Below are 72,089 nucleotides of genomic sequence, written 5' to 3'. Positions count from 1 at the left end.
ATCCAGGGGGTCCACACCTTCAGAAAGCGTTCAGTAGTATTGTGTATGTATGCAGTGAGTTTTTCCATGTGCATAATATGCCAAATTTTAGATAAAATTAGTGATTGGGAAGGGATGCATGTGTTCCAATGTTTAGCGATAGAGGGTCGCGCAGCCGCGCATATCCTGTGAATGAGCCGCTGAGTGCACCTGGGAAATTGGGGGTCAGGGTGATCCTTATTGAGTAAAGCCGTCAAAGGGCACTTATCAACCCGGGTGCCCACAAGTTCACTGAGAAGATCAAAGACCCAGGTCCACATGTCCACGGCCAGAGGGCACGTCCACCACATGTGAAAGTACCAGCCCCTCTCTCCACAGCCTCTCGAACATCCGGGCAACCCGGGAAGGAGGAAGATACCACCTGCCAACCACCTTGAACGCGCCTTCTTTAATGAGAGTATTAGCGGTAAGTGAGAACGTGTTAGTGTATATTTCCGTCCAGTCCGACTGAGTGAAAGATATCTCAAGGTCACTCTCCCACAAACGGCAGTGGAAGGGGCGGCAGAGAAGGTATGCGCGGTAAGGTGGGCGTAAAGCTGCGAAATCACGCCCGGACGTCTCTCCCCAGCCCAGCACAGCCGCTCGAATGGAGTCATAGGAGGGAAGGAGCGGGGAAACTTGAGCCCCGCCAAAAACGAGCGAAGCTGAACGAAACGATACGTTTCCGCAGGGGGCATCTGAAAAGAGGCAGTGAGAGTACGCACGGTGTGTAAATAGCCCTGGTGATATAGGTGACCAACCTTCGAAAAACCATGAGACCTCCACCAGTGGAAGGAAGCTAACGCCAACCCTGCAGGAAAAGCAGAATTGTGGAACAGAGGGGTAAGGGCAGACGGCGTGTGGTACAAAGCGCGTCTCGTTTTAAGTCGGTCCCATAAAGAGAGGGAAAAGGACAGCGTAGGGCTATCGGTACAGGACGGGCGCGCGCCCCCCCCAGCCAACAGACCCCCGAGATATCAGGCAAGTGACACAGAGCCCCCTCAAGGGGAACCCATCTAGGGGCTTGAGAACCGAGATGGACCAGCGCCAGTTGCGCCAACTGAGCAGCATGAAAATAGGACAGAAGGTGAGGGACCCCCAGGCCCCCCATAACACGCGACCGGTAGAGATGAGCACGTTGCCACCAAGATCTCCGCCTGAAGAAGGTCCAGGTCCCGATGCACCAGAGGGACAGGGAGCGAACGAAAAAGGTAGAGAATTTTAGGCAAAAGTGTCATCTTGACACTGTAAACTCTACCGAGTAGAGAAATATTATAGGGCATCCACCGACGGAGGTCACCCTTCAGCTTCTGCAGCATCGGGAGATAATTAGCAGCATAGAGGTCGGGAAGGCGGGCAGTCAGGTAGACCCCCAGATAGCAAAGCCGATGAGGCTGCCACTTAAAATCGAAGTTCAAGGCTATAAGTTTAATGGTGTGGGAAGGTAATGAGACATTCAACGCCTCACATTTAGAGCTATTGATCTTATAGCCCGAGATGGCCGAAAAGTGGGACAAAAGGGCATACAGGTTCGGCAGGGACACCAGGGGGGATGTGAGGGATGCGAAGAAACTAACCTTGTAATTAGAGCCTCCCACCTGCACCCCCTTAATGTCGGGATTCAGGCGAATAGAAGCCGCCAGAGGCTCAATACACAGAGCAAATAGAAGGGGAGAAAGGGGACAGCCCTGCCGCGTACCATTGCGGATAGGGAACGGGGAAGACACTGCCCCCCTGGTGTCCACCACCGCGCTAGGGGAAGAATAAAGACCTGTTACAGGGTCACCGTACCCAAGGCTGGGTACCCCTGTTTGAGGGCTGAGGTCGGCCAATAAGGAGTCATTCAGCTTCCATGTGGAGCCCGGGCGACGGGGGGAAAGATCAGAGAACGTCCCTTCGACTATACCATGATCAGACCAGGTGATCTCATGGATTCGGGAAGACAACAAAGAGCCAAATAAATTTTGCGATATAAAAATGTGGTCTATGCGGGAGTAGCTATCATGAGGGTTGGAATAGAAGGAGTAATCCCTGTCACTGGGGTGGAGCGCGCACCAGGCATCAAACAGATTCATACATTGTAAGAAAAGTTGAAGGGGTTTGTACGAAGACCGCGGGTGAGGGGGGGGGAGGGAAACGGGCAAGGAAAAAAAAAGGGTACCACAGGGGCTGGGAAGGGGAATCCGCCTACAGAAGCCCAGTAAAGGGGATCGTGGAACGATCTCAAAGAAAAGTATAAATGTAGCAACAGAAAAACAATACGTATCAAGGGATAAGCACCCCAATCACAGGAGTGAAAAGGGAGTGCCTATGAAGTGAGATCACAAACGAAGAGCAGGACCCACACCGAGACCGGCGAGCCTGTTCTATGGGGGGACCTGGGAGACCAGACGGAACCCCCCGCCGAGAATAATATAGCGCAACGGAAATAAAACAGAATGTTAACTCAAACAGGAAAACAGCCGTGTGTCGTGGTGTGTGCAGACTTATGTGTATAACAAAAAAAAAAATAATAAAATTAAAAAAAAAATGAAAAGAAAGAAATCCCCCCTCCCCCGTGAACCAAACCATAGTGAACAGACCAAGAAAGGTACCTGACAACGGAAGACGGCGCAGGTCGACCAACCCTGCCCGCCAAAAGAGGGGCACAACATAATAGGGGTGGTCAAGGACCGGAGGCAATAGCAACCTGAAGCCCCCTAAGGCGAGAGACGTCAGGGCCCATAAAGCTACAATTTGAGGAGGAATAAATGTAGTGGGGGGGGGGAGAGAACAAAAAAAAAAACAAAAAAAAAACCCCTAAATACATACAGAGCACATGGTAACAACGTAGTTGGAGCTTATCTACCCCCGACATGGACAGTAGAGCATGCGCCTACGAAGGCTGTAACCCCCTAAGGGGAGAGGCGCCACTAGGGGAGCAGTTGAGCAGAGGAATGGAGAACGCACATGTAGAAAGAAACAACCGGAGATATACATATGTGTAATAATAATAATAATAAAAAAAAAAAATTACAGAAACAGCGAGCAATAAGGAAAAAGAACCCCAAAAAAGCTCTTAGTCCCTTTGGGTAGGAAGCGCCGGAGCGGGATCCTCAGCAATGTCAGCGGCCCCCGAAACAGCCTCGGGTGAGGGAGAGGACAAAGCAGCCAGAGTAGACCGAGGATCCATCAGATGTTGCAGGCGCAGGACTTCTTGGGTGGCGGTGATCCCCAGGTGTTTCAGAAAATCCGGGCCTTCGAAGGGGTCTCGGAGAACATGTAGAGCGGAGCCATGGTGCGCAATAAGGCGAAACGGGAACCCCCATCTGTACTTGATCCCGTTCAAACGAAGGAGTTCTGTGATGGGTTTAAGTACCTTCCTCTTCTACAGCGTAGATGGAGCGACGTCCGCGTAAAGATGAGGTGTAATACCGTCTAAAGACGGAGAGCCATTGCGAACCGCCCGGAAGATCGCCTCCTTCGTCGTGTAGTGGTGGCATTTAAGGATAATATCCCTCGGATTATCCGACGGTGCAGGACGCGGCCGAAGCGCACGATGAACCCGGTCCAAATGTAAATCCTCAGCCGAGGCCTCCGGCAAGAGAAGTCGGAGGTAGCGGTCAATAAAATCAGGTAAGAGAGCCGTTTCAGGCACATTACATACCCGAATATTACAGCGTCGTGACCGATTGTCCAGATCCTCGACTTGTTCCTGTAAAGTGTGGTATTTGGACCGGAGGTTTGCCATGTCTGCGGTAGCGGCCTGGTGATCCTCGGCCATAGCCACGTGGCCGCGTTCGAGCTCTGTGGTGCGGGTTTGCAGGTCACGAACCTCCTTGGTTAGGGTCGTCAGACCATCCTTGATATCACGGTGGAGGTCCTTTTTGACCGTTTTGAGGAGGTCAGCAAGGTCCGCTATATCCTTTTTGGTGCACGGGGAATCCAAATCCTCATCCCCAGGATCCGGGCTGCTCGAGGCACGTGGTGTCGCGGAATCCTTCTTCCGAAAGTAGGAAGCGACCGCAGTCGACGAATCCCTCGGGGGATGTTTAGGCATCGTTGCCTGTCGAGATGGGGCGCAATAAATAGCGTTTAGCGCTGAAAAAAGCGGAATTTCTCGGCGGGTGAGTCAGGAGCAACTCAACGTGCGGCCATCTTAGTCGAGCTCCAGGACACGCCCCCACAAACGGCTTTCTTGAAGGTCAACCTGCCCAAATTTGGTTACTTGGCACTCAATATTCAATATGAGAGAGGCCTATATATCCTTATAGTGGAGGATCAATTCTTTTGATTTTTCAAATACTGGAGAAATTCTGTCCAGTTGCTGCAAGCGTCTGTCCAGCTGCTACTGCTCCTTAATCTCCTTCCTTACTTTGGGGGATAATTTTTTTACATTTTTCAAATGGTGCACTTCCACATAACTTTAGGGCACAGGAACAGCCTGTTCCTTTATCCTCCAATAGTAGGGCGAAGGTATGTCTGGAAGCTCTGCCCTTTTTCAGGAGTGCAACAAGAGGCCAGGCCAAGTGGAAGAAGGAAGAAAGAAAGCAGAAGACAGAACAACATGAAGAAGCAAGAGAAGAAGGGGAGATGAAGGAAAGGAGACAGGGACACAGAAGCAGTTGGCGGAGAAGGTAGGAAGATATTGAGAAAGTGTGAATGAGAGTGTAAGAGACCATGAATGAAAGTGTGAGAGCAGGGCCACCATGAGAAATGTTGAGCCCCTTACAGAACAAAACTCCCCTACACCCCCAGGATTTTCTCTCTTATCTTTTTTTGGTGGCACAGATGGTACAGGTAAGCTGTTTGTGGGCAAAGTTGACACAGACAAGCTATTTGGGGCACTGACAACCGGTTTGGGGACAAAGATGGCACAGGCAAGCATTTTTCAACAACCTTGCTGCAGCTCTTGGATAACCTCTATTGCTGCTGCGGCTCAATCTCTTTCCTTACTCTGAGAAATCAATTATTTACAATGTTTTTCTAATTGTGGAGGAAATGCAGTGCCTCTCTGCACAGTTGGACTGGATGTGTCTACCTGCTAGTATATTTCCAGTGCCCTACTACTACCACTGCTGCCTTTTTACCTTCTTTACTCTGAGAGATCAATTCAACAAAATGGTCCAATTTTTGGAGAAATTCAGTACCATTGCAGTGCTACTGCATTCCTCTGAAATGAATGGTTTGCTAAATTTGAATCAATTTTGCTTGCCGTGCACATGACATAAATGCAACATCTTTAAACATCATTTTGAATGCCTCAATTCTTCCTGGATATATTTTTGTAATCAAGTAAAATAGGCCTAATTCAAGTCACTTGTGACATCAAAACATATAAACTGCCATAGCAACTGAAACAAAGCTTCTTTATGTTAGATACCTGCAAGCACGGCGCTCCTTTTCTCTGTCCTCTTCTCAAAGAAGGGGGAGACCCCCTCCAGTTTGCAAATACCACAACAGCAGCAGCTGGGCAGGAGAGGAAGACTTGATTTTCCTCTCAGTGACAGCCGGATCCCAGGGCAGCAGCAGAGGATTTTGTTCCCGCGTGGACCTGCAGGCCTTTATAATGAGAGATTATGCCACAAACAAAATGGCAGCGGGTCCTGACAACCAGAAGTGACATTTTGGACTGATTTGGGTGCCAATTTTTTATTCCACTCCCAATCCTTCTGGTCCCTATTTAAACCCTTTAGTTCTCAGTGGTCCTTGCCCTCTAATGGTCGCCTATGCTTCACAGTGTGTGTTATCCTCTCTCAGTCCTTACGTGTTTGACCTTGGCTCGTTTCTCGTTGACACTGATTCTCAGGTATCCTGACCTTGGCTCGTTATCCACTGTTTCCAGGGGATTGAAAATTAGCGAATGTTGTGCCCATTCACAAAAAAGTCAGTAGGGAGGAGTCGGGCAACTACAGGCCAGTAAGTCTTTCATCTGTAGTGGGGAAATTAATGGAAGCTATGTTAAAGCATAGGATTGTTGAACATCTGAAGTCACATGGGTTTCAAGATCAAAAACAACATGGGTTTACCTCAGGAAGATCATGCCAAACATATTTTATTGATTTTTTTTTTATTTGCTGACTAAAGTAATTGATCAAGGTCGTGCAGTAGACACTGCAATCTCTGAGTTTAGTTCCCAATGTTGTTGAATGGATTAGGGAGTGACAGAAAACAGAGGGTTGTAGTCAATGGCGTATATTCAGAGCAAGGTCTAGTTACCAGTGGAACAAGCAATAGAGCAGGAGGAAATGCTAGCAGAATGTATAGGAAGAGGTATTAGCAGTGCTCATGCCGTTGTACAGAGCACTGGTGAGACCTCACTTGGAGTATTGTGTACAGTACTGAAGGTCGTATCTCCAGAAGGATATAGATATGTTGGAGAAAGTTCGGAAAAGGGGCTACTAAAATGGTTCATGGATTACAGGTTAAAATTTACCAGGAAAGGTTAAAGGATCTTAATATATATAGCCTGGAAGAAAGATGTGACAGGGGAGATATGATAACAACATTTAAATACTTAAGGGGAATCAACAAGATAAAGGAGAAATACTACCACAACAAGAGGAGTGGCAATGGTTTAAAGGTCATATCAAGGAATATTACTTTACTGAAAGGGTAGTGGGTGCAAGGAATAGCCTTCCAGCAGAAGTGGTAGATGTCAGTAAAGTGAAGACATTTAAGCAAGCATGGGATAGGCATAAGGCTAAGCTAGATATAGGATAAGGACAGGTACTAAGGAAAGTACTCAGACTGGATGGGCCCAATGGTTCTTATCTGTCGTCACTTTCTATGTCTATTACTTTAACCCCTTCAATCCCCTATAGACGTACTGGAACGTCCAAAAAACGCCTATTAAGAAACCCCTATGGACGTCCCGGTACGTCCAGCCCTTCGTGCAGCGTCAGGGACACATCCCTGCCGCTGCACGGGAGATCAGGCTGTCGTTTGACTAAAAAAAATTATAATGTGAGCTGTGATGTCATTGTGACATCATTAGCATGTTCAGGTGGTCCCTAGGAGGACCTCTAACCATCTCTGTGTAAAAAAAATATATATAAAATACCAAAAAAATGTAAAAAAATTAAAATTAAAAAATATATATCAAAAAAGATAACTTTTTGGACAGAGGACCTCTAACCATTTCTGTGTAAAAACAAATATATAAAAAATACAAAAATTTTTTAAAAAATTAAAATAAAATAAAAAATATATAAAAAAAAATAAAAAATTATTAAAAAAACCGTACTTCCCATTGCCCTAGCATAACATCTAGCCAGTATAACCCTCCTGCCCCCGTTCACAACCCCAAAACCCGTTAAGCCATAGGCATAAAAATTATACAAAATTTTACACCTTATAGTATGCTCCCTGGTGCTGGGAAAGTCTGGAAAATCTATATAAATTAGGTATTTCTGAAATCAGGACACCTGAATTGATAAACTTGGAGGGGATTTTCCATCACTTTACCTAATTTTGTGAGGATTCAGAGGGAAAATGTATATATTTTACATGGGTAAAAATATATAGTTTACATGGGTACACTATTCACAGGAAAGGAGAATAATCGCTAAACCGACATACCGCAAAAATGGCAAAATTGCTCTGGCTTTGAGGTACCAAAAACACCTGGGATTGAAGGGGTTAATCCAATGCCCTCCCTCCAGATTTATAGAGAAATCTGATTCCAATTGCACAATAAATCTGGATTGTGTAAATATTAGACTTGGGCAAGTCTTCATGTCCGTCTTTGTGATAAAAACCTTTGTATTCCACAAATATTCGCCGTTCTCATGTTCTTTTCGGGTAAATATTTGGGCACATTCTTCGTAATTTTTTTTTTATATGGGGTTACCGCGATAACAATGCACAGCAGCTTTGGTGCCAGGATTTTAAAAGTCCGTAAGAGAGACTCTATTGGTCTCCGGCAGGGGGTTCTTCTGCCATCAAAAAATGAAGCGCAGCTGCTCTTTATTGGTTGATGTCAGACGAGCTTGTACATACAATTAACCCCATGGAGCCTTCCCAGTCCTAGTTTGAGCGTCAGGAGTTAAAGGTCCGTATAAGTGACTGTATTGGTTGTCAGCACTGAGTTCCTCTGGCATCAAGTGGCCAATAGAGTCAGGATAACAGGAATCAGGATCCGCGGATAACGAGCCAACATGAGGATACTGGAGAATCAGTGCCAATGAGAAACAAGCCAAGGTTGTAAGGACCAACACGTAAGGATTATAGAGGATACCGCACACTGATGACAAGCACTATGAAGCCCAGGCAACCATCAGAGGGCAAGGTCCATTGGAAACTGAGAGGTTTAAATAGGGCCCTGAAGCATTGGGCGTGGAATTCAATTTGGTAAATCAGTCCAAAACAGCAATTCAGGTGTCAGGATCTGCAGCCATCTAGTGTGGTGTAATCCCCCATTCTAAAGGCTTGCAGTTCTGGAGAGGGCGAGCGAGAAAAGAATCCTCTGCCGCCTCAGGATCTGACTGCCACAGGGAGGAGGAATGAGGTTGTGGTGGTTGCAGAGTGGAGGAGGGTCTCCCCCCTCCTCTGTAGGGACTGCTGAGATCTTGTGTTGTTGTTCATCTGAGGTTGTATTTACCTCATTTTTAGACATGGCAATAGGGTATAAGCCTTACCCTTTTGAATCTGATTGATAAAACAAAATAAAAATGTTATGCAAAATAAATGCTTGTGCAATAGATTATAATCTTGCAGGAGCAGGACGCTCTTCTTCTTCTGTACTAGTATGTCTCAGCATGTCTTAATTTTACTGCCAATTTTAGATTCCCTTTGTCGAATAGTTTCACTGACCCCTACTGATACTAGAGCTAGATAAACTATAATCCCTTTTTTTTGGTGTGTGCCTCAGATAATGCAGTAGAAATGTGTTTGTTGATAAATTCTACAATTGTATTTTGCTTTTATTTTTTTTTCATTAATGCTCCAGCAATTAATGGACACATTCAGGACACGTTACCAGGGCTGGTCCTTTCAGTTGAGGAGAAAATACAGTGGCACCTTCTAAATGTGGGGAGACATGATATCCTGGCAATTCACTTTCATGGAAATGTACTCACAAAGCGGAACCACAAGGAGCGTCATCTCAGCATGCTGAACCTCTACCCTGGTGAGGAGTGACAACCATGTCACATCAATACTTTATACATGCATTAAACATCCTTTGGGTTGTATCAATCTTCTCTGAATACTAATGTTTTAAATGCCGTGCAAAGATTTTTTTTTCTTCACTCAAAGCATCACACCCTTCCCTTTTATATCTTGCAATACAGTGGGTTGAAGGGATTGCTGGCAGTCTTTTATTAATACAGATTGTATCCACTGGTCTCTAATATTACCTTCATACAGAAAACATTGACAATTCCTTCTGTTTTACATATTTATACTTATATTTATGTCATACTATTTTGAGCTGCACTGGCAGTGATCTATTTATTACCAAGAAACAAGTACTACCAAGGCCAGATTAAATAACTTTAGGTATTTCTATATACAGAAAGTGTCCCTTCTCTTGATATCCTGTCTAAATCTACTTCCTGCCGCTTGGAGTCTTTCTTCACATGTTATATTCTTTACTTCATTTCATTTTTGCACCTCACTTGCTGACATTTTTTCATCACTTTTTTCTTAATTGGCTTCCTTTTACATTTATCCTCTTTCTTTCTTTTTTTTTCCTCAATTAATTTTTATTGAAAGGTTTTCATATAAAAGATAAGTATAACCTTTAAGAGAGGAATACAGAAAAAAATCATCCTCTTTCTAACGTCTATTCTGACCCCCTCCACACGCACATTATAATATATATATATATACACACACACACTATCATCAGCCATAACATTATGATCACTGACAGGGGAAGTGAATAATCTTGTTATCATGGCAGCTGTCAGTGGATATTAGGCAGCATGTGAACATTCCTTCCTCAAAGTTAATGTGTTAGAAGCAGGAGAAATGGGAAAATGGGTAAGCAAAAGGATCTGAAATTGTGATGATGCCAGACAATGGTCTGCAGTTTTCAGTACCTATCAAAAAAAGGAAAAGCTGTGAACCAGCGACAGGGTCATGAGTGGCCAAGGCTCATTGATGCACATGGGGGGCGAAGGCTGGCCCCTGTGGTCAAATCCAACAGATGAGCTACTGTGGCTCAAATTGCAAAAAAAAAGTTAATGCTGGAAAGGTGTCAGAACACACAGTGCATCGCAGACCAGTCAGGATGCCCATGCTGACCCCTGTCCACTGCTAAAAGCACCTACAATGAGCATGTGAGCATAAGAACTAGACCACGAAGCTATGGAAGAAGGTGGTCTGATCTGATGATTCACATTTTCTTTTACATCAGGCACCAGGATGCATCCATGGAGACCCCACCTCGCAACTTACAGGACTTAAAGGATCTGCTGCTAACGTCCTGGTGCCAGATACCACAGCACACCTTAAGAGGTCTAGGGGAGTCCATGCCTTGGTGGGAAAAGGGGGACCTACACAATATTTGGCAGGTGGTCATAATGTTACGGGTGATCACTGGAGATATTGCTGCAGGGTGCCTGCAAAAGTTGGGACTCTGGAGCAATTGCTCCATATACTCCAGCTTTAATCCTGCCCTGGGTAATACTACTGTCTGTACATGTCAACAACATGTGGCATGCTTGATATGCTGCAGCACAAAAACCACTTGGCACTCACGTAAAAAAAGGAAGAAAAAAAAACAACCACAATAGTGTAGAGTGTTAAATAAATTAAATATATGTTAGGTGTTTATAGCACTCACAAAGGGTTCAGATTTTTTGTGTATGTTCTTGTCTTGTTGTGTCTAAAAAATATGTAAAGGAAAAACGCCAATAGTGTAACACTTCTACAACATGATGAAATAATATATTAATGGTTGAACTCACAAAATTCTTTCCACATACAACATTATTATTATTATTATCCTTTATTTATATAGCGCCAACAGTTTACGCAGCGCTTGTGCCACACAGCGCTCAGGGAGGATATATGTGTTCCAAAATTTCTTATCTCCTTGTATCTCCTTTATAAATAATATACCAGTACCATAGGACTATTATACAAATAGATAATTTTATTCCGGACATATATATAAAAAATATTTTTTTTAAAAAATCAGCTATGCAAACAATCCGGATCCTCAACACGTTTCGCTCTCATAAGGGCTTCCTCAGGAAGTAAAAAAGAAACTAAAATAAAGGTTCCATCGCAGTCTTTTATGTCTATCCGTCCGTTGCCCGGCGTCCTCTTCCATATACGTCATCCATCTACGACGTCCTGAGTCCACGTCTCGTTGCGTGATGACGTATTCGTATCGCCATATCACGACGCCCCCTCCGTTGATGATGCTGTACGTCCTCCCATTGCTTCTAGGTATCCAGGCAACCAATACATCCATGGAAACAAGCGATACATCATGGGATTCAGAAGAGGTGGCGGTTACAATTACATGGATGGAAGGAGAACATCTACGAAGAAGAGAAGACAAGGACAGTATCTCCACTTCAAGAGGTAAGGACCATTGGCTTGAAGGCGGTATACCGATACAGTACATCTTCTATAATTTACTTTACAGATATACTCTATAGAAGGCTCCACATATTACCAACAGTGCAAACCCTGATGCCAAATAAAAACTAAGTGAATATATAAAAAAAACTATGTATATATATATATATATATTATACCTATATCTCTGTATTATAAATATTTTGAAAGTACAAAAATCCAAATACCATGTAGGCGGGAAATAGCAAAGAAAATAAGTGCATATGTTAGAGTGTGCACTAATGTACAGAAATATACTCACATATGCTTGGATTTATTTGAATTTCAATGTAGTGCAGTTTTATAAATAAAACAAAAAATATATATAATTTAAAAACTGGCATTATATATGTGACAGAATGACCTGTCATACAAGGCCCCAAAGTAGTCAGAGGTGGCTCCAGCCTGGCTGCCAAACAAAGATTGCACAGGCAGGAACTCCATTGTGTAAATAAATCCCATTAACAGGATTGCTGCCAGGGGGAGATTCAGTAGCTAAAGGGGATTAAAGGTTGGGTTGTCTACATATACCTGTTTATCAATGTTAATTTATGTTAATGAAGTTCTGTGGATATATGAGTCTATGTTTTACAACAATAAACTGTTCATTCCTGCTGTACTCAATTCAAGGTAGTTGTGTCTACTTATTGGGTACACATAGCAGGGTTCTAAGGTGTGCATGCTGACTGGTGCTGGAAGTGATTTCGGGGACAACAGGAGGATACATGTGGGTGATCTCTGGGAGTTACTACAGCTCTCTTGGTGAACCTGTTACATTGGCGGCAGCGGCGGGATCCACCTTGCAAACATCCCAGCGGAGTACCAGCGGGTATACCAGCAGCAAGCTAAAGATGGTTCCAGCACTACATGATGTGTTGGTGCGCAGCAGAGTCGCGAGTTACATAAATGCCTGGATGGAGGCTCTCAGAGTGGACCAGGGTGTCCGGGGAATAGTCCTCCCATCCTCCAAGGTATGGTACGTGCTACAACTAGATTGGAGTTGGAGAAGTTGCTTCCACTTGAAATGACTGTGGATTGTGGATACCGTGCCCTGTATTGGCAGGCCGCGCAGTGGTGTCCAGAGCTGAAGGATGATTACATGCCAGAGGGCGATGACTTTGGCGGCCCGGGATTGATAATGGAAAGCCTACAGTAGGACCAAGAATTTGGGAGCCCATCGAAATATCGGTGCGAGGAGATCCGGGAGTTCAAGGAAGGGATTCTCACAGATGTGCCCTGTTACCTGCCCGATGTGTGGGCTGATTTCGATTATTTGGTTTACCAAGAATGGATCCTGGAGCAGGCCTACCGAGAACTCAGCAGTCTGCCCCAGTGGATCCTGTTTGAATATTGTGCCCCCACCAGAAGCACAAACATCCGAGCAGAGCGCAACTGGCCTCTGCCCACTCCCCTCCCTCACCCCAGACACTTTGCCCTATTCCCTGCAATATGGCTCAGAAACTGACTGAGACCTCCCCTGCATGTCCCAGCCAGATCCCCCAGCTGAACTGCTGGTATCGAGGCAGAGCACTGCTGGCCTCTGCCCACCCCTTCCCCTTATTCCCAAGCCTGACCACAGCAACCAAGGAGGGTCCAGTTGGGCAGCCCCAGAGTTAGTAGTGCCCCTGGATTTTACAAATGCAGCTGAAGCGCTGCCCTCAGTGCAAAGTGCAGCTGGCCTCTGCCCGCTTCCCTTTGTGACCCCAGCTCCATTGGCTTTACCCCCGCAATGTTACGCAGAGGTGGTGAATTTATGGATCCTGTAACCCCAGCAGATGTGTTGGCAATGGGAGAGTGGCAGATCGACATCTCTCCCCAGCAGCTGGAGTATACAGGAGCGGATGCAGGTGGCTTCCCTCCCCTCACAGCGGATCATACAAACATTTGTACGATGCAGGCGGATTGGACTACGGTCGCCACCTGCAGTCCCCAGAGGTGCCGGACAGTCAGCCCAGAACCCCATATGGAAGGGACCCCAGTCTCTCTGTCTTCTCCCCAGCGGCTGAGAAGACTCCAGGGAGTGCGGCTGGGTGAGTAATGCTCTTTTGATAAAAAAATTTTTGGGGAGTACCAATTTGTGGCTGGCAGTGGTGGACCAGATCTACAAACTTACTTCGGAGTCAAACCATCTGGGGTCTTATCAGACGTCAGTCTCCCTCAGAAAAAGGAGATATGTGATGGAGTGTGTGACGGAACTATCTATCACCCGGGCCCCTGGAGAGGACTGAAAGCAAGCCTGCTACCCACAGATTATGGACCCTGGCGAGTGGGACTGTTGTCCTCGCCTGGCACCCAAACCGTGCTTCCTGACTGAACTGGTTGCCGACCCGGTTGGGGTCTGGCCCCAGTTCAGTCTTATTTTTAAAGGGGATATATGTGACAGAATGACCTGTCATACAAGGCCCCAAGGTAGTCAGAGATGGCTCCAGCCTGGCTGCCAAACAAAGATTGCACAGGCAGGAACTCCATTGTGTAAATAAATCCCATTAACAGGATTGCTGCCAGGGGGAGATTCAGTAGCTAAAGGGGACACATTTAAACCCTCTGCTCACTCTAATCTGAGCCCTTGTGTGGTACATACTTTATCACTGTTATTTCCTGATCCCCTGGTTTCCTGACTCCTGCTTTGTTCCTGACTACTGGACTTTGCCTGTCTTGCTGCCTGCGTCGACCTCGGACTGTGACCTATTTATTCTATTGGCTTTTTCCTCCTTTGGTTCCTGTGACAGAACCCTCCATCACTGGGGCCCCTGGAGAGGCCTGAGAGCCAGCCTCCTCCCTATCGACTATGGGCGCAGGCCTTGTAGAGACTTCTGTGTGTGGATACAGGGGTTCAGTTTCTGCTGATTTCATAGTTCTTATGCTGCTAATGAACCTTTATCTGCTGAGAAATTTGCAATCGATAAAGGGAATGATTTGAATTCATCATGCTCGCTGAGATCTGAGTTTGTTACATTCACAGACCTGCTGCTGCCCTTGCAGCTCATTATGACCAGATCTACTCTCCAGTAGGGAGAGCGAGTTGCTCCCAACTCGGTAAAGCTGTAGCAGTGCAAAAAGTGGGATACAGTTGTGACAGAACCCTCCATCACTGGGGCCACTGGAGAGGCCTGAGAGCCAGCCTCCTCCCTATCGACTATGGGCGCAGGCCTTGTAGAGACTTCTGTGTGTGGATACAGGGGTTCAGTTTCTGCTGATTTCATAGTTCTTATGCTGCTAATGAACCTTTATCTGCTGAGAAATTTGCAATCGATAAAGGGAATGATTTGAATTCATCATGCTCGCTGAGATCTGAGTTTGTTACATTCACAGACCTGCTGCTGCCCTTGCAGCTCATTATGACCAGATCTACTCTCCGGTAGGGAGAGCGAGTTGCTCCCAACTCAGTAAAGCTGTAGCAGTGCAAAAAGTGGGATACAGTTGTGACAGAACCCTCCATCACTGGGGCCACTGGAGAGGCCTGAGAGCCAGCCTCCTCCTTATCGACTATGGGCGCAGGCCTTGTAGAGACTGTGTGTGTGGACACAGGGGGTCAGTTTCTACTGATTTTCCCCATGTTTTACTACTCAGAGTCTCAAAACTGTAATGTCAGCTGGACATCCTGTTGTAGGAAGAAGGCTGATTGTCTTTGCATTGTTGGCTGTATAGGTGTGAAGTGTTTCCCCTGTTATTGCGTGAGTTAGCCCTTGTCTTAAGACCCCTTGTAGGTATGACTAGGTGTCACTGCTGCATACCTAATTATCAATTACACAACAGGTAGCTGTTAATCCTGTGAGCTCCTGTTATCTCCGTGTCCTGGCCATATGTCTATCATCATTCCACATCTACGCCCCCAATTAATGTAATTATTTATGTCTCATGTCATCCTGTCCTTCCCCCGGATATTGTGTTGCAGGATTTGATCTAATTACCTGGATTTGATCTAATTACCTGACATGGTAATTAGATCATGTGATATTTGTCTTGCCCCTTTTCTTACTTGTGTGTATATAGCTCTGTATTTGGTTTTAATAAAGGAGTCTTGTTTTCACCTCAACATGAGTGTTGCCTGATGCTTGGGGTGGGCTTCTATGATCCTTTATTGTCCTTTTCAGGACAATAGCCACGCTGTGTAGCTGATAGCCGCAGTGCCAACGCAGCTCCGGTGCAGCGACGTCCCCCCTTCTATCTACAACGCTGGTTCTGCCTGGCGCTGAAGGGGTTAATTGTTGGTGTCCCGGCAGGAGGAAGCAACGTTTGGCGGGAGTACCCAGTCGGGGTACAGGTCGGTCACGTCACAGTTCCACTATATGGCCCACAACTACTCACCTTTCTGAATACGGGATCCGTCTCTCGTCAGATTGTTACACCCACAAGAGCATTGTAGTAGATATACTACAGATTTCGTTTTACAGGTAATACATTTCTTAATCTTATATGTTATTCCTGCTTTACTGCCAACAAAATTTGTTGTATTCCTAGGTAGGATGTTACACATCTTACATTTGCCACATGGAAAAAATCCTATAGGTTTCTGTCCTAGGAAATTCTTTGTGTGTTCCGTTATTTAAAAAAAACCTGAGGTCTTTCAGGCAATAGAGGGCCTAATACCTCATCATTTTTTAAAATATGCCAGTGTTTTTTTTTTTATTCTTTGTATTTGGTATGCCTTTGTGTTGTACTTAGTCATAAATGAAAAACTAAAATCCTTTTTATTATCTTGTTTCTTGGGTTTTTGTTTTAATAATTGAGATCTTTCTATTCCCTGTACCCTTAACTGACTTTTCTCTAACAGCTCCTTAGGGTAATGTTTTGCCATAAATTGTTCCTTTAATTTTAGTGTTTGGTGATTAAAGTCTTCATTACTTGAACAGTTTCTCTTAATCATCTGTCCAACTGGAATATTATCCAACCAAACAGGATGATGGCAGTTTCTATAATCTATAAATCCATTAGCATCCGTAGGTTTAGTGTAATTTCTAGAGCAAATTTTATTTTTATCTGTAAAGAGTTCTACATCTAAAAATTCTATCTGAGTTCTATCTGAATTCTATCTGATCCTGTTGTATAGTTGAAGTAAATACAGATTATTATTAATATACTCCATAAACCTAAGTAGTCTATGTGGGGATCCTTTCCATACGATTTGTACAATGTCAATATACCACTTCCACAGTACCAGGTCCGCGCAAAATGGATTGTTATTGCAGATGTATTCCGTCTCCCATTCCGCAACCGCATAACTAGGCGCTAACCTGGTACCCATGAAGGGAAAATTGATTTTCAAACCAGAAAAAATTATACCTCAAAATAAAATCAATGCACTTTAATATAAAATCTTTCTGTGCTGTATTAATCTCTGTATCTCTGGTTAAAGTTGTATTAATTGGCTACAGACCCTGATTATGTCTTATCACTGTGTACAGTACAGATTAATCGACAGTTGCCCACAACAGTCTTGTGACCATTCAATGGTTTCAAGTATATTTAAAATATGTGTATTGTCCTTAATATAAGCGGGAATCATACAAACATATTTTTGTAGAAAACAATCCACATATTCAGATGTGCTACATGTTAATGATTTTATCCTGCATATAATTGGCCTACCTGGTGGTGTTGATCTATTTTTGTGGATTTTAGGGAGGAAAAAAAAAACGGGATTCTGGGATGTTCCTCTCTTAAGTAGTGGTATTCCTGTTTAGTTAGTCAACCTGTGATCTATGCCTGTAATTTAGGGGGTTTTATCTATACCTTTAATGCTGAGTTTTTATGTGATTTCCAGTTGATCTATACCTGAACAGCTGGGTTTGTGTGTTATTCGTTTGGTCCATATCTGCTATGCTATATTTCCATACATTATTTATGTATACCTGCAAATACAGGGTTTGAATGTCTTATTCAGTTGATCAATACATGCAGTGCTGTTTCAATGTGTTGTTTATTTTATCTATACCCTCAGTGCTAAATTTGCATGTGATTTCCAGTTGAGCTATACCTGCAATGCTGGATTTGTTCGTTATTCTGTTGATCTATACCTGCAATGTTTCCATGCATTATTATTGTACAGTATAAGTGCAAATACAGGATTTGTATGTCTGATTCTGATTCAGTGTGGCAAATATTTTTTGAGTGGTAGGGGAGGGGGTGATTGCATGCTAGGGAGCGTGGAGGGGGGAGCCCAAGGAAATGCTTTTCTATGGTCCAAGATCTAAATATATTGGCAGCAGGGTCTAATACCGTATTTGCTCGATTTTAAGACAAGGTTTTTTTCAGAGCAAATGCTCTGAAAAATACCCCTCGTCTTCTAACCGAGGTCATCTTCTAATAAGACCTCAAATGAGGTATGACTATCAGACTAAGATCCCGATCCCCCATAGTGCTGCAGGGGACCTGCCCTTTAACCCCCTATATGCCACTCTGCATCCAGAAATTCTTTATACCCCCTTATATGCCACTCTGTTCCATGATATGCCTTTTTAAAGGCATATCAGGGAGGCAGAGTGACATATAGGAGGGTATAATGCATATCAGGGAGGCAGAGTGGCATATAGGGGGGTATAAGGCATATCAGGGAGGCAGAGTGGCAAGCCTGGGGGCAGATGTGCATAACTGGGGGGCAGGTTGGCAAATAAAAGGAAATAAAAACAAAAAAATATTTTTCTCAATCATAGCTTTTATTAAATATGAAAAAAAAGTTTACATGTATTAATATTTACTAGTAAAACTTTTTTCCTATAGGGTCGCCTTTTATTCAGGCTTTTTCTTTTTTTTCCTAAATTAATATTCAGATTTTAGGGGGGGTCGTCTTATAATCAGGGTCGTCTTATAATCGAGCAAATACTATATTTATATATAATTGGCAGCAGGGGCTAATATTAAAGAATGAAAACTAACTGCCAGTTCAGCTATTTTAAAATCATAACGCATATTTATATATATATATATATATATATATAAAACACTTTCAAAAAGATGGTCAGCACTCCAGGTCTTTAAATAGACAATTTCATTTTATTCAAAGTCAAGTCGACGTTTCAGTCATTCATATATATTGGCATCAGGGGTTAATATTAAAGAATGAAAACTAACTGCCAATTCAGCTATTTTAAAATCATATTTCAATCACGTACATATTATGTAGTTAAAAATGCATGTCTAACGTGTATATATATATATATATATATATATATATATATATATATATATATACACACACCTGTGTGTAATGTCATGCGCTTGGGGTCACAGTACGCTAACTGATATACCTATCTACCGTGTTCATTAGTTTTAAATTGATGTTTAATCAGTTGGAGGTGTATAATATGTATTTGAAGATATGACACACACTGGGGGATCTGTCAAATATAGAAATTCATGCTTACATATTTGAAAGATGTATATTAAATAGTATAATATCAGGTATAGACCCACATAATTAATAATCATAGTCCCAATAATTATGTATTTATTTATTTTTTCTCCTTTCCTTTTACTAATCCGGTATTAACTTAAATTGGATTACTAATAAATTCTAATAAATTAAATTGGAGGGATATACCATATACTGGAGGATGCAGAACACAGGAACCAGCAAGAGTCACTTAGAAGGCAAGGTACAGTAGTGGAGTCTGGGGTCACTAGCCAAGGTCGGTACACGGGAATCAGAGAGAGGGCGAGCTTCTTAGTAGCCCGGGTCAAGTTCAAGGAGGTAGCGGAGTCCAGAGTCAATAGCCGAGGTCGGTACACAGGAATCAGAGAGAGCCGTTTAGTCGCTAGGTCAGGGGCACATGAGGTCAGCAAAGTCCAAGGGAAAAGCCAGGTTCGGTACACGGGAATCAAATACTTCACAGCAGGAAAGGTATAGAGGCAAAATAACAAACAAGTGAGAGCAGGTGAGCTGTAAGTGATTAATAAAAACGTGTTTTTAACACCACGGTTCTTCTTTCAAGTTGATATTGATCATTTACATGAAAAACAAACAAAATGAACCGTACATAGCGCAACATATAACCAGAAATAATTTGACATTATTATATATATTTTTTTTATATTCTTGTATTTTGATATGTATTTATTGTATATTACAGATATCTATATTTATATACATATTTATTTAACTTTATATTTATTGACCTTATATATATATATATATATATATATATATATATATATATATATGTATGTATGGATCATGAAATTAAGGTCTAAAGAAGTTATGAGATTTATAATTTTATATGCACTAATGTATAAATATACCCTTAATTGATTGACTAATTCATTCTATTTTATACGGATTCGCTATGTGTACTACCACTACCTAATCTAATTTAACCCGATACAATGTAACGAGAGCCAGTTAACACGTCACAGAGAGATAATTAATACTTGATACAATGTAACGAGAGCCAATTAACACGTCACAGAGAGAGATAATTGACACTTGATACAATGTAACGAGAGACAATTAACACGTCACACACGGGATCAAGTACTTAAGGAGGGAGGAGAGAACAAACCAACACGTCACTGAAGAAGCCTGATTGGGCGAAACGCGTTTGCGTGTTGAATCGTCATCACGCTACACCTGCAAGCCGCCTGTCTCGGAAAAGAACGGAGAGACTCAGATGTGCTACAGATTGTTTTTTTAAATGTAAGCATGCTGCATCTTTTTTAAATATTAAATAGGCATTTGTATCTCACCTCCCTGCCTTTCTATCTTGTACTGCTTGATTCGTGTTCTTGCTGTATGGATGGCTAAAACGCTCGAAGAAGGGACTCAGAGAGAACTTCCCAAAACAACCTGATAAATGAAAACGGAGCCGGAACTCCTTTGCTATATATTTGAACAAATCAGAGCAAACTCATTGCTCATCCCCATGTGAGTGAAACACCATATAGAGGTTACACCTGATTCACTTATAGTTGTTGAAAGCACTATGATCTTTTGTTTGTTTTTTTTTGTTTCTATGTTTCTACATATTGATACATGATTCTGATACAACGAATGGAGATTGGAAAATCAAGTATTATTATTTTTTACTTTTATCTTTACTGCACATTATTTTGGTGTAATAATCAATAGATTGTCACTTTGATAATTATAGGTGCAACACTTTATTATATTTTTTATGTGTACATATATAAATATTGTATTTATAAAAAATTTAATATTAAGAAATTTTAGGGCTAAGGTTTGTAGATTATAAACCCATTTAATTTCTTTTTGACCTATAGTTCTTATTAAATTTTCATCCCTCCCGTATTTTGTAATTTTTTTATGTACTTCAGTGAAGTGGGCAGATACACTATGAAGCATAAATCCTCTTCTAATGTTTCCGGTATGTTCATTTATTCGAGGATTTTCCTCGTAGAACGCCCAACGTATTGTATCCCACAGGGACAGGTTAGTAAACATATAACATTGGTGGATTGACCAATTATAACTTCTTTTATATCATATCTTTTATTTGTTACATTGGATTTAAAATTTACATTGGATTTAAAACCTGAACAGCCTTTCGCATTGCCGTCTCCGGTGTCCTTTTTGTGGGGAGAGAAAAGCAGACTGACTACCCGAACAGCTTTTCACACTGCCGTCTGGGAAGTTTTTCAACACGCGTATGCTGCGTTCGTGTTGACGTGTATGGACAACAATATGCAATACACGCTTCATTTGAAATCCTATTGCTAATCGTTTTTTACCATTCATTAAGCCTTTGTTACCTTTCCTAAGTTGATTTGACGATTTGGGTTGTTACCTTTTATTATTTCTGGTTATATGTTGTGCTATGTACGGTTCATTTTGTTTGTTTTTCATGTAAATGATCAATATCAACTTGAAAGAAGAACCGTGGAGATTATATATATATATATATATATATATATATATATATATATATATATATATATAATAAAAAAAACAATAATATGCTATTGCACTCCAAACCCGCCGTCTCCACTCGGGGAGGCATAAAGTTGTATTGAGGGTGTGCAGACACACAGGATGCAGAGGAGGAGAAGGCTGGAGACGCGGCTCTGAATCCGGGACCCGCGAGTAGCAGGTACTCAGGTGAGTTACTGCGTCGGGGTCTGGTACCCGGACCCTGAAAATATGCTATAATATGGGGAACTTTGATAACTATCAATATGACTTACATGGGCTTTTTGCATCAATTGTGTAATGCTTGGCTAGACCCCTTTTTTCCTACACAGTTGATTTGTAACCACTTGAATGGATTGATAGTAATCCTAAACTATATAGTAACATAGTTCATAAGGTTGAAAAAAGACCAAAGTCCATCAAGTTCAACTTATATACAATATATAGGGATGGGCATTGGGTGTTTTAGATTTGGGTTTTTGTTTTTTACATACATGGTTGCTTTTTAATCACTTGATTGGATTGATTACATTATTTTGGGGTTTCCAAGTATATAACTGTCTAATTCCCATGGGCAGAGTTGGGCATTGGGTGTATTAGATATGGTTTTTTTTTCCCTGCTCCTCTTCTAAAACAGAAGAAAAGAGGCGTTGCAATACTAATTTCTGAAAATTTAAGGTATGAACATATTCATAGTGAGACCGATCAGGAGGCAAGAGCAATAACCCTTATATGTAAAATAAATGGACATCTCTATACGGTTATGAATCTATATGCTCCTAATAAATTCTCATCAGTCTAATATGGTGATGGATACAAATTTAGACAAAACCTTTCCAAAAGGTATTATTTGCCCCAAGAATCTGAAAAAACAATCTATGGCTTTTCAACAAATGATGAAAGAATTTGGTTTATATGATATCTGGCAAGCCTTTAACCCAGACCATAACGATTTTACCCATTTTCTTATCCCCATTTATCTTATGCTAGACTAAACTTTTTTTGGGGGGGACTCTCGGTTAACTAATATAGTATCTAAATCTTTCATCAAGGATCTTTTTTGGACAGATTATAATGCTGTAGTACTATGGACAAAAGACTCTTTGACCAAAACTTCAAATTATAACTGGAGACTATATAAGCCTCTTTTAATGCCAAAAGAGAAGCAGAAATATCTAGAAAATATAACACAGCTATTATCTGAAGAAAATAGGTCAACTGACATCCCTATTACCAAAATTTGGTGTGCCTATAAAGCCGTTATTAGAGGCCACCTGATTAATCTTAGCTCCAAGGAGAGGAGATCACGAAATATGTCACTCCCAGAATATGTCCTTAGATCAACTAGCTAAAAGTAACAAACATAATCCCACTACAGGAGTCTCCAAAATAATTGCTGAAATAAAAGGCAAGATTAATATTTTACATATGTCAGAGGTTAAAGAAAATTTCACTAAATGAAGACCGACTTAGTATTACAAAGGCAATAAAGCTATAAGGCTATTAACCAATAAACTAAAAAAGAAAACTGCCCAGCAGCGGATATTTAAAATAGTAGAGAAAGGTGTTACGTACTATAGTCCGAAAGGAATAGGCTCTGCCTTTGGTAAATATTATGAAGATCTATATAACATTTCTAACTCCCCTGATGAAAAAAGTACCTGAAAAAAGGAGGTACTTAGGTAACATCAAGCTCCCAACTCTAACGAATCATCAATTAGAAATGTTGAACTCTCCCTTCTCGTTAGAAGAGATAAGGGTAGTTATTAAAAACTTAAGAAATAATGTGGCTCCGGGCCCAGGTGGATTCACTAACATAATATAGATAATATAGAAAGTGATGGCAGATAAGAACCAGTAGGCCCATCCAGTCTGCCCAACCTCTGAGTACTTTCCTTTTGTACTTGCCCTTATCTTATATCTAGCTTGGCTTGGCCTTATGCCTATCCCATGCTTGCTTAAATGACTTTACTGTATTAACATCTACCACTTCTGCTGGAAGGCTATTCCATGCGTCCACTACCCTTTCCGTAAAGTAATATTTTCTGATGTTACCATTAAACCTTTGCCCCTCTAGGTTATGGTTGTGTCCTCTTGTTGTGGTAGTATTTCTCCTTTTAAATAAACTATCTTCCTTTACCCTTTAAGTATTTAAATGTTTCTATCATATCCCCCTTGTCCTTTAACCTGTCCTGGTAAGGTTTATCTTGTAATCCATAAACCATTTTAGTAGCCCTTCTCTGCACTTTCTCCAACATTTCTATATCCTTCTGGAGATACGGTCTCCAGTGCTGTACACAATACTCCAAGTGAGGTCTCACCAGTGATCTGTACAATGGCATGAGCACTTCCCTATTTCTACCTCTGATACCTCTCGCTATACAACCAAGCATTCTGCTAGCATTACCTGCTGCTCTACTGCATTGTCTGCCTACCTTTAAATCCTCAGAAATAATTACCCCTAAATCCCTTTCCTCACACGTTGAGGCTAGGACAGTATCAAATATTCTATACTCTGCCCTTGGGTTTTTATGCCCCAAGTGCATTACTTTGCATTTATCTACATTAAATGCCAATTGCCACAGCTCTGACCATTTTTCCAGTTTACCTAGATCGTTTGCCATTTGGCTTCTTCCTCCAGGAACATCAACCCTGTCGCAAATGTTTGTGTCATCAGCAAATAAACATACCTTTCCATCAAGACCATCTGCAATATCACTAATAAAGATATTAAAGAGAATGGGTCCAAGTACAGATCCCTGAGGTATCCCACTGGTAACAAGACCTTGTTCTGAATATACACCATTGACTACAACCCTCTGTTGTCTGTCACTCAGCCACTCCTTAATCCATTCAACAACATTGGGATCTAAACCCAGAGATTGCAGTTTATTTATAAAACCTATTATTATAAACATATTTTATAAAACCCTGATCTCAAAAATAGAGAACCATTTAGTAGACCTCTTCAATTCAACAGACTTTAACCTAGATTTCCCAGAAGAGATGCTCCAGGCTAACATTGTAACTATATTAAAAAAGGACAAAGACCCGATAGCAATGAACAACTATAGACCTATCTCTCTTCTTAATGTTGACATTAAACTTTATGCATCTTTAATAGCCAATAGGATGAAAGTTATAACTCCCACATTAATTAATAATGACCAGTCTGGCTTTATAAATGGCAGATGCCCTAGCAATAATATCAGAAGACTTATACAAACACTAGATATATTAAAGAGACAAAAAATTCCTTTGTTGACCCTGTTTCTTGACGCCGAAAAGGCTTTTGACAGGGTTAACTGGAACTTTATGATGGCCACCTTTGGCTTTGAAGGCAAAATTTTGGATAAGATATCTGTTTTATATAAATCCCCTTCTGCAAGAATTATTGGGGCTGGTATCTCTTCTCCTTAGTTTACATAAAAAAATGGAACGCGGCAAGGCTGCCCTCTGTCCTAGTTGCTTTATGTTTTCACTCTTGAGCCTTTCGCTCAAAGTGTAAGAAGTCAGTCAAATATCACAGGTTTCCCAGCTGGTCTTAAATCTTTTAAAATGAGTCTCTATGCAGATGATATTGTGGTAACCCTAACAAATCCATTATCTTCAATAAATTATCTGCTCAAGGAAATAGATAGATATGGTGAACTTTCTAACTACAAACTTAACATCAATAAAACGTGTGTCCTAATCACTAATATAGGTTCTAAAGATGCTCGGATGCTTAAAGAAAAATACAACTTCAATTGGTCAGCTTTAGAAATAAACTACTTGGGCATCATTTTTCCATCAGATATAAATGATTTATTGGCTATAAATTATAAAAAATGAATGTCCCAATCCATTGAGATTCTTAAACATTGGTCTCCCTTAGAAATCTCTTGGTGGGGCAGGTTAAATTCAATAAGATCTTATCTCTTGCCCAAATGGCTATACCTTTTTAGACTAATCCCTTTAGCTTTCTCTAAAGCAAACCTGGAAATCCAGTCTTTAATAGATTTACTTGGTTAGAGGAAAAAAAACCTAGAATTAGTACTAGAATATTACATAAGAAGATAGATTTAGGAGGATTTGGGCTCCCAGACATACGTAAATACCACGATGCCTTTATGCTAAAACATTTAATTAAATGGTATAATGATAAGTTTATCAAAGAAAAATGGTATCGGGTAGAGACCCTTATCTTCAATGCTGAAGACTTGAGCCTTTCTCTATGCTTAGATTTTTGTAGAAGGGAAAAAAATATTTCTTACTCTAATTTAGTAATAGAGAGCCTTTTGGGCTTCTGGTCCTCTTTTAAGAGCACAAAAAATCTGTTTCATCCCTCTACCAAATGTTTCTCTAAAATATCTGGAATTTAACATCGATAATCTTTCATTAAAAAAATGGTCAGAAAAAGGTCTGTTAAAATACAAACAATTAACAAATGTCGACTTTATTAAAAATGTATCTATGTTAAGGGCAGATTTTGATCTCTCTCTCCCGATGAAATATTTACCTATCGAAGAGTAAGGAGCTATTTTAGGGGAACTATAGATGAGCCAAACCATACTTATAATGATGTACTGATTAAGATGTTCACTGAGGACCGAAAAATCAGCCAGATATATCATAGCCATCTCTTTGACCTGAAAGATTTTTCCAAGTGTAAATCAATTGCGCAAAAAAAATGGGAGAGAGACTTAAGTATAGAGTTTGATCTAGAGTCCTGGAATAAAGTTATAGGTAATTTAAAAATATATATATATTCACTGTCAAAATCTTATCGAACGTCAATATAAGCTCTCTTATAGATGGTATTTAGCTCCAGACAAACTAAACAAATGTTATCCCACCCAAACAAAATACTTGTTGGCGATGTGGCTTAGATAAAGGCACTTATATCCACATATGGTGGCATTGTTCTAGCCTATGCCGTCTCTGGTCTATGGTTAACAACATTTTAGTTTATCTGCGGATACCGGATTTGAGGCAAAACAGTGAAATATTTCTTCTCCATCTAAATTGGCCTAGACTGGATAATATAAAATCATATTTGCTTTCCCATGTTTTAATTGCTGCTAAAATAACTATAGCTAGAAACTGGAAAAGCAAAAAAATTGCCCTCTGGTCTGAGCTTAAAGCTCAAATTGAATATCAATTACATATGGAAAAAAGGTCTATTCAGGCCTTATAATCGGAGTTGTCTTATAATCAGACCTCAACTAGGTCTGACTATGAGACTAAGATCCAGATCCCCTGCAGCGATGCAGGGGACCTGGATTCTCCTGTCCCCCCCCCCCCACACTTACCGGTACTTCCGAGTCCCCGGTGCTTAGTCCGGGCAGCGTGTTGAGCTCTGCGCGATGGACACAGACAACCCCTGCTGCTAGCCGCACCTCCTCCCGGCTGCAGCGGAAGCTCTACACGCTACTGTCAGGGTCCTTCCAGGCTGCGGAGCTGCATATCTCTGTTTTTCCCTGCCTTGCCTCAGTTCCCATGTTTTGCTGTGGTCCACTCCTGGATTTCCATATGCTCTGTCCTGAACCTCTGATTCCTTGATTCTAGTTCTGCTCTTTGCTTCAGCTCTGTTTCCTTTATAAGTTGTGCCCCACCTGTGTGTTCTGTTTCTCAGTCTGTAGTCTAAGGGTATGTCTCAGTGCTATGTGTTTGGGTTTCATGTTTGTTTGTTTAGTTTATCAGTACTTTCGTATGCAGGGCTTAGCGTTAGGACCCACCGTCATTGGATTACTTTGGCGTAGTGGTGGGCTAAGCATACTATGGCCATATGATGTGACGGAATCTCCAATTGTTATTTCATAGTCCTAGGCTAGTGCCTGTATTCATGTTTGTCTGTCTCTTATGTACCTTTACCCTCCTTCCTTGAATCATCTGAGGATTTCGGTTCCTCTCTTCTCTCCCCATGTCCCAGTTAATATGTCCTATCCTTGCTTAAAGGAGAAGCGTCCAAAGGATTCCGGCTCCTCACTCCTTCCCCTGTGTTCCTTGCCTTGTTCCCTGTCCTTTCTTGTGCCCTGTATCATGTATGTCTTGTCTGGTTATGTTCCTTGCCTGGTCTCCCTATCCCTTGCTTGTTATGTTTCTTCTATAACCTCTGCTTAGCTTCCATACTCCCTGCCTGCAGCATCCTGCACATGATTCCAGTGCTACGTTTCATGCCTGCTCCAGGGTGCCTGCAGGATATCTCCAAGTTCTGTTCGTTTTGTCAGATCCAAGTTTTGTTCGGATTTCCACATCCAGCCAAGTTTCGTTCTGCTCTGTTCTGGACTATATCCGCTGCTATGTCAGGGCGCTGGTATGTGGCTGCACAACCCTAGGTGCTCAACACCCGGGTGAGTGCAGTCGCCCTGCACCAGGCCCTGTCCTACTCCACTCCTGCGTAATACCTCCTGAACACAATCTTTGGGCGCTCTGGGTCTTTACAGTCGTCTGTATGGACCCAGTTCCTGACAGCTACCCAGACTACGCACTGGGGACTCAGAAGCTCCGGTAAGTTTGGAGGAGGGAGGGAGGGGGAGGGAGTGTTACATGGGGGGCATATGGCATTTCTGGAGGCAGAGTGCTCTGTGAAATGCCCCTTAATGCCACTCTGCCTCCAGAAATACCTTTTAACCCTCTATACGCCACTCTGCCTCCTGAAATGCCTTATACCTCCCTATATGCCACTCTGCCCCATAATATGCCTTTTAACCCCCTAAATGCCAGAGTGGCATATAGGGGTATAAGGCAATTCTGGAGGTAAGGCATATCATGGGGCACAGTGGCATTTAGAGGGTAAAAAGGCATATCATGGGGCACAGTGGCATTTAGAGGGTAAAAAGGCATATCATGGGGCACAGTGGCACATAGGGGGTATAAGGCATTTCTGGGGCAGAGTGGCAAGCCAGGGGGCAGATGTGCATAACTGGGGGGGCAGGTTGAAAAAAAAGGAAATAAAAACAAAATATTTTTTCAATCATAGCTTTTATAAAAAAAAAAATTGTTCACATAGTTTACATGAATCAACATTTACTGGTAAAACTTTTTTCCTATAGGATCGTCTTATATTCAGGCTTTTTCTTTTTTTCATAAATTAATATTCAGATTTTGGGGGGGTCGTCTTATAATCGAGCAAATATGGCATATGAGAATTTTTTTGCGTCAATACCAAATATTTAAATTATTGCTTTGCTGTTTGTCTAAATTTGGATGTGTGTATGTTCTGTTTTGTACGTAATAAAAAAAATAAAATAAAAAAACCCCCATCAACATCTCAGAATTCAAGGCTTCACAGAATGTCTTCAATCTGCCCTAATACTTCAAATTTAGACTTTATTAGTGTTCCTAAAGTATTTGTTTCTTTTAAGCTTTAGTGTCCAGTTATTGAACAAATAGATTCTTTCCTATTATCCACTTTGTACTGCATTATCATAAAATGATATGTCCCACATAAATTAAATAAATGCCTTTTTGTTTTGATATTAGACATTTGCAAATGGGCAAGTGGGTTTGTATTTTGGCCCATTTGTTTTTGGGAAGCTAATTTCATTCCCTGCCCATTTGGTTCGGGTGAAAATGTAAGGATGTTTTCAGTTCAGGAACGACATTTGTTGCCCGGTGCCCGTATTCACTCTCACTCATTCTCTGACACTCTGATTATTTTGGTATATTTGCAATTTGCACAAATCCAAATGCACAAGTCTAATGGATATTACTAACTTATCCGTGGCGTGCATTTTTAACTACATACTATGTACTTATCTCTTTGAAGTAAAGACCATGATAGAAAAATATGGTTTTAAAATAACAGCTTAACTGGCAGGCCCTGCTGCCAATATATATAAATATTAGACCCTGCTGCCAATATATTTTATATTGAAAAACTTGGACCATAGGAAAGCATTTCCTTGGGTCCCCCTCCACGCTCACTAGCATGCTCCCTCCACTACCACACCAAAAAAAACACACATGTAAACACCACGTGCATGTATAGATCAACTGAATAAGACATACAAACCCTGAATTTGCAGGTATACATAAATAATGTATGGAAACATAGCATAGCAGTTATAGATCAACAAAACACACAAACCCAGCATTGCACGTATAGATGAACTGTAAATCACATGTAAACTCAGCACTGAAGGTATAGCTCAAATAAGGAACACATGGAAACAGCAATGCAGGTATTGATCAACTGAATAAGACATACAAACCCTGTATTCGCAGGTATACATAAATAATGTATGGAAACATAGCATAGCAGATATGGATCAACAGAATAACACACAAACCCAGCTTTGCAGGTATAGATTACCGTATTTGCTCGATTATAAGACGAGGTTTTTTCAGAGCAAATGCTCTGAAAAATACCCCTCGTCTTATAATCGAGGTCGTCTTCTAATCAGACCTCAAAAAAATGTCTGCTGGGGCCAGGCTGCTTACCGGTGCTTTGGTCGCGAGCAGCGTCTCTTCTAGAAGCAGGCGAACAGGAAGCTAGCAGAGTGTCACATAATTCTGCCTCCCCCTCCTTCCTCTGGGGGCGGGGCCAGAGAAGTTGCTCGCACAGCCGGGCCCCTGCAGAAGTCTTTGAGTGAGAGATCTGCAGTTCGGGTAAGGGGGTGGGGGAGGGTTTTTGTGATTAATGTGTGAAGTATGTGTGATTAATGGAATGAATGAGTATTTAAATGTTTGTGAATGAGTGTGTGTGATAGCATGGATGTGTAAGGGGGGTGGTGGTGGTAGCATGGCATAGGGAGGCTGTACTCACACTCCTATCATCCCCAGGTTCCAGCATGTACTGGCTGCCTTGGCTTGATAGGAGTGTGATTGCTGTTACCAGTTATATATATATATATATATATACACACACATATATATATCTCCAGAAATGCCTTTTAACCCCCTATATGCCACTCTGCCCCATGATATGCCTTTTAACCCCTATATGCCACTCTGGCAAATAGGAGGGTATAAGACATTTCTGGAGGTAGAGTGGCATATAGAGGGTTAAAAGGCACATCATGGGGCAGAGTGCCAAATAGGGGGTATAAGGCATTTCTGGGGGCAGAGTGGCAACCCTGGGGGCAGATGTGCATAACTGGGGGGGCAGGTTGGCAAATAAAAGGAAATAAAAAAATATATATTTTTCTCAATCATAGATTTTATTAAATATGAAAAAATTGTTTACATGAATTAATATTTACTAGTAAAACTTTTTTTCCTATAGGGTAGTCTTATATTCAGGCTTTTTGTTTTTTTCCTAAATTAATATTTAGATTTTGGGGGGTCGTCTTATAATCGAGCAAATACGGTAATTGCAATCCACATAAAAACTCAGCATTAAAGGTATAGATATAACCCCATAAATTGCAGGCATAGATCACAGGTTGCACAACCTAAAGCCATCCTTGGCGTCCACATTGCCAACAATGAACCTGACCAGCACCCAAATTACACACACAGGACATGCCATTTTTGTCCCCAAGCAGCACAGCATGAGTTAACTTTGTCCCCGAACAGCCTGTCCTGTGCCATTTTTGTCCCATAAACAACCCGCCTGTGCCATCTTGGTCCCCAAGTCTCAAACACCCTGCTTGTGCAATCTTTGCCTTTCTACAAATCAATTATACATCTACGATACAAACACTTTTACAGTTACTCACTAATTCACACTTTCATGTGAGCTGGAAGCCTCAGGGAGGAGAGTGAGGAATGTTGAGGGGTTGCTGAAAACGTATTCATGAGGGACCACTTGGCGCCCCTCTCTCTCCTCTGCATCAAAAAAAGTAGTGTTTTAATTGGGGGGGGCACACAGGGGAGCACAGCATGATGTGAGGGGTCATGGCACCCTCTGCCCCCCCTGTCGACACCGCTGTAACTTATTTGCTTGTTTGCTGCAGGTGTGTCTGTAACCCTTGAGATGGTCCCCCATTCACTGGGCCTCTGGCGGGTGGAGTCAGAAGGAGAACATGAAGACTTCGGAATGAAGGCCCTTTACCTTGTATATGATCCACGTAAGCTCATTGCAGTTGGTACAGAAGTGTGCATTGAATTAAGCAAAAGAATAAATGATGTTTTGGCATTTTTTAAATTGGTAGTAAAAAAAGAACTTGATTTCACAGGTTGTCGGCAACCACTTGGTTTTTCATCTGGAAAAATCAAGAACTCTCAGATTTCTGCATCAGGATATTATGGTAAGAAGCAACATTTTAAAATATTGGATTCAATACACAGAGCACAAAGTAAAGATTAACACTAAAGAAAAACATTAGACAATGGGTGATTATAATTTATTAACAAAGGAAATAAAATGTTAAATATAAAGTTCTGGATTGGCAAGCAATAGCAGTGCAGATTTCTTTATATTTCTCTAGCATATCAAAACAAAGTTAATATTCAGTATAAACTAAATGCTATGTAAACGTAGAAGGGAAGAGACGGATTTCCAAGAGCTTGAATAGGAAATTATTTCATGCCACATTATTCTAAACAAATATAGGAAACAGGAAACAACTGTGTTGGGTAGCATGATCTATGTAGCTTGTGTTTCTTCGTGTGCTATGTGTATAAAACTTACAACTAATCCAACAACAGATACATTCAAACACACATTGGTGAACAGATTGAAGGCTTATGTGTTTGTCCAGCTACAATAACTAAACTCATCCAGGAGAATAAATATATGGATGGATTTATAAGACATGCACTGATAATAAGCCAGATAATGTGTCTAATTTACACAATCTCTGTTCTATATTTATCTAATGTTAGGTTTATACTGAAAGCTTCCACTTCACCCAGAAATCAGCAGAATATAAATATTACCGGTAATACTCCTAATGTAGAGCCACTAACTCCTCAGTACTCTCATGGGAAACTAAACCACAAGAGTGTTCATACATAAAGGGAACTTTTTTTTGCATATAGTGTAAATTCATATGATATGTAAAGCAAATATATATTCACGATTGTGTACTCAAAAATAACCAGAGGGAAAAGGCTTATCACAGTGCCATTTTGGCAGACGTTCGTGCCTGGTTATATCTGATCCTCCATTCGGGAAAGAGAACATCACCGGAAGTTTGTGCCGTGTTAAGTTTGCGAAGATGCGGTACAGATCTGAATGCACAAGTCTAAATATATACATATAATACATTATATATATATATATATATATTGTGACAAACCCTATAGCATGAGGGCCATACATGTCACTTTTAGGGGTCCTAAGCACAGTCCTCTAGGGCAATCAGAGTCAGGAACAGCAGCTTTAAACAAAACAGCGCTTTATTTTAACCACTTAAACCCCAAAAACCAAATCATAAAAAGAAAACCTAGCTCCCAATTGGAGCCCTCTCTAACTTAACTATGCTGGTCTAAACTGACCAGCCTAATCACCCACTACCTCAACCTCCCAACCAGACCCAGCTACGCCAGGCTCTGGAAAACCTCCCCCAGACAGCACACAAAATGTCCAGGCAGGTATTGCCTCACTTGGCTCAGGGATAGTCTTCTTCAGGGCCTCTCCTTGCCCTGGGAGCACAGGGAACTTCCTCTTCCCCCAACAGTCTTGCTGAGTATCAGGCTCCAGGGGTTTTTAATGCCCAGCACCTGTGCCTGACGCCGGCCTCATAGAAATCCCGGACCGGATCCTGCAGATTTCTTGCCTCCTGGAAAACCCGGCATGGAGTTTCCACAGAATGGGGGAATGGAGCATTGGCCCACCCTGCTCTCCAATTGCTCCACCCCAGGGAGCCATATGTATAATCTGCATAGCAGCTGTACTCAGATGCCATGCTAATCATCTCCCTGGGGTTCACACGGTCACAATATATACACACACAGTATATAAAATCACTACCTACAAACTCTTTTTTTCACAAATCTCAGTTTATTAAAAGGATATACAAAGCATACTTCGAATTTCTAGTACACAAGTTGTAGAGAGTGGATCATAAAGAGGCGTACAATGACAAAGGTATGGCACGTAATGTCACAGGCGTGAAACATTGTACATTATGGGGTGAAACAAGCACTCCACAAAAACATACGTTAACAAGAGTACGCGGCCATGTTGCAAAGGGACTCCACCGACGCGAGTGGAAAAACAAACAGTACGAAATACATCAGGCAGCAGTACAAGAGAAATGTCAATCAATGTAGCGCCGCAGCATTCCTGAGAGTACCCATAATCAGGTGTATCCTGAATGGTATAGAAATAACAAATAAAAGAACATAAAACAAGGACCATAAGTCCAGTCCAGTGGAGAAGCATAAATAAAAGTAACCCAATGTACAGAGAAAGTGTGTGAGTGCGAAATCAGATAAGAAGCAATATATCATAGCAGGAGGCTCGTCACTGTGTTTACGCAATAATGGTAGCGCCAGACAGAAAGTTGGGAAATGCCAAGGATATAAGGAAGGATTGCCATGGGAGCCATTTCAGAACATGTTTATAGTCAAGGCCCCTAGAGGACATAACTAGCTCCTCCATCTGGTGAATAAAGTTGACGCGAGACAACCATGCAGAGAGGGGTGGGGTGTCCATGCACCTCCAGAACTGAGGTATAACTGCTTTAGCAGCGTTAAGTAACTGCATGGTAAGAGAACGTTTGTAGGAGGACATAGGTGCGTCGTGAATATGGAGCAGAACACTGGCTGGGTCGAAGGGAATGTCAGGGTCATCTACAAACCGCATTATACGAAGAATAGTGGACCAGTAAGGCTTAATCAGAGGGCAGTCCCACCACAAATGGAGGAAAGTACCCCTAGAAGATCCACACCTCCAGCAGGCAGGTGAGACATGAGCAGCAAAAATGTGTATGGTTGCAGGGACCCTATACCAGCGCATAAGTAGTTTATAGGCAGACTCCTGGAGTCTACTGGAGATCGAGCAGCTATGGGTGAGCATAATGGCGTTATCCCAAGCCTCCGTGTCCAAAGTGATTCCCAACTCGCCCTCCCATAAACCGAGAAAGTAGGGCTTAGTGGAGATGCGGCTATCAACATATAATTTATAAAGTCGGGAAAGTAAGTGGGAAGACGCCGCAGAGTCTGCACAAAGGGACTGAAAGGGAGTCAGTGGTCTATCGAGCAAGGGCAAAGGAGAGAGAGATGTGATAAAATGTTTAATTTGATGGTGGAGGAATGTATGTTGAAAGGTGGGAGTAACACCCGGGTAAGAGGAGTGAAATTACCTCAACTGAGAAATTTGGAGACTCGGAGAACGTCTTCTCCCTGTGTCATAAAAGGGCGGAGGGCATTCTCGCCTTCAGACAAGGGGAACTCCGGATTGTGCGAAATTGGAATCATAGGGCCAGGAGGGCCAATAAGGCGGTGTTTAGTCTGGGATTTCCGTAGAATACGAAGTGTTGGGGCAATAGTGGGGTGGGACTGAAGCAATGGTGTAGTGTATTTGGCAGGTAGCCAAGGAATGACTGAAATGCGTCGAGAGAATAGAGAACCCCCTATATGAACCCATTGATTGTCCTTCCCATGTGTCCACTCCACCACCCTCCTCAAATGTGAGGCCACCCAGTAGCCCTCTATATCAGGGAGGCCCATACCCCCCACCAACTTAGGACGAGATAGGTGTGAGAAGGCCAATCTGGGAGCTCCATTAGACCATATATACCTGGCTCCGAAAGAAAGCTTGAGGAATAGAAATAGGAAGGGCTTGTATAAGATAGAGCAGTCAAGGTAAGACATTCATTTTGATTACCCCATGCGTCCGAACCAGGAGACATGGGTGTAGGACCAGCGGCACAGGTCCGTGGCAATCGTAGAGAGTAGCGGTAGAAAGTTTTTAGCGTAGAGGTCTGAGGGGTTGGTCGTTATTTGGACACTCAAGTAGGTGAGAGAGTCGTCAGTCCAGCGGAAGGGGTAGTCACGGGAGAGAAGAGTGCGGTAAGAGGGATCTATATGAATGCCCAGGATCTCAGATTTTTGAATGTTAATCTTATAGCTGGTAAGGGAATGAAAGGTTTCCAATTCTGATACAATTTGTTGGACAGAGATCAGCAGGTCCGTGACAGAGCACATCATATCGTCAGCATATATAGCCAATTTGTGTTCCGGATCCCTTTAATACCTACAAACTCTTTAAGCCAATAGTATCATTAAATCTATAATGCAGAGTAATATGTAAAGTAGATTTGGGCATGGCAAGCAAAATTGGTTTTGATGAAAATTTTGGTTTGTTTTTTCGCATTCTTTTTTGGGCAACAAATTTTGTTTCCTGCTGTTCAAAATTCAGGGGTATTTTTGGATTTAGAAACATCATTGAAAGGGAGTTCCCAAAGTCCCTGACACCTTGCGGACTAATCTTAAGGTTAAGGAAGAGATCAACACTCGGTTTTGCCCTGCAGGACTACCAACACCAGCAGTACTTCACCGAAGGATACACACATCGAGCCTCATGCTTCTCCAAACATTGGACCAGTTTGATTAGTTGATCCTTCAGAGTAAGGAAAGTGATATGGCAGCAGCAGTAGTATCAGGGTGTTTGGAGTAGGTTGGCACATATCCAGCCCCACCATACAGGACGCTAAATTTCCCCCAAAAGAAGAAAATTACTTATTTATAAGGAAGGAGTAACCTCTCCATATTAGAAACATGAACAATAGTTGATCCATCAGGCTAAGGAAGGGTATTGAGGCTCAGGGCAGGAGAGGTAAGGCGCTGGCAGACAGTCATATCCAGCCACAAGACTGACCCTCAATATAAATAAAAATGGATCCCCCAGAATAAGGAATGAGAGAGAGGAGCAGAATCAGCAGTAGTATGGCACTGGGCCTGGACAGGCAGGCAGGCACTGGCAGGCCCAGTTCCCTTTGGAGCAGGACTAAATGTCCCCAATATTAAACATATTATAATTCCTGACTTTGTCACCAATATTTATGAAAAATATATGAAATGATAGAAAGATAATTAAAATAATTAACTACTAGCAAAATTACTCAGGAACAGGTTCTACATTTTAAACAACTGAAAGGCAGTCACACTGTGTGCAAGCACAGTAGGCTGCCTACTATTGTCAACAATACCGTATTTGCTCGATTATAAGACGAGGTTTTTTTAAATCCCTCGTCTTATAATCAAGGTCGTCTTCTAATCAGACCTCAAAAAAATGTCCGCTGGGGCCAGGCTGCTTACCGGTGCTTTGGTTGTGCTTTCCCTGCAGAAGCCTTCGAGTGAGAGATCTGCAGTTCAGGTAAGGGGGTGGGGGAGGGTTTTTGAGCAAGTATGTGTGATTAATGGAATGAATGAGTAGTTAAATGTTTGTGAATGAGTGTGTGTGTGATAGCATGGATGTGTAAGGGGGGTGGTGGTGGTAGCATGGCATAGGGAGGCTGTACTCACACTCCTATCATCCCCAGGTTCCAGCATATACTGGCTCCCTTGGCTTGATAGGAGTGCGATTGCTGTTAGCAGTTTATATATATATATATATATATATATACCTCCAGAAATGCCTTTTAACCCCCTATATGCCACTCTGCCCCATGATATGCCTTTTAACCTCCTATATGCCACTCTGGCATATAGGGGGTTAAAAGGCATATCATGGGGCAGAGTGGCATATAGGAGGGTATAAGACATTTCTGAAGGCAGAGTGGCATATAGAGGGTTAAAAGGCACATCATGGGGCAGAGTGGCAAATAGGGGGTATAAGGCATTTCTGGGGGCAGAGTGGCAACCCTGGGGGCAGATGTGCATAACTGGGGGGGCAGGTTGACAAATAAAAGGAAATAAAAATATATATATTTTTCTCAATCATAGCTTTTATTAAATATTAAAAAATTGTTTACATGAATTAATATTTACTAGTAAAACTTTTTTTCCTATAGGGTAGTCTTATATTCAGGCTTTTTGGTTTTTTTCCTAAATTAATATTTAGATTTTGGGGGGGTCGTCTTATAATTGAGCAAATACGGTATTTATCAATTTAAATGAAGAATAATATGAATGGAGGAAAGGAGAGAGAGGGGTGATGCAATAGCAACTTAAAGGGAATTAAAGTACAGGAGGCTAGCTTATTTGAAAGGAGGAGCAATGTTGGAACAAGAGGTCATGGTCTAAAATTTGAAGAACAGAGGCTTAGATGTAACATAAGGAAGTTCTACTTGACTCAGAGGGTAGTAGATACATGTAACAGTCTACCACCAGCAGTGGTAGAGAATTGAAACAAGAATTTATTGAGCTGTGATTCTCCATTAACTCATTTAGTGCACCCCCACAAAACATAATATTTTTTTTTTTCCAACAAGTAGGGCTTTCTTTTGAAATAATAATTACATATAAACTATCATTCAGCCTGAAAAATATCTAAAAATGTATAGAAAATTAGAAAAAGGCAATATTTTCACGGTTTCACCTTATAGGTATATATATAACCAGTGCAAATTACCTTAAATCTAGCTTATCCTTGTGCCTCCCCCATGCTTGCTTAAACACATCCACTGTATTAACATCTACAACTTCTGCTGGAAGGCTATTCCATGCATCCCCTACCCTTTCAGTAAAGTAATATTTCCATACCTGGGAACTTCTGGGCTCCAGCTACCTGGAGCCTTCCCTTGCGGGACACGACCAGGACTGCCCACTGACGTCTTTGCCCCTCTAGCTTAAGACTATGTCCTCTTGTTGTGGTAGTATTTCTTATTTTATCATGTTTCTATCATATCCCCCCATCATGTCTTTCTTCTAGGCAATATATGTTAAGATACATTTGGCTTATCCTTCCAGGAACATCAACCCTTTTGCAAATATTTGTGTCATCAGCAAAAGACATGTCCCTTACCATCAAGAGCTTCTGCAATATCACTAATAAAAATATTAAAGAGAATGGGTCCAAGTACAGATCCCTGAGGTACCCCACTGGTAACAAGACCTTGCTCCAAATATACTCCATTGACTACCACCCTCTGTGGTCTGTCACTCAGCCACTGCCTAATCCATTCAACAATACTGGGATTGCAGTTTATTGATAAATATTCTATGTGGGACAGTGGCAAAAGCCTTACTGAAATTCAGATATTCAATGTCTACTGCACCACCTTTATCAATTACCGTATTTACTCGATTATAAGACGAGGTTTTTTTCAGAGCAAATGCTCTGAAAATACCCCTCGTCTTATAATCGGGGTCGTCTTATAATCAGACCTCAAATAGGTCTGACTATGAGACGACTAAGATCCAGATCCCTGTAGCTGCAGGGGACCTGGATCCTCCTGTCCACCCCCCACTTACCGGTACTTCTGAGTCCCCGGTGTGTACCTGGGGCAGCATGTAGATGTCTACGCGATTCGCGTAGACAACTTCCGCTGCAGCAGGAAGGAGGCGTGGCTAGCAGAGGGGGTTGTCTGCGTCCATCGCGCAGACCTTCCCCGGCTGTCAGAGATCAGTGTTCCCGGCACCGGTGCGGGGAACTCTGATCTCTGACAGCCGGGGAAGGTCTGCACGATGGACGCAGACAACCCCCGCTGCTAGCCACGCCTCCTTCCGGCTGCAGCATAAGTGCGTGGGATCTACACGCTGCCCTGGCTACGTGACAGGGAAGTCAGAAGCACCGGTAAGTATTGGGGGGGAGTGTTAAATGGGGGGCATAAGGCATTTCTGGAGGCAGAGTGCTCTGTGAAATGCCTTTTAACCCCCTTAATGCCACTCTGCCTCCAGAAATGCCTTTTTAAACCTCTATACGCCACTCTGCCTCCTGAATGCCTTAAACCTCCCTATATGCCACTCTTCCCCATAATATGCCTTTTAACCCATTTCAGATGCTTGTATTTTAATGCTTTCCATGCACTAATTTCACTACCAGTCTTTGTCAAATTTTGTGGTAGTCATTTTTTGTGATTCTTTTCATACACACTTTAATTCAGGTGTGAATTTACAGGTCCTGGTATATGTCCAAATATGTGCTCAGTGACATCTCCCGAGTACAGTGATATCACCCACGCATGAGTTTGCCTGGTTGTTTGAGGGGAAAAGGACCACATTAGGGGAATACACATTTTTCAATGTTGAACTTTGACATTTGGTGATCCTGTGCCTATGCCCTATTTAGCACATGTTTGAGCCTGGCCAATTCACTGTGCCCAATAAAACCCTATATTTTACCTCTTTCCATGCACACATTTTACCACCAGCCTTTGTCAAAGTTTGCAGTACTATTTTTTTGTGTTTATTTTTCCCACACACATTGTAAATTAGGTATTAGACTTGGGCACCAGGGGGCTCTTCGTGTTCGTCTTCGTGCTCGTCTTCGTCAAAAAAAAAAATCTTCGTATTCCGCGAATATTCGCCCGTTCCTGTCTTCTCTTCGGGCGAATATTCGTTTTTTCTTCATTTTTTCCGGTTAAGGGGTTAATACGGGGTTAACGCGTACCGCAGCAGCTCTGCTGCAACTCTATTGGTCGCCAGCAGGGGGCCTCCTGCTGGGGACCAATGAGCTCACTACCATATATAGCTAATATATTCTCGGGCAGAATATTATTCTACTCAGAGTAAAACCAACAGAGGGCAGCATTCTGTCCGAAGATCTATTAGCCATATGTGGCAGTGTGTTCATTTTCATTTATTAATTATTTAAATAAAATATATTCCCATGATCCGCTGGTCTCCCCGCTGCAACAGTTAAATGTCCGCACTCGCGGACATTAATTCTGTCGAGCTTGCAAACTCTTTTTTTCTATTTATTTTGGGTTTTTTTTTGTATTAAACCATTACACGAAAGGATCATGGGAATATATTTTATTTGAATAAATGCAAATGAGCACACTGCCACATATGGCTAATATATGTTCGGACAGAATGCTGCCCTCTGTTGGTTTTACATTAAGTAGCATAATAACTGGATTTCTTTCAAGCATATGGAACAATGCTACTTAATGTAAAACCAACAGAGGGCAGCATTCTGTCCGGGGAGACCACTGTGTCTCTGCTGTGTCAGTTAAATGTCCGTACCGGCGACTTTGTTGGTCGCTGGCACGGACTTTTAACTGTTGCAGCAGGGTCCCAGGTTGATTTTTTTTTTTCTGCCTAGCAACTAGTGGTAAGGGGCCGTGCGAGTGAGCCTATTGGTCGCTTGCACAGCCCTTTACCCTACGGATTTCTGCTCCCGTTATCCAACGAAGCATCGCAGGGGTTAACGGGAGCGGAAATCCCGCGATGCTGTGAAGATAAGATAAGGTAAGTTAGATGGGGAAGGGACCGGGGAGAATAGTAGACGAAGGCGAAGATTCCTCGTGTGTGAGTCTTCGTCTTCGCCTACGTTTTACCGGCACTGTCTTCTCTTCTTCATGTCTTCGGAACGAACACGAAAACGCACTCTTCGTGTTCGTTTTCATGTTCACCCGAAGACGAATGCACAAGTCTATTAGGTATAAATGTATAGCTCCTGGTATATGCCACTGTAGCACGACACCCCAAAAGGGCCATATTCGGGGCACATGCATTTTTCAAATTGGACATTATTGAACCCGGCCAATTCAATTTACCCCATCAAATCATACATTTTCTTAAAAGTAGACACCCCATGGGCATTTAACATGCCAGTATTTTAACTCGAGAATTGTTTAAATATATATCGCTCATTTTAGGACTTGCTCATAAAAATACATTTTTATATATATACCATATTTGCTCGAATATAAGAGAAGGTTTTTATCAGAGCAAATACTCATCTTATAATCTGACCTCAAATAGAGGTCTGACTGTAAGACTAAGATCCAGATTCCCTGTTGCGCTGCAGGGGACCTGGATCCTCCTCTCTGGTAATCTCCGCTGCTGCCGGCACTTCCTTGGGGGCTTCCATCATAGAGGTTGTCTGCGCACAACGTGCAGATGTTCAGCAGCTGCCAGAGAGAATGATCCACCACAGCGCTGCAAGGGACCTGGATCCTCCTCTCTGGCAGCCGGTGAACGTTTGCACAATGCAACCTCCGCTTTTGCTGGCACTTCCTCTGGAGAAAATTATTTTCCCGCGCAGGGGGAGCAGGAACCTGGGCGGGGAAAGAGTTTACTCACACAGTGCACGGGCGCCACAGCAGTGAGCTGCAGGTCCGCGTTAGGTGGCCATTAGGCCGCATAGACGTCTGCACAGCTCCAGTGAGGATTGGCTGGCCATCAGACCAGTGATCTGCAAGAGAGGTAAGGGCGTGCAGGAGATTGAATGGGTGAATGAATTAGTAAATTAAGTGAGTAAGTGTTTAGGAGCAGAAATGGGACAGGCAGGTTGTTTAGCGGGGCATAGGTGGCACAGGCAGGTTGCTTCAGGTGCAAAGGTGGCACAGGCAGCCTGCTTCAGGGGGCAGAAATGGGACATGCAGGCTGTTTAGGGGAGGCAGAAATGGGACAGGCAGACTGTTTAGGGGAGGCAGAAATGGGACAGGCAGGTTGTGACAGGGGCAGAGGTGGCGCAAGCAGGCTGCTTCAGGGGCAGACATGTTACAGTCAGGCTGCTTCAGGGGCAGAGGTGGCAAAAAGAAGAAAAGCAACCCAAATTCCACATGTAAAATAAAAAAAATAAATAATAATAATAATGAATACTCCACAATCAAAAGCAGCTTCCAATAACACTCTTCCTCAAGGTGTTTAGCAACACAATACAACAACCATAGATGGGGAGAAAAAAAACAACAATAATAGTGCAATATGTACACACAATTAAAGAAATAAATAGGGTATCAGATCCACTCACAAACAAGTTGGATATCAGGGTTCAGCCCCAGCCCTGCAAACTGGCAGGCGTGGCCGCCCCTTTAAGTGGTCTGCCTGGAGTTAAATTCCTCTCCACAGCTTGCTGTCCTGTTTATTTCTGTCTGTTTTTTATGTACCTTTGCCTTATACATCTCGGCTCCTCTCTCCAGCCCCTGTGTTATTTGCCTTGTTGCCTTTCCTTTGTGGCATCCTGTACCATGTATGCATGTCTTGCTATGTATATAATTAATGTGCTGTGTATTTATGGTCAGCTGTGTTTTGTTATACCATTACCCTGCCTCCCTCACCTGAAGCCTAGATGACTCACACCTGATCTGATGAACAGGATTTATATCCCTGCCTCCCAGTAACAGAGGGGTGAGTTCATTAAGTTCTTTGGAGCCATCGGTCATGCCAGACGCTGGATCTGCCTGTTGGATTTACCTACCTACCTGCCTACCTGCCTACCTGCCTACCTGCCTACCTACCTGCCTGCCTGCCTGCCTGCCTGCCTGCCTACCTGCCTATCGATTTCACCCGGACTGCCTACTTGATTTCCCCTTTTTTGCTTGCTACCTGTCCCAGACCCTTTTGAATACTTGCCTGGACTTTTCTACCCACAAGGATGACCACAGCGGTAAAGTGAAAAGGAACAAATGAAATAACATACAGCAATGGTACATGAATGAATGGTGCCAAGTCCAAACGTACCAACCAACGTACGTTTGGACTTGGCACCGTTCATTACCAGGCTTTTTGCTGCTTTCAGCCTTTCTTCTAGGTTTGGTTAGTAACTTTTGAGCACCGATGTACCAATGAATTTTCCTTACGTGCTCTCCTTGCAATAGGTTTTGGTGTTTTATATATGTACAGTGCACGTACCTCTACCATCATTGGTAGTTTGTTTGTTTTTGGTGATTATTGCTGCTATATAGATGAAATACTCATTATATGGAAGGGCTCTGTATCTTCCCTTGAGGAACTTATAACAACTCTTAATACCAATCATTATGGCTTTTTACTTCTAATATCAGCAGCACATTGGTTGATAATCAGCAGAATTGGTGTTGCTGGCATGCCTCGATATTGAGGCATGTAGCAACAAAACCCCGAAGAGCAACCACAAGCGCCATCATGTAAATGATGTTGCCTCCACTCACAAGATGGCGTCACCAACATGGAAAGGGTTAAAATACCAGCATTTGAAATACCTTGGAGTGTCTAGTTTTCAAAAATATGTGGTTTGATATTGTATTGGCCGGGTTCAAAGATAACTGAAATAGCACATGGGGCAGAATGACCAGCTTTGGGGAAAAAATGGTTTTGAATTTTTATGCTTATAGCTTAACGGGTTTGGGGGTTGTGAACGGGGGCAGGAGGGTTATACTGGGTAGATGTTATGCTAGGGCAATGGGATGTAAGGTTTTTTAATTTTATCTTTTTTATATATATTTTTTATTTTTTTTTATTTAATTTTTGGTATTTTTTTTATATATATATTTTTTTAAACAAATGGTTAGAGGTCCTCTTAGGGATCTCTTGAACATGTTATTAATGCCAGTGATGTCACGATGACATCACTAAGCTCACTTTTTTTAATTTATATTTTAATTTTTTTTTATTATGTTTTGTAAATGACTAACGTTTATTTTTCTTAGTTTTGTGTTTCAGCATGGGAGGAGGGTGGGAAACATGGTCCCCTGCACCAATCACACGCGCTATCGGCATTTAAAAATGTAACAGCTTTCCGGCTTTCATGCTGGAAGCTGTTACATCAGATTGGACAGCAGAAAGCTGGCGATGCTGGCTTCTGCTGTCAGGGGGGGGGGAGTCCAGGCTGTCAAATGACAGGGTTGTGTCCCTACCGCTGCAAGAAGGGCAGGACATAGCGGTACGTCCATAGGGGATTCTTGGGAAGCATTTTTTGGATGTACCAGTACGTCCATAGGGGACTGAAGGGGTTAAGGGGTTAAACAAAAGTTTACAGATAAATACTACCCAGACCTCCTATTACATAAAGATCTGATGGAAGTTAGAAATATGGATAGACAGGACCTTTTAGTGGATAAAAACAGTACTCGTAATCAACAGAAAAAAAATAATAAAAAAATCAACTGTTCCATTGTGAAATAAGAAGAGCCCTAGAAAAATGCTGGCCAATTTTAGAAGGCGATCAATTTTTAAAACATGTACTACCCCCTCGTTCGAGTATCTTTTTTTAAAAAGTAGAAAACCTGAAAACAATCGTAGCTCCGAGTGCTCTTCCACAGATTAAAACAGGAGCCCCAAGCCATTTTTCACTATAAAGAATTTCTTGTGCATTAGAATTGATAAGGTTAGCCCACATTGGAGAGGGGGTAACATTATTAAAAAAAATGTCCCAAAGAGAAACAAAATGGATTTATGAGTTGAAAACTCTAAAACCGAGGGGACTCAATACAGATTTGGACATTGTCATTTTATTATTACATCACATGGTTTTCTCCTGTAGCCAAATCTCTTGTCATCGTATCTTGTGCATGTATAACAAAAACCCAGATAATAAAAATTATTTCTTTCAATTTGTTTTTTCTATAAAAGTACTTTTTCACATATTTTAACTAAGTTCATATTTCAATGTGAGATTTTTGGTATTTTATATATATATATTTCTTAATATTTTTGCAAATTTTAATATAACTAATAAAGACATTTCTTTTAATTTACTGGCCCTTATTCATAATTTATATAATATTTTATGTGTTGTTTCTATTCCCTACAAAATTTATGAGTCAACAAAGAAATTCCCACAGAATTCTATGGTCTTAATTAGACTTGCGCATTCGTCTTCGGACGAACATGAAAACGAGCACGAAGAGGCCGTTTTTTTGTTCGTTCCGAAGACACGCCGAAGAGAATACAGTGCCGGCAAAACGTAGGAGAAGACGAAGACTCACAACCACGAAGAATCGAGCTCACTCTTGTGACGTCACGCTAAGGGTCTCGTCCAATGCTGCTGTTTTTTGAATTCTGAAGGCGCCTTTATAAGACCAGAGCTTGCCTGAGAGATCCATTCATTTTTCACTGTTACTGCTTTGGCAACACTGCTGTGCTGCATCCGAGCGTTACAGAGAGATTGTTCTGTTCTGTGTGAGACTGGTAAGCCTTAGCCTGCCATTTCTCACAGTGTACTTCATCCTCACTTAAGTGCTACTTAATATAATTAATAATAATAATTTGATTAATTTAATTTTTTTTTAATTTAATTTGTCATCAACTGTAGTGTAAGTGCTGTTGAGTTGACAGTGCACCCAGTGTCTCAGTGGCACTGGGGTGCCCTTGCCCTGGGCTGGCACTAGTGCCTACTGCCTGTCCTGCTTAAATAAATTAAATAGAATTTATAAATAATAATTTAATAGAATCTATAATTTAATAGTTCATTATAGTATTATATATATATATATATTTGTCAGTCATATATATATATATATACTATAGTATACTAGTGTAGAGTACTGTAGACATTCATCTACTAGTGTCTAATTTAAAATCGGTAATATTAATTAATATCATTAATAATTGAATTCATTATAAAATTATATATATATTTGTCAGTTATAGTTAGTAATGGTATACTAGTGTAGAGTGTACTGTAGACATTCAAGACATCTACTAGTGTCTAATCTAAAATCAGTAATATCAATAATTCTATAATTCTTTCTTATCTTAATAGTTAATTAAATTAGCTATAAATAAAAGTAATAATATTAATTAATTACTACTAGCGTATAGTTCAGCTAATCTTATTAGTACTGGTGCTGCAGCTCTATAGTTTGTGCTTTGTTTTAGCAACAGCAAGAGACCAAGTCAATTTTTCTTAATAATCTTTCATTTTATTTCATTTGTTTTGCTCACCTCAGTCCATTAGTGAAGTGAACTTGTTGGGCTAGTGAGTGCAGCCGCATAAGTGCTGTGTTTTTTTTTGATCAGCAAGCAGTGACGTTAACTGTTTTGCAAAGATTTTCTCATTTATTTTACATTTTATTTCAATTTTATTAAAAGTACCCTTAGTGTTTTGCTCACCTCAGTCCATCAGTGAAGTGAACTTGTTGGGCTAGTGAGTGCAGCCGCATAAGTGCTGTGTGTTTTTGTTCAGCAAGCAGTGAAGCTAACTGTTTTGCTGTGACATTTTATTTTATTTCTAATTCTTTTCAAGAAAAATTGACTGTGACGAGCTGTACTAAGCAAAGCTACTAGCTATAGTACTAAAATAATTCTAATCTTATAATCTATAATATATTATAAATAATATATAACAATATAAATTCTAATTCATAATCTATAATATAAGTAATTCTTATTCATAATCTATATTCTTCTATCTATAATACATAATATATAAATAAATTATTTCTAATCTATTAATATTATATAACTTAATATTAATTAATAAATCATATACTGAATCTGATTTAACCTCACTTTAGCTTAGTGGGTTTGAGAGCGTCTGACTAGAGGTAGATTTATAGTAAGGAAATATAGCTTTAGGCTAGCATAGTAGTAGGCTAAACTCTTAGGCCCGTGTAAATTCAAATTAAAAATAAAATACTGCTAGTTATTAAATAGTTAATCTTGAGTTAATAATTTAAATAACTTTAGCACTTTGGCAGATTGCACACAACAGCACAGTGCAGTAGTGCATAGTTTTACTTTTTAAGCAGTAGCACTGAAGAGAACTTCCTCTAATTTTTTTGTCTTTAATTCGTTTTTCCTTTTTTTTATTTTTTTTTTATAGTTTTTTAAACACTACACTACACTACACTACACACACACAACACAAAATTTGAAATGGATCCTCCTTTTGGGACTAAGGAGGGATAAACTCCATCTACCACCACCACCAGCACCACCACCAGTTCTAAGATGCAGCCTTTGCGTCAGTCTAGTCGGCCAAGTAGGCCAGGCTCTCGCTTATCATTTGGGGAAGCATTGCTTGAAGGATCATCAAGTAAAGGAAAGGCACCAAAAGCAGGCAGTAGTAGTGCGGCTAGGCACACAAGCTCTGTGTTTTTTTACGGAAAGCCTAAAGCACCAGAAGCACGTTCAAAGTTAAAGGGTAGCACAAGTAGTACCAGCCCAGTGACTAAAAAGAAGTGCCTTTTGCCCCAAGCAGCATCTTCCCCATCCACAAGCAGCATGCAAGGTACCAAGCAGAGCCAAATTAGCAGCAAGACTCAGAGGGGTCCCAAACCAAAGCGATCTCATTCCTTTGTAGGGAAAACCACCACCACCACCACCCCCACCGCCTCTACCACCACTAGTGCTGCGCCTACTGTTCCCACTGGTACCGCCACGCCATGTCCTCCTAGTACCTCTAGCAAGCCACCAAGTCCTTACAACATTTTTGTAAAGACAGTTAGAGAGAGGGCTACACATAGTGGAACTCCACCTAGCGAGGTAGCAGAGGAGCCTGAGACTGAGAGGCCAAGTGCAGAGTCTATTCTTCCTGCCGGCTGGAGCTAAGACTAGTCACGAGTCTCACGACGATATCAGTCTTAGCTCCAGCCTAGCAGGAATTCCATTCGATCTGGCTAATGAAGAGCTAGACTATGAGCCAGAGGAAGTAGAGGAGATGAGTGGTCAGGAATCAGATTCCTCAGGGAGCAGTGTCCAAATGACTATATGCACAATTTTCCCCTGATCCTCCACCTTCTCCGCTACGATCATCACCATCACCACCACCACCAGCAGCAGCAAAACCTAGCAAATCTAAAGCAATTAGCAGTCCCACGATGGCCAGTACTGTTACCACCAGTCCCACCACCACTAGTTCTGTCTCTGTTCATCCACCCCGAGCAGTAGGAGCAGCACCCAAGGCACACTCCAAGGCTATGCGCGCCCCAATTTGGGAGCACTTTGAAAATGTTGAAGAAGGGCGCTATGGAAAGTGCAAACATTGTGGGAAGCTATTAAGCAGAGGGAAAGTGTCTGGCCATTTTACCAGTGCTAGCATGAAGCATCACCTCAGCACTCAACACAATGCTGTGCTATTGGAGAAAGATGCAGAAGTAAAACTTAGTGCAGGCAGCATAGCTGGTGGCCGTGGAAAAACCCAACAGCTTCTTCTTCTGAGCCAATAGAAGCAGCAGCAGCTAGTGCTGGCAGCCAGAGACCAAGGCAGGTTGGAGCACTGCATGTCCAGCCCACCCTGGAACAATTTGTGGCATTCCAATCCAAAAGGTCAATGCCCAAACAGCAGGCCAATAAAGTAACGAGACTGATTGGTCAGTTCATTGCTGTTGGAGGGGCATCCTTCTCTATGATCGAAGGGGAGCCTTTCAAACAATTGATGGCGGCTGTGGCTCCACAATATACAGTTCCGTCACGTTCCACTTTCAGCAGGAACATTGTCACCTCATTGTATCGGTCCTGTGTTGCAGCAGTGAAAGAGGAGCTTTCCAAGGCTGCTGGTCAGTCTGTTCATTTCACTACAGATTTGTGGAGTGCACCTAGCGGCCAGCATGCCTTTCTTTCTTTGACAGCACACTGGTGGCAGCCCGGTGTGTCTAAGGAAGCTGCTGCAGCAGGCTACCGATCTTTCCTTCTCCATGCAGAAGTGATGGATGAAAAGCACACTTCCCAAAATATTCTGCATGCAATGAGGAAAATGTTTAGCCTTTGGGTGGGAGCCGAGGCGGGCACCAATGTTGAAGTTGGTTTTGTGGTAACTGACGGAGGTGCCAATATGGTGAAAGCGCTGCGAGATGGTCATATTGTTGGTGTGTGCTGTGCAGCCCACATCATCCATCTTGTAGTGAAGGCAGCAATGTCAGAAGGAACTAATGTGGCAGCAGTAGTTCTGTCCCGCTGCAGAAAGATCGCTGGGCACTTTCACCATAGTGTTAAGGCTAGCCAACTTTTGAGGGAAGAGCAAGAGAGGTCAGGTCTTCCCGTACACTGCCTACGTCAGGATGTCAGTACACGGTGGAACTCCACGTTAGACATGCTGGAGAGGATTTTGGAGCAGCAGAGGGCAATCCATAATCTTGCCTCAGAGCACAATATTGGGATTACCTCTCCATTGAATAGGGAGGATTGGACAGTGATCGCCCAGCTAGTGGCAGTCCTTAAACCATTCAGGGATGCCACAGAAAATTTAAGATCAAACACTGCCAGTCTGGCCCAGGTAATCCCAGTGTTCTCCCATCTAGGCAGCAAGATGGATGTGTTCCTTGGAAACCGTGAGGCTGTTCAAGGTGGCACTCTACATCCTGACGTAGCAGCCATAGTCAGGAAGCTGAAGGATCTGCTAAAAGTACACCTTCGCAAACAAATGGAAGAGAGTCCCGAAATGATGCTAGCGTGCCTTTGCGATCCAAGATTTAAGGGAAAGCTAGCTTTGAAATGTAATGTTCTCAGTAGCTACCGGGAGCAATTGGGCAACAAGGTGCGTGACTGGCAGCGTAAAATGGGAATCCTGTCCGAGGAGGGAGAGGTGCAGGAGGAGGAAGAGATGATGTGGTCTGCTACTCCTAGCAGCAGCATCAGCAGCAGTGCCACAAGCAGCACAACACAGCTGAGTGGAGCAACTGCGTTTTGGGAAGAGGCACTTGGGAGTATAGTTGGACCATCTGACAGAGCTAGCAGCAGAAAGGAGAGTAGTGCTGCTGAAATGGTCAAACTTTACCTCTGTGAAGTTCCTTCTGCGCCTAATGTTGATCCTCTTAGCTACTGGGATGAAAAGAAGAGTGTGTGGCCTGCACTCTCATGGGTTGCGCAGCAGCTACTATCATGTCCGCCAACCACTGTTCAAAGTGAGCGCGTGTTTTCTATGACTGGTAACATACTGAGTCCACAGCACTCTGATGGAGCAGATTGCCTTTCTTAAATTCACTCTGCCCAAGTTGGGTTACCCAGCTCTTAACTTGGAAAGTTAATTTTTTTTCTCTGTAATGTTTAAGGTAGTTTCTCCCCCTGGTTGCACGTGTTTGTGGTGTGGCAACGTCTGCTACCTCCGCCGGTGTAGCCAATTTACGCTAGGGCCTAGTGTCTGAGTTCTGGAAGTCCGCTCCCAAACGCCATGGACTGACAGACTTTCATGCTTTGCCCTGGGGTGAAACAGGTGAGCGGGTCGTCAATTGCCCACTCATTCACCTTTTTCCTTTTCCAACGCTGCTGCTGGTGGTGGTGCCAGCATCTTTTGCCAGTTCGCTTCCTGGCTGAAATCATGCCTCAAATGTCCCTAATGGAGAGGGTAGTTTCTCCCCCTGGTTGCACTTGCTGCGGTGTGGCAACGCCTGCTACCTCCGCCGGTGTAGCCAGCTTACGCTAGGGCCTTGTGTCTGAGTTCTGGAAGTCCGCTCCCAAACGCCAAGGATTGACAGTCTTTGGATGCTTTGCCCTGGGGTGAAACAGGTGAGGGGGTCGTCAATTGCCCACTCATTCACCTTTTCTAATGCTGCTGCTGCTGCTGGTGGTGGTGCCAGCGTCTCTTCTCTGCCAGTTCGCTTCCTGGCTAGTGTCATGCCTCAAATGTCCCTAATGGTAAGGGCAGTTTCTCCCCCCTGGTTGCACTTGCTGCGGTGTGGCAACGCCTGCTACCTCCGCCGGTGTAGCCAGCTTACGCTAGGGCCTTGTGTCTGAGCTCTGGAAGTCTGCTGCCAAACGTCTAAGACTGACAGTGTTTGGGTGCTTTGCCCTGGGGTGAAACAGGTGAGTGGGTCGCCAATTTCCCACTCATTCGCCTTTCCCAATTCTGCTGCTGCTGGTGGTGCCAGCGTCTCTTCAATGCCAGTTCGCTTCCTGGCTAGTGTCATGCCTCAAATGTCCCTAATGGTAAGGGCAGTTTTTCCCCCTGGTTGCACTTGCTGCGGTGTGGCAACGCCTGCTACCTCCGCCAGTGTAGCCAGCTTACGCTAGGGCCTTGTGTCTGAGCTCTGGAAGTCTGCTGCCAAACGTCTAAGACTGACAGTGTTTGGGTGCTTTGCCCTGGGGTGAAACAGGTGAGTGGGTCGCCAATTGCCCACTCATTCGCCTTTCCCAATTCTGCTGCTGCTGCTGGTGGTGCCAGCGTCTCTTCAATGCCAGTTCGCTTCCTGGCTAGTGTCATGCCTCAAATGTCCCTAATGGTAAGGGCAGTTTCTCCCCCCTGGTTGCACTTGCTGCGGTGTGGCAACGCCTGCTACCTCCGCCAGTGTAGCCAGCACGCTAGGGCCTTGTGTCTGAGCTCTGGAAGTCTGCTGCCAAACGTCTAAGACTGACAGTGTTTGGGTGCTTTGTCCTGGGGTGAAACAGGTGAGTGGGTCGCCAATTGCCCACTTATTCGCCTTTCCCATTTTTGCAATGCTGCTGCTGGTGGTGGTGATGGTTGTGGTGCCAGCATCTCTTCTGTGCCAGTTCGCTTCCTGGCTAGAGTCATGCCCAAAATGTCCCTAATGGTAAGGGCAGTTTCTCCCCCTGGCTGCGTGCGTTTGCGGTGTGGCAACGCCTGCTACCTCCGCCGAAGTGGCCAGCTTACGCTAGGGCCTTGTGTCTGAGCTCTGGAAGTCCGCTGCCAAACGTCTAGGACTGACAGTGTTTGGATGCTTTGCTCTGGGGTGAAACAGGTGAGTGGGTCGCCAATTGCCCACTCATTTGCCTTTTCCATTTCCTTTTCCATTTCCATTTCATTATTTTCCTTCTGATACACAACCAACCAACCAAACATAACACACACAATAACACAAATAACACATAACACACAACACATATAACACACAGTGACAACACACATAACACACATAACACATACACGTACAATGCACAAATCACAAGGACCTTTCCTCTTGTTATTTGTCCTGGCCTTCACTTCTACACTCACTAGCATTAACGCTATAACTCACACGTCATACTATAACATTTTTCCATCCACATACCTGCCAACAGACCCAACTTTTTCAGGGACAGTCCTGCTTTTTTCCAGTCCTGTCCCATCTAATTTAGCTATCTAGGTATGCAAATACACGTTGGTAGTTATAGCTCGGTAGGTAGCACTAGTATAAACATTAAATAAGTATAATAAAGTACTAAATAATAAATCTAACTTTAAAATACATTTAAATAAACCCCTAATTTTTTTTTAAAAACCCATTAAAATTAAAATTAAATTATTATTTAGACATAATACATCTTTAACCAAACCAGTGCACTGCTACTAATCTTAAACATAACCGTACATTAACCCTAAGCTATTTTTTAGTTCTTGTCCAACATTTTTCCATCCGCATACCTGCCAACACACCCAAGATTTTGGTGGACAGTCCTGCTTTTTTCCAGTCCTGTCCAGTAAAAGTTGGGTTGTTGAAAAGTATCCCATTGTGAATAGGTAGCAAATGTTAGCCATGTATTACAAGTGGTCCAAAATCAATTTAAAAATGTAAAATAATCCCTATTCTTTTATTAAACATCTATGGATGTGTGATTGTGTATGATAAACGGAGGCCAAGTTCCTTGGAGCATTTGTCTCTAGGTCATTTTGTGTACAGTACACCTCAGTACGTGTGTGCAACTCTATTGGTCGTTTCGGCAGGGGGCTGGCCTGCCATCAACGAATGAAGTGCGTTCTGCAATTCGCTTGTTGATGCCAGACCAGCCCCCTGCCGAAACGACCAATAGAGTTGCACACACGTTCCTTCACGGCAGCTACTGCTGTTCCGATGTGTTGTTAACCCCATATTAACCCCTGCTAGGCAACCGGGAAGGAAACGAAGATTAAACGAGCACGAAGAATGTCCGTGAATATTCGCCCAAAGAGAAGACAGGAACGGGCGAATATTTGCGGAATACGAAGGTTTTTCCCCCCCCCGAAGACGAGCACGAAGACGAACACGAAGAGCCCCCTGGTGCCCAAGTCTAGTCTTTATATAAGAATTGTTAGAAAATATATACCTTAGAGAACTTTTAGGCGCCTCTGTGGACTTTTTATGTAGTAGAACATTTGAAACACAATTGAAATATATAGAAAATGATGGTGGAAGGCATAGATACGACGGTGGAACGCAAGGAAGTGATGGTGGAATGCACGCTGGAACGCATGATGGAACACACGAATCACTTCCTGTGCTGGCTTTTATAGGTGACCGGAAGTAGGAAGAGTTATCGTTTCTGTACCTATTTAAAGACGGTTGCGACTAGTTCCTATCCAGTAGAAGGACCATGTCCTTTCCAGGAATAGGAAATAGCTTGCTCAGTGTGCATGAGCTATTTTCTATCCAGCAAAATTACCTTTTCAATTACCCTGTCAAGTCCTGTACAGGGATAGGAACTATCCAACTCATGTAAAGAGAGCTAGTTTTTATCCCTGTAAAGGACCTTTTGCTCCATCGTGGCCAGGTCCTGTTAAAGCATAGGAACTAGATGGTTCATGGTAAGAAATATAGTTACCATCCAGCTTAAGGACCCTTATATCTGTAGCTCACACAGCTCCCTTACAGGGATAGGAACTAGATGGTTCATAGTAAGAAATCTAGTTTCCATCCAGCTAAAGGACTTTTATACCTTCAGCTAACAATGGTCCTGTACAAGGATACAATCTCTAGTTCTTATACTGCAAAGGGACTCATATCTCCAGCTCACACAGGTCCCTTACAGGGATAGGAACTAGACGATTTATAGTGAGAAATCTATTTTCCATCCAGCTAAAGGACTTTTACACCTTCAGCTAACAATAGTCCTTTACATTTATAACAATCTCTAGTCCTTATACTGAAAAGGGACCTTTATACCTCCAGCTCACACAGGTCCTTATACAACCAAGTGAATTATACCTCTAGCTCACACAGGTCCCTGACAGGGACAGGAACTAGACGGTTCATAGTGAGAAATCAAGTTCCTATCCAGCTAAAGGACCTTCATACCTCTAGCTAACAATGGTCCTTTACAAGAATAACAATCCCTAGTTCTTATACTGCAAATGATTCTTTGAAGCTCCAGCTCACAGTCATTCTTATGCGGCTAATGAACCTTTATCTGCTGAGAAATTTGCAATCGATAAAGGGAATGATTTGAATTCATCGTGTTCGCTGAGATCTGAGTTTGTTACATTCACAGACTTGCTGCTGCCCTTGCAGCTCATTATGACCAGATCTACTCTCCGGTAGGGAGAGCGAGTTGCTCCCAACTCAGTAAAGCTGTAGCAGTGCGAAAAGTGGGATACAGTTGTGACCGAACCCTCCATCACTGGGGCCACTGGAGAGACCTGAGAGCCAGCCTCCTCCCTATCGACTATGGGCGCAGGCCTTGTAGAGACTGTGTGTGGACTGTGTGTCAGTTTCTACAGATTTTCCCCATGTTTTACTACTCAGAGTCTCAAAACTCTAATGTCAGCTGGACATCCTGTTGTAGGAAGAAGGCTGATTGTCTTTGCATTGTTGATTTTATAGGTGTGAAGTGTTTCCCCTGTTATTGTGTGAGTTATTAAGACCCCTTGTAGGTATGACTAGGTGTCACTGCTGCATACCCAATTATCAATTACACAACAGGTAGCTGTTAATCCTGTGAGCTCCTGTTATCTCTGTGTCCTGGCCATTGTCTGTCTCAAGCCAATTATATGTCTATCATCATTCCATGTCTACATCCCCAACTAATGTAATTATGTATGTCTCATGTCATTCTGTCCTTCCCCCGGATATTGTGTTGCACGATTTGATCTAATTACTTCCTTCCTGACATGGTAATTAGATCATGTGATATTTGTCTTGCCCCTTTTTCCTGCTTGTATATATAGCTCTGCATTTAGTTTATCCCCTTCAATCCCCTATGGACATACCGGGACGTCCAAAAAACGCCCATTAAGAAACCCCTATGGACGTCCCGGTACGTCCAGCCCTTCGTGCAGCGTCAGGGACACATCCCTGCCGCTGCACGGGAGATCAGGCTGTCGTTTGACAGCCTGGACTCCCCACTGACAGCAGAAGCCGGCATCGCAAAGCCGGAAAGCTGTTACATTTCAGACTGCTGTCACTGCTGACGTATCCCAGAAGTTAATCGGAGGACAGGATATCCCCTGCAGGGGATATCCTGTCCTCCAATGAGGCACAGACACTGCGATCTCTATGCACGTCTGTGAGGACCTGCATAGAGATCACAGTGTGATCGGTGCAGGGGGATCACGCGGAGGGGAGTGAGAAACCATGTCTCTCACTCCCCCTCCCGTCCTGAAACAGAAAAGCAGAAAAAAACGTTTATTCATTTAAAAATAATAATAAAAAAACTCATTAAAATAATATAAATAATAAAAAAAATGTGAGCTGTGATGTCATTGTGACATCACTGGCATGTTCAGGAGGTCCCTAAGAGGACCTCTAACCATTTATGCTCCCTGGTGCTGGGAAAGTATGGAAAAATCTATATAAATTAGGTATTTTGAAATCAGGACACTTGAATTGATAAACTTCGAGGGGATTTTCTATCACTTTACCTAATTTTGTGGGGATTCAGAGGGAACATTTAAAAAAAAAAATTGTTTCTTTTTCTAATTTTCGCTAGTTTTTACTAAATTTCTCATTCTAAATTTTCAGCTAATCATCCAACTATGGTATCAAAAGAAAGCTCTATCTCTCCTTGAAAAAACAATATATAGTTTACATGGGTACACTATTCACAAGAGAATAATCGCTGAACCGACATAGCGCAAAAATGGCAAAATTGCTCCGGGCTTTGAGGTACCAAAACCCCCTGGGATTGAAGGGGTTAAATAAAGGAGTCCTGTTTTCACCTAAACATGAGTGTTGCCTGATGCTTGGGGTGGGCTGCTATGATCCTTTATTGTCCTTTTCAGGACAATAGCCACACTGTGTAGCTAAGGTTCAGATAGCCACACTGCCAACGCAGCTCAGGTGCAGCGACGTCCCCCCTTCCATCTACAACGCTGGTTCTGCCTGGCACTGAAGGGGTTAGTTGTTGGTGTCCCGGCAGGAGGAAGCAACGTTTGGCAGGAGTACCCAGTTGGGGTACAGGTCGACCCAGTCACAACAGTGCGAAAATCGTGATGCAGTGCATGGGAGGGGAATACAACGGATTCGATTGCTGACAGTGGAGAAATTGGCGTGGGTAGTATATACCCAGGGAGGGAGGATATATGGACTGAGAGGGTTACCAGCAGTCACAAGTTTCAGGAGAGTTAAAAAAAATTTTTTAAAAAGGAGGAATGGCTGTTATCCTGTTTAAAACATTAATTGCACCTGTTTTTTTACACCACAACTCTTGGCTCCTGAAATTGAGTCTGCCACCCATTGTAGTGGAGATTGTTAATTTTAGCACTCTAGCAAATAGCACCAGAGCAACACAGAAAGTCTGAACCAGCAAAAGTAGTGAAAACACTCTACTTTTGTCACGAGTTAGCATTATAAATTGGCAAACACTAAGATTGTGTCACTATTAGGCACAATTTCAGTGTGCGCCACCTTTAAAAATCCCCTCATAGTGCCCTTTGGCCAGTGCAGTCAGTAATCAGTCCTATGGTCTGACTATTCACTCACAATCCATCTTTATCTGACCTGCAGTCCTGGTTGTCTGTAGACCTTGTGTAGAATGTTTGCAAAACTTGGTGTTGCCCTGTTGAATTAAATGGCACTACCTGCTATCCAAGTATTAATGTCTTCCTAATCAACAGTATGCTCTACAGATAGAAAACACTTTTAATAAATAAATAAAAACAAAGCTTACTTTCCAATGTTTGGAAAAATGAATGGAACTGGTTTATTTCATCTGACGCTCTGTAAAGTGGCACTGCGATTAGGTACAACACACATCTGCATGCCATGGTCATAAAGGCAAGAAAAATTCCAGAAACATTGTCTATTAGATTTTATTTACTCTAACTCGGTTTCATAACATACCCATAGATATTCCTAATAATAATTGTGTTAATGTGTCATTTTTATGACTCCAATATTCTTCCATCTGTCCTGGATTCACACGGTAACCCTGTGTGGTCCCTAATCATCTCAGCTGGAGAAAGACACAACCAATGGAGCCTTTCTTGCATATTCTCCCTTGTGTTTGATGGGTCATTGCACACAGCTGAGCTGTTCCCACTACCTTTGGACGTGTCCGCTGCACAATACTCTGCGGGCAAGAGCTTATGCCTGGCTCCTATTCCAAAAAGCACACCACCATGTGGATGCAATCTCTCTCTCGGGTGCCGGTTACAGTGTCTCTCTCTCTCTTTCGGTGCCGGTTACAGTGTCTCTCTCTAGGTGATGGTTAGAGTGTTTCTCTTTCTTGGTCTACCCATGTCACTAAAAAGTTACTGTTTTGTGAGTGGTTGGGATAGACTGTAGAAGAAGAAAACAGTATAAACATCTAGTTAAAAAACAAACAAAACCTTTTTAATTGCAATTCCAAATATATTACATACGTTATGTCCATTTAATTATTCATGAACATATATTATTATTACTATTATTATGAAACATATACAGCTGTTGCTTTATTTTTTACGGAGTCATATTAATACTGTAGATTGTACTAAAACAATCCAAAGTGAAATCAATATTGTGGGATCTAGTCAACTTCCGTTACATTCTTCATTTGTGGATAATGTGTCATTACTCAGCGATCTACAGTCTGATCAATATCCAGAAATGGATTCATTTATTGAAGATACTAAAGACAGATTCAAAACTTCTAACCCATTCTTTTATCCTATCAATTCCCGTACTACGTCGATGGACACATTTCAGCATAAGGTGGAACAGGACCTAAAGCAATTAGACGCCAGTAGAAAAAACTCAATTAAAAATCTTACCAAATCACAACATTTGGCGCTTCAGGAACTCAAAACTAATCCCTATTTGATTATTCGTGGAGCTGATAAAGGAGGAGCCACAGTTATCATGGACAGGGCACTATACAAGCAACTTGTTCTTGATATCTTGCGGGACACATCTACATATAAACCAATATCTCATGACCCTACTGAGCTAATTAAGCAGAAGTTGAAACACATAGTGTCTGAGGGCGTCTCCCTGAATATTCTCTCTACTCAACAACAGGAGTTCTTGTGCCCTGATTTTCCTGTTTGCCCTGTTTTTCATGCGCTGCCTAAGATTCACAAAAATGTTTTTCCCCCTCCCCTTCGCCCTATTGTGGTGGAGATAGGGTCAGTGCATGAGAGACTGGGCGCATGCATGGATGAAATGCTTCAACCTTTAGTTATTCGTACCATGGGCTATATACGAGATACTAAATCTTTATTAACAGCTATGAATGTTATACCATGGTCAGATGGCTGTTCATGGATGTCATGTGATGTTGTCTCACTTTATTCTTGCATTCCCCATAAACAGGCTGTGGTTGCAGTTAATTTTCACTTAAAGAAATATAGCACATATAGTATTTCTTTACATTCATATGTTTTGGATGTTCTACGATTTTTGTTAGAACATAATTTTTTCAGGTTTGACAGCAATTTTTATTTTCAAATCACTGGTTGTCCTATGGGTGCAAAATTTCCCCCCACTTTGGCGAATCTCTACATGGCCTACTGGGAGGAGAGTCATCTATATGCAGCCGCCAATCCGTTTACATCTTGGATTGGCTGGTATGGCCGATATATAGATGACCTCCTTAAATCTTAAATTTACTCTAGAATGGGGTGGTCATTTTCTAGATATTTGTTTAACCGGTGATGTGGTTGGAGCCAAGGTGGTCAGATCTTTGTTCCGTAAACCCACGTCTGGGAACAGTACATTACATGCTTCCAGTTGCCACCCTCGACATGTAGGTGAATATATTCGTGCTAAAAGAGCCTCTTCAAATGAACTGAGTTATGACATCACACGTAATGACATTACCAATAGACTCAGAAGAAGAGCCCAAAATATTGTAAGCTCAAAAAAAGTAGTGATTTATTATTCACCATAGATTCAGATGTTTCATCCTATAAGCCCAAAAAATACGTCAATTATGATCCAAAGCATATTACATTTTCCACTGCATATAGCACTGAGTTCATACACATAAAATATATTTTATTCAGGCATTTACCGGTGCTATATGAAAATGATATCCTCAGTGAGATTCTCAGAAATGGTGTTAAAGTAGTAGCGAAAAGAGGCTGTACTAGTGTACAGCCTCTTTTCGCTACTACTTTAACACCATTTCTGAGAATCTCACTGAGGATATCATTTTCATATAGCACCGGTAAATTGTCTCCTAGTGACTTTTCAACCAGTGATAATGTACGCAGTTGGTTACATCTTAAAGGATGTTACAAATGCTCTAAACCCAGGTGCAACTTGTGTAGTTACATCAAGAAAACTAATTTGTTTAAGTCACTAAGTAATCGCAAAAGCTACTTTATAAAAACTTTTATCAATTGTGATACAACACGTCATATATTTAGCAACATGTACTTCATGCAATGTACAATATGTCGGGTGCACTACCCGAAAGTTTAAAAGATGTATATATGAACACATACATAATTTAGACACAGCTCTTTCTTCGCTACGATCCATGTCCGGTTAATCCAAACATTTTATCGAAATACATAATGGTAACACAACAAATTTAGAAGTAATAGGCATAGAACACGTTCACCCCCCCAAAAGGGGAGGAGATTGGTCCCGTGCTCTTCGCCTAAGGGAAGCTTTTTAGATTTTATGCCTTGACACAAGATTTCCTTTGGGCATGAATTATAGAAATGACCTAGAATATATTTATTAAGCTTTATATATAATACATTATTATTATTATTAAGTTGAATATTTTTCATTTGTTATACGTACCGGAATTATCACCTGGTGTAGAATTTCCATGTGTGCCATGATTTGTATCAATTGCACCCGCTCCATGTGTTGACTAATTATGGGTTAACGAGGGGGCGTGAACATAGATCAACCTCTAGACAAAGTCATTTATATATAAGGTGCAGTAGCAGCAACATACATTTAAGCCATGATTAAGAACAGTAAGGTTTTAAACGCATTGGCATATTTTCTCTCAATCACTTGAGCACATCTCTTTTTTTTCTCTTTTTTTGTCTATCATGTTTTAACTGGTCTAATTAAATTTTGAATTTTTAAGCCCTTATTTGTGGAGCTGGATCTTCTATCTATACTGTTATTTTTATTATATCACATTCTCATACACATTGTGAAGGTCTCTCAATTACAGACATGGCACCGAGCGGTTGCTGAAAACTTCACGAGCCACCGCTCGGCGCCCCTGCCCTGGACTTAAATTAAAACATCAGGGTTTTTTTTTTTTTTTACTTTATTTAACATGGAGGATGTTTAATAAAGTAAAAAAAAAAACAAAAAACGATGTTTTAATTTAAGTCCCGGGCTGCAGTGGCGCCCTGTGCACACCTCAAAGGCCGGCCCTCGTGGAGGCTGCCGGCCCCCTAGAGTGGCAGGCCCGGTCGCAGTTGCTGCAGGCTTAAGGGGCAGGTGTCCCTTTTGCCCTGCGTTAATGTGGCCGTAAAAGGCCGCATAGGCCCAGTCAGTCCGGCCCTGACTGGGCCTATTTTAAGGTAGGGGCCTGGAGCTGCAGCTCCATCAGCCCGTACGTCAATCCAGCCCTGGGCCACCCGACCCACCGGGCAAATGCCCGGTGTGCCCGATGGCCAGTTCAGGCCTGCCTATGAGTGCAATCTGGGTGCTGGGCAAGTCCTGTAAATGCAATCTGGGTGCTGCAGCATGTCCTATGAGAGCAATCTGGGTGCTCTATCACGTCCTATGTTTCACAACTGCCCCTTACTGCAGAAGTTCTTCTTCCCAGAATACAACTACCAAGGGAGAATCCCTTGGTAGGAGTAAACCAGGACTTAGAGGAGCCCAAAAGCAAGGAGGCCTACGTGCGAGCAGGTAAGTATCGCTACTGAGTAGATTTAGCAAGGTTCAGGTGCCAGCTCAGGACAAGATACACAACTGGTAACTCAGCAAAGCAGGGGTTAAAATTAACAGGATAGTCAGGCTAGATGGGTCAGTACACCTAACAGGCAGTCATACAAGCCTTACACAAGCCGGGTAGTCAAACAAGCTAAACTGGTACATGTAGAGATCAGACAGAAGTACAAAGAGTAGTCAGACAGGCAATGGGTCAATAATACGGAGAACAGTTAGGCAAGTTCGGTGAATGTAATCTGGGTGCTGGGGCAAATCCCATGGGTGCTGGCAAATCCTGTGAGTGCAATCTGCGTGCGGCGGCAAGTCCCGTGGATTCAATCTGGTTGCTGGGGCAAGTCTCATGTGTGCAATCTGGTTGCTGTGGCAAGCCCCATGTGTGCAATCTAGGTGCTGGACAAGTCCTGTGAATTCAATCTGGGTGATGGGCAAGTCCTGTGAGTGCAGTCTGGGTCCTGCAGCAAGCCCTATAAGTGCAATCTGGGTGTACAATACATTGCTAAAGCAGACTGTGCCAAGAAAGGTCTTCTATAGCATTGATTTTAACTTCCAACTGTAACAAGGCATTGGTGTCTTTCAATAAAGATTGCTATGTATCCACATTCTTCAGTCTGACTTATTATTATTTTTTTATTATTCTTTATTGAAGTTTTTTTCTTTTTTAAAACATAAAAACTAAACAAACAGTCATAATTCTTTCTGAAACTTACAAAAAGACATGAACATATTTGATAAACAATTTATACATGGCTGATAAGATACTTAGTAAAGTTACTTTAAAGAAAAATATCTTCAACCACTGGTTTATCAGGTTCATATCAATTACATTCAACAAATTCTCAAACAAATGCCCTATATAACGACCCGAGTGAGACCCTGGAACCCTAGGGATATCTAGCTTCAAATACTTATTATGGTAGGGTTAAACATGCAAAGGGAAAAAAAAAATATATATATATATTTTCCCCTTTTTCCTTCCTTCCCCTTCCTCCTTCCTTCCTTCCTTCCTTCCTTCCTTTCTTCTCTCTTTTTTTTCCTAAAGAATAGAACGATTAGATTGGTTCCATCCAGCCCAGATTTTGGCATAGAAATCTAAGTTGTTCCGAAAAAAATATCTTTCTGATATTGATTGGATTTTAATTTGATTGGAAATTTTTTTCCATGGTGGGATTTCCTGTTGTTTCCAATAGTGTGCAATACAAATTTTACATGCCAGTAATATATTGATTAATAACATTTTGTTATATTTCGAAATTTGAGGTGTATCTAGATGGAACAAAAAGATCATTGGGGTAAGAACAATATTAGTTCCTGTGGACAAAAAGAATAAGGAAATTACTTTTTCCTTAATTGGTTGAAGATAATGACACTCCCACCATATATGAAAGTGATTTCCAATTGTTCTGTGGCATCGCCAACATAAATCGCTCGTACTATTAGATATTTTATTGAGTCTGGATGGAACCATATACCAGCGATGCAGCAATTTATAGTATTGTTCATGAAGATTTAAACAGTGAACTGCTTTCTGTAGATCCCTTTCCCACATTAAAATTGTTTTTGATTTATCATAGGATGAAGAAGAATTTGTTAGTAATTTTAATATTTTAGATATCATATTTGATTGGGGAGTTCCACAAAAAGGTCATCCCATTTATCTCGTTTTCTTAGTGGATTTTTTTTTTAATTGTTTAATGCGAAGAAATGAGAATAATTCTCTATTTGGAATATTACATCTAAATTGGATATCAGAGAATGGGATCACTTTGGTCCTCCATGATATCTTCGATATTAAAGATTTCACAGAGTCCATTCATGGATGTTCAGATCTTTTAAGTAGATACAAAGAGTTTCAATTGGGGAGGATTCAGAGAGAGCCGTTGATAATCCGTAGGTTTTCCGGATTCTACATAAGGCTTTCAATAGATCTTTCACTATAGAGCTGGTTATCCCCAATTTTTTAATTGTGTTCTTATCAAGCCAAATTAATATAAATTGATTTATTTTATTACATAGAGATTTCTCAAGTTTATACCAACCTAAATTGTATTTATTTTTTAGACCCCATGCCAATATGTGCGAGATTTGTGTAGCATCATATAGTCTATATAAGTCTGGGTAGCCTAGTCCATCTTGAGAAGTACTCTTCCTCAAGGTATTTTTAGGGATTCTAGGTTTCTTTGCAGCCCAAACAAATGAGGAAAACAGGTTATCGAAGCCTCTCAGGATATATTTAGGAACCGTATATGGTACGGATCTAAATAGATATAGTATTTTTAATAATATTGATTCGGCCCATCCATGATAATTCTAATTCTTCAAGTAACATATCAAAATTTAAGGAGATTGTATCAAATACATTTTTACTTATTTTAATGCCTAAGTAATCTACCCTCTTCTGGATTTTTATCGGGTTAATCTTTTTAATAAAGGAGAGTTGAATTTCACTCAGATTTAACGTGATCACTTGCGTTTTTGCTAAGTTTATCTTATAGTTGGAAAAGAACGAGTACTTCTTTATTTCTTCTAGGAGAAAATAATATGACTTTTCAGGAGAAGATAATGCTAATAATACATCATCTGCATACAATATTATTGTATGTTCCTGCGGACCTATTTTTATACCATGAATCTCCTGTGAGTTCCTTATAGATGGAGCAAGCGGTTCCATAGTTAAGGCATAGATCAGAGGTGCCTGACGGGTACCATTTTTAATAGAAAAAGATTTTGATTCAAACGCTGTTCCTTTTATCATGGCAGTAGGGGAAGAATATAATGCCATGATTAATTTTATAAATCTAGGATTTAGGCCGAATACTTGGAGAGTCTTTCTCATAAATTTCCAATTAACTCTATCAAAAGCTTTTTCTGCATCTAGTGCAAAAAAGCAGATGGAATTTTTTTGTGGTCAATTTCTTCAAGTATGTTAAAGACTCTACGAGTATTATCTCCTCCTGATCTGCCTGATCTGTCTGATCCTGTTTGATCCGGATGTATAATATTTGGAATAATCTTTTGGCGTCTATAAGCTAGAATTTTAGAGTACATTTGTACATCTAGATTTATTAAGGAGATTGGTCTATAGCTAGTGACTAATGTTGGATCTTTCCCTGGTTGTAATATTGGGGATATAGTGGCCACCAGCATTTCAGATGGAAATTCTCCACAATCCCCTATTTCCTCAAAAAGTCTTTTGAAAATTGGTAGTATTATTGGCTCTAAGATTCTAAAAAATAGTGCTGAGAATCCATTGGGACCTGGCGCTTTCCCTGATGGTAGACTACGTATAGCTTCTTCAATCTCAATGATGGAAAAAGGCTGGGCTAAAGAGTAATTTGTGGAAGATCTAATTCTTCTAAATAAGAAGATATTGGAGATTCAGTAATATTTGAGTCTTCTAAATTATAAAGTGATTCATAATAGATCTTAAAGGCATCTCCTATCTGAGCTGGCGATAAGATTTATTTGTTTTATTCTATAATTTTGATTTTGGGATTTAAGCTTGTTAGTTAGATCTCAAGATATTCGATTATTACTACAATACCATTTTTGCTTTAATCGAGTCAAAACATCGTCCGCTTTAATTTGTAGATTTTCAATTATTTCCAATCTGATAGAATTTATTATATTTATTTTAGATTCATTAGGATTAACTTTATTAACTCTTTCTGCTTTTGCTAAGGCAATATATAAATCGGTAAAATTTTTCCCCTAGATTTTTTAATCCAAGAAGCTTTTTTAATAAGGTGGCCTCTTAAGTAGCATTTCATTGCGCACCATAAGGTGCTCACTGATGTCTCTCCTGTGCAGGGGCGTACCTAGAGTATTTGGCACCCGGGGCGGATCCTGTAAGTGGCACCCCCCCCCCAAAATGTAAAGACATCTACAAAATTATGTTGGCAAGAATATTTATTGCACCAATTTGTAAACTGTATGTCAACTGTAAACAACAAGAAATCTGAAAAAATAAATTAATAACTTATAAGTAAAATAAATACGTTTAAATAACATTTACTGAACATATAATAGTGCTTTCTTTAATAACCCTCCACATAGAACCCAAATTACACACACATAGGACGTGCCATCTTTGTCCCCAAACAGCCCAGCATGAGTCAGCATTGTTCCCAAACAGCCAAGTGTACGCCATCTTTGTCCCATAAACACGCTACCTGTGCCATCTTTGTCCCATAAACACCCTGCCTGTGCCATTTTTGTCCCATAAACACCCTGCTTATACCATCTTTGCCTTTTTGACAAATCAACTATACACCTATGTCAGGATCAAGGTGAGGAACCCGATATGCAGGAAAACCCAGCAAAGTCCAGATCAAACCCAAGGTTTAGCAGCGTAGCCGGTAACAATAGCCAGAGGGTCAGGATAGGAGACAGCAGCGTAGTCAGTAACAAGCCAAAGGTTCAGGGTAGGAGATAGCAGTGTAGTCAGTAACAAGCCAAGGGTAAATAACAGGGCTCAGGAGAGAACAACAATGTAGCTCTTAACAGCACAATAACTGAGCACTGAATGATTCTCAGTGCTCATTTTTAAAGCTACCACCAGAGGTCGCCCTTCCCCCTGAACGTGCTGACGGTGGTGTGTGTTCCCCGCCCTCTCCATTCAGGAGTGAATAAGGAGAGGTGGGAGCATGCGCGCTCGCTCTTTGAGACCGGCACTGTGGCAGGAGCAGTGAGAGCAGCGGCGTGGGAGCTGGTACCCGCAGTCAGCGGGTACTCAGGTGAGTCACTGCGTTGTGGGTTTCTTCGTGGACCCTGACAGTACCCCCCCCGAGGGGAGGCCTTCCGACTCTAGAAGGTCCTGGGCGGTTCGGATGATGACGATGGAAAGCAGAGATGAGATCGGGAGCATGGACTTCGTGAGCTGATTCCCATGAATCTTCATTGGGGTCATATCCCTTCCAGCGGATCAGGTACTGGAGGCGACCATAATGTCGTCGTGAGTCCAGAATCTCCTCCACCTCATATTCTTCAATGTCATCAATCAGGACAGGAGCGGGAGGATCAGGTCGTCTGTTAGGAAAGGGATTCTCCTTCCATGGTTTTAGGAGACATACGTGAAAAACAGGGTGAATAGACATGGTGTCTGGCAATTCGAGTTCCACCACCAAAGGGGAAATGAGACGACGGATACGAAAAGGTCCTATGTACCTTGGCCCCAACTTCTTAGAGGGACAGTTGAGATGGAGGTGTTTGGTTGATAGCCAGACCATGTCGCCCATATGATATATTGGGGCTTCAGTACGGTGTTGGTCTGCAAAACGTTTGTGTTGTTGTTGAGTCTTTTGTAGTGTCTCGCGAAGGGTTTCGAATGTTCTGGTGAGTTTACAAACGTGTTCGGATACCGAAGGAACAGCACATGAAATGGGAGAACCCGGAAGCATAGCAGGATGGCATCCATGATTGGCATAAAAGGGGGACATCTTAATGGAGCGATGGTTATTGTAAGCAAACTCGGCTAAAGGTAGGTAATGGTTCCAATCATCTTGGAGATAGGAAGTGAAGCAGCGAAGGTACTGTTCCAGAGTTTGATTTGTGCGTTCCGTCTGGCCGTTACTCTGTGGGTGGAATGCCGTAGATAGGGATCGCTGAATGTGTAACTGTTCGCAGAAAGCCCTCCAAAAGTGGGAGGTGAATTGGGAGCCGCGATCTGTAACTATTCGCGAGGGTAAGCCGTGAAGGCGGAAGATTTCACGTATGAACAGTGCGGCTGTCTCGGTGGCGGAAGGGAGATGGTTAAACGGGAGGAAGTGCGCCATCTTCGTAAAGTGGTCGACCACAACCATGATCGTAGTCTGATTATTGGAAGACGGTAAGTCAGTAATAAAATCTGCTGTAATATCAGTCCAGGGTCCCGAAGGAATAGGAAGGGGTTGTAAGAGACCAGCTGTCTTTTGATGGATCTCTTTGGAGCGGGCACAGGTACCACAGGAGTTCACGAAGGATATTACATATTTTTTCATCTCGGGCCACCAGAAGGAGCGCAGGATCAGGTCGAGAGTTTGTTTGATGCCCCCGTGACCAGCAGCCGGAGTGTCGTGAAATGACTGTAAAATTTGTAAGCGATCCTCAGGTGGAACATAAAATAAATTGTTGTAACGATAAAAACCCTGTTCATGACGTAATCCGGGAATCTCAGGTGGGCTAGTTATACTAGAATGTTGGCGTACTGAATCCCAAACGGAATGGGTTACAGCCAGAAAGTGGTTAGAGGTTAGAACGGTATCCTGATCTGGCGGATCTGCTGCAGGAAGTTCATGCATTCTGGACAGGGAGTCTGCCTTGGTGCTGCGAGAACCCGGGCGGTAGGTAATATGTAACGGGAATCGGGTAAAAAATAAAGACCACCTGGCTAGCCGTGGTTGCAAACGTCTGGCGGATCGAAGATATTCTAGGTTTTTATGATCTGTGAAGACCGTAATAGGATGAAGGGCCCCTTCGAGGAGATGTCGCCACTCCTCCAGTGCAAGCTTTATGGCTAACAATTCCCGTTCACCGATGCAATAGTTTCTCTCGGCTGGTGTGAGTGTCCTTGAGAAGAAAGCTACTGGGTGCAATTGGCTGTCAACGTCCTGCCGCTGGGAAAAGATGGCACCGACGGCGGTGTCAGATGCATCAACCTCCAGTGTATAGGGTTTTTGAGAATCCGGTAATTGGAGTATGGGGGCGGAAGAAAATTTTTTTTTTAGGTGATCGAAGGCTTTCTGAGCTGCTTCGGTCCAGTTAAATCTTTGTTTCTTTGATGAAAGTACGGTAATAGGTTGTATTATGTGGGAAAAATTACGAATAAATTTACGATAAAAATTAGCAAAACCAACAAATCGTTGGACCCCCTTACGGTCTGTAGGAGCTGACCAGTTGAGAATTGCTGAAACTTTCTTTGGGTCCATCTCGATACTGGTTGGGGATAGTATATACCCGAGGAATTCAATTCTTTGCACTTCGAACACACACTTTTCTAATTTAATATATAGTCCGTGTTTTCTTAAACGAGACAATACTTGACACATATGCTTCCGATGCTCCTCTAGTGACGGAGAGTACACCAATATGTCATCTAAGTACACTATTACAAAATGATCTAGGATGTCGTGGAAAATATCATTTACGAAGTGTTGGAAGGTGGCTGGAGCATTGCATAGGCCAAACGGCATCACTAGATATTCAAAATGTCCGTAGCGACACCGAAAAGCCGTCTTCCACTCGTCCTCCTTCCGTATTCTTTTTTTTTCAAGTCTCCGTTTATTGAAGAAGTAACATTGCATAAGGAAGTGGCTGGATCGCCGTCTCCCAGAGCACAGTAAGTGAATGGGGACCCAATGGAGCAAAAGGAGACAAATTGAAACAAAATAACAAGGCCAGAGGTAAGTCAAACGCGTACGGGTCGACAAGCTACCCTAGTCTAAGTCCGGGGGAGCTGCAACGAAGCTACCCAGAACAGCCTGAAAAGAAGGGGAGGCCAAGAACTCCCTCCAGGGCAACCACTTCAGGCCGTTCTTATACCCAAAACCCCTAGAGGTCATGACCAAATCCTCCATCTGGCATATGAAGCTGACCTTCCTCAACCACACAGAGACAGACGGGGGCGTAGCCCGACGCCAAAAACAGGGGATGGTAGCCCTAGCAGCAGTGATAAAGTGGATCGTGAGTGACCTCTTGGAAGGACCGAGGCCGGAGGGACCGTGAAGTAAAAGCAGCGCCTCGGGGGAGGCCTGAAAGGAGGGGTCGTCAACAGCCCGTATCACCGCGACCACGGCCGTCCATAAGGGCTGCACCAGGGGGCAAGACCACCACAGATGCATGTAGGAGCCAACGTCAGCTCCACACCTCCAACACAGGGGGGAGACCCGTGGAAGGAAGCGATGGAGATCCTCAGGCACCCTATACCACCTGGTAAGGAGTTTGTAAGCAGACTCTTGCAATCTACTGGAAGTGACCCCCTTAAGGGCGAGCAATATCATCCTGTCCCAGTCTGCGGACTCGAACGAACGGCCCAGGTCCCTCTCCCACAGACTGAGAAAGTACGGTTTTCGGAGGGTACGGTACGTCAGAAGGAGTTTGTAGAGTGTGGAGAGAAGGTGCGAGTGCCTAGAGGGGTCCGCACAGAGCAGTTCAAATGGCGTCAGAGGTCTGGACAAGTCGGGGGCTGGAGAGAGGGAGGACAGGAAATGCTTGATTTGGTGGTAGAGAAATGTAGTCCCAAAGGGAACTGGAGTGGTAGGGAAAAAGTCCGAGAGAGGGCGAACCGAGTCCCCAGTAAAGAGGTGGGAGGCCCGAAGCACCCACTCCCGAGCCGGCAGGAGGGGCCGTATGTCTGCCTGGTTGAGGCCTGGGGGGAAATCGGGGTTAGACGAAATAGGGGACAGAGGGCCAGGGCAGGACGCGAGGGGGTACCTGGCGAGGGACCTCTGAAGGACACGTAGTGTCGGGGTGATGGTCGGGTGAGTAGGGACAGCGGGCCGGCTATGGCGGCGAGGCAACCATGGTATGGCGGCAATATCCGAAGGGAAAAGGGAGTTTTCGAGATGCACCCATTGTTTACGGACGCTAGACGTCCACTCCACCACCCTCCGGAGATGGGAGGCAACCCAGTATCCCTCAACGTCCGGGAGGCCCAAGCCGGCCTGTTCTTTAGTGCCAATCAGGTATTGGAGGGCCAGCCTGGGAGAACGGTTGGACCAGACGTAGCCCATAAAGGTCCTGGTCCATTTCTTAAGGTGCGACTGCGTCAGATAAACGGGAAGGGTCTGGAGCAGATACAACAGGCGTGGGAGAATATTCATTTTAAGAACTCTGACTCTCCCAAACCAGGAGATGTGGCCAAAGGACCATTTCTTAAGGTCCTTGGCGACTGAGGATAGCAGGGGGGTGAAGTTCACCTCAACCAGCGTAGATAAGTCCTCCGGAATATGTACCCCCAGGTAGGTAAGGGAGGAGTCCGTCCATCGGAAAGGGTGGGCAGATCGTATCTGCGATTTAACAGAGGAAGCAACACGTACACCCAGAATTTCCGATTTTTGTAGATTGATTTTATAGTGTGATAGGTCGTGGAACTGGCGTAGCTCAGAGGTGAGGTACTGCCTCCTTCCGTATTCTGACCAGATTGTACGCCCCACGGAGGTCCAGCTTGGTGAAGATTTTAGCAGAACGCACATGCTCTAGTAACTCCGAGATTAAGGGTAACGGGTAGCGATTCTTCACCGTGATGTTATTGAGTTCCCTTTCGCCAGGTTATCCTTTATATATTCTTTTAATGTGATGAGTTCTGGCTCTGAGAGGGGATAGATACGGCCGAAGGGGATAGCCGCACCTGGCAAAAGGTCGATAGGACAGTCATACGGTCTGGAGGGGGGAAGTTTATCGGCACTTTTCTTCTCGAAGACATCTTTGAATTGATAATAGGGAAGGGGAATTTCTTGTAAAAGCATAACTTGTGTGTGGCAGATGGATTCAGTCTTTATGCAACGGATGGTGCACTGAGTGGAAGTAAATTGGAGTACGCCAGACTCCCAGGTGATACAAGGATTATGCTTCCTAAGCCATGGGATGCCCAGGATAATAGGAGATACCGGAGAAGGAACAACGTCGAATTGGATGGTCTCAACATGGCCGACCCCTATTTGGAGGGTCAAAGGGATGGTCTCCCTTACAATAGGGCCGGTCTTAAGAGGGCTTCCGTCCACTAGTTGGATAGAGACAGGAGTTTTCTTGTAACGTGTAGGGATGTTCAAAATCTGAAGTGTCTTGGCGTCAATGAAGTTTCCGCTGGCGCCGGAATCTATCATGGCTGGGAGACGGATGTCCCCTTTAATCCACTGCAAAGATACGGAAATGGATAAGTGAGGTGATAGACAAGGATTTCTTCCAGAATTAACATGAAACAGGGTGGTTGGTTTCTTACCCTGAGTATAGCGGTTACGGGTTCTACAGTCTTTGTAGGTATGGCCAGGTCTACCACAGTACATACAGAGGTTCAGGGCTCTGCGACGTTCTTTTTCCGCATCCGAGAGTGGCCCTCGAATTATGCCGATCTGCATGGGTTCCTCTGTAGAAGGAGGAGAGAGTGCCCTGGGAAGGGTACGTACAGGTGTCCAGCTAGAAGACGTGGCTTGTCGCTCAGATCGCCTCTGCCGGAGCCTTCTATCAATTTGTGTGGCCAGGCGCACAAACTCTTCCAAAGAGGACGGAACAGAAGTGCGGGCTAATTCATCCTTTATGGCCTCCGATAAACCCCAGCGAAATTGGTCATGGAGTGCTGGTTCGTTCCAGTTAGACTCTAAGGCCAGACGCCGAAACTCTGTGATGTATTCCTCTACTGGCCGCCGGCCTTGTTTCAAGGTACGTATAGTAGTAGCAGCAGAGGACATTCTGAAGGGGTCCTCATAGAGGGAATCCAGAGCTTCACGGAACGAATGCCAAGAGTCCAACAGTGGGCTATTACTGTGTAAAAGATGGTGTGCCCAGAGTTGAGGTTCACCAGAGAGTAAGGCTATAGCAGTATGTACTTTGACGTAGTCGGTAGGGTAGGTCCGGGGTTTAAGGCGAAACAGGATCTCACAGGACATAATGAAAACACGATAGGCCTTATGATCTCCTGAAAACCTTTCCGGTAATGGGATTTGGGGTTCAAGGGCAGTAGCGCCCTCAGCGACTGGGGGTGCTGACGTAGAAGGAGTAGGTGGAACTTGCTCGGTAGGTGCACTCAGTTGTAACTGCAGGTGATGCACCTGTTGCCGTAGATTCTGTTGGTCAGCCCGCATATCTTGGAGCGTCTGTTGAAAACCGGTCAACTGCTGTGTAAGGGCAGCGATGGTGTCAGCCAATCCTGCGGGTTCCATGACGGGCTCAGTTATTATGTCAGGATCAAGGTGAGGAACCCGATATGCAGGAAAACCCAGCAAAGTCCAGATCAAACCCAAGGTTTAGCAGCGTAGCCGGTAACAATAGCCAGAGGGTCAGGATAGGAGACAGCAGCGTAGTCAGTAACAAGCCAAAGGTTCAGAGTAGGAGATAGCAGCGTAGTCAGTAACAAGCCAAGGGTAAATAACAGGGCTCAGGAGAGAACAACAATGTAGCTCTTAACA

The sequence above is a fragment of the Sceloporus occidentalis genome, unplaced genomic scaffold (genome assembly GCF_023333645.1).
Source record: "Sceloporus occidentalis isolate IW3139 unplaced genomic scaffold, rSceOcc1.0.p SCAF_58, whole genome shotgun sequence".
NCBI lineage: Eukaryota > Metazoa > Chordata > Lepidosauria > Squamata > Phrynosomatidae > Sceloporus > Sceloporus occidentalis.
Note: the sequence above shows the minus strand (reverse complement) of the source record.